This window comes from Emydura macquarii, unplaced genomic scaffold, assembly GCF_026122565.2.
Source record: "Emydura macquarii macquarii isolate MOO-44397 ecotype Brisbane River unplaced genomic scaffold, CSIRO-AGI_Emac_v2 contig_312, whole genome shotgun sequence".
Taxonomy (NCBI): Eukaryota; Metazoa; Chordata; order Testudines; family Chelidae; genus Emydura; species Emydura macquarii.
The window spans coordinates 12,210,575-12,272,779 of NW_027130449.1; the positions used below are offsets into that span (position 1 = coordinate 12,210,575).

At 50.7% G+C, this 62,205-nt stretch overlaps 4 protein-coding genes and 1 long non-coding RNA gene across 5 annotated transcripts in view; 3 read left to right on the plus strand and 2 right to left on the minus strand.

The window, feature by feature from the left end:
* The window catches only part of TMPRSS5 (transmembrane serine protease 5), a 14,757-nt gene extending 8,744 nt beyond the window's left edge, over window positions 1-6,013 (plus strand). The window contains exons 9-13 of the mRNA XM_067566927.1: window positions 114-292; window positions 789-887; window positions 1,228-1,370; window positions 2,877-3,029; window positions 4,454-6,013. Coding sequence (XP_067423028.1) covers window positions 114-292; window positions 789-887; window positions 1,228-1,370; window positions 2,877-3,029; window positions 4,454-4,462 — 583 coding nt within the window. The 3' untranslated portion in view covers window positions 4,463-6,013. The remainder of the gene's footprint in view (window positions 1-113; window positions 293-788; window positions 888-1,227; window positions 1,371-2,876; window positions 3,030-4,453) is intronic.
* A 4,364-nt stretch (window positions 6,014-10,377) lies between these two features.
* On the minus strand, window positions 10,378-27,472 carry ZW10 (zw10 kinetochore protein). Its single transcript, XM_067565621.1, has 16 exons — window positions 27,281-27,472; window positions 26,681-26,815; window positions 25,132-25,233; window positions 24,082-24,159; window positions 23,768-23,927; window positions 21,956-22,105; window positions 20,558-20,749; window positions 19,498-19,661; window positions 18,119-18,301; window positions 17,349-17,587; window positions 16,436-16,507; window positions 15,809-15,978; window positions 14,411-14,541; window positions 13,753-13,884; window positions 12,658-12,860; window positions 10,378-11,344 (listed from the first exon to the last, which is right to left on the minus strand). Exons 1-16 carry the CDS (start codon window positions 27,449-27,451, stop codon window positions 11,224-11,226), a joined length of 2,403 nt encoding a protein of 800 aa, XP_067421722.1. The 5' UTR covers window positions 27,452-27,472; the 3' UTR covers window positions 10,378-11,223.
* A 781-nt stretch (window positions 27,473-28,253) lies between these two features.
* On the plus strand, window positions 28,254-29,607 carry LOC137164684 (uncharacterized). Its single transcript, XR_010923159.1, has 2 exons — window positions 28,254-28,609; window positions 29,034-29,607. It is a non-coding gene; the product is annotated as an uncharacterized lncRNA (long non-coding RNA).
* Window positions 29,608-31,254: 1,647 nt separating this feature from the next.
* On the minus strand, window positions 31,255-54,477 carry LOC137164745 (G protein-activated inward rectifier potassium channel 4-like). The gene is made up of 8 exons (XM_067565683.1): window positions 53,567-54,477; window positions 52,515-52,653; window positions 51,086-51,219; window positions 50,203-50,295; window positions 49,506-49,729; window positions 38,518-38,791; window positions 35,790-37,044; window positions 31,255-32,636 (listed from the first exon to the last, which is right to left on the minus strand). Exons 6-8 carry the CDS (start codon window positions 38,731-38,733, stop codon window positions 32,248-32,250), a joined length of 1,860 nt encoding a protein of 619 aa, XP_067421784.1. The 5' UTR covers window positions 38,734-38,791; window positions 49,506-49,729; window positions 50,203-50,295; window positions 51,086-51,219; window positions 52,515-52,653; window positions 53,567-54,477; the 3' UTR covers window positions 31,255-32,247.
* Window positions 54,478-57,686: 3,209 nt separating this feature from the next.
* On the plus strand, window positions 57,687-58,421 carry CLDN25 (claudin 25). Its single transcript, XM_067562934.1, has one exon. The coding sequence runs from the start codon at window positions 57,687-57,689 to the stop codon at window positions 58,377-58,379; it is 693 nt and encodes a 230-aa protein (XP_067419035.1). The 3' UTR covers window positions 58,380-58,421.
* Window positions 58,422-62,205: the final 3,784 nt, after the last annotated feature.

Consider the following 62,205-nt stretch of genomic DNA (forward strand, 5'->3'; position numbering starts at 1 on the left):
CGGCCGAGCACAGAGCACGGCTGGCCCCCCCGCTGAAGAGGAAGTGGGAAATTGCCCCCCCCCCCAGCCCTACTGCAGCCCCAGAGGAACAGGCAGGCCCTGTCTGTGCTCAGTTACAGGCTGCCTCAGCTCTCCCGCTGGCTGGTCTTTGCCGGGATTATCACACATGTGTCACTCACACAGCAGGCCGGGGCAGCGGTGGAGAAAATCATCTCCCACCCCCGTTACGACGCCAGCAGTCACGACTACGACATCGCCCTGCTGAAACTCTCAGTGCCCCTGAACTTCTCGGGTGAGCCCCTTCGCTGCAGCCATCTCCCCCTTTAAGAGGTGGGGGGCAGGGGTCCCCATAGCAAGGCACCCGGGCTTCCATTTCCAGGGGAGTGCAAGTGGAAGGGGAGCCACCCAGCCCTGCTCTCGGATCATCCCCGGTGGGCCTGTGATGATCCCAGGGCAGTGTCCGTGGAGGGGGGGCGGGGAAGCAGGGAGAAAGCTTTCCCCAGGCAAGCCCCATGGCCTCTGCTGGGGGCACAGGGGACAGAACGCTCCACTGGGCGTGTCTCCCGGGCATGCAGTGAAGTAAAGGGCTGGATTTTTCCAAAGCACTTGAGTCTGGCTGTAAAGCTGGTAATGGGAGCAGAGGCACCAGGGCATTTATTTCACTTGCAGGTGTCGGGACTGCTGGGGGGGGGCAGCTGCTGCTGGGAGCCCCTCTCGATTTGTTTGGGCTTTGAGCGGAGAGGGGCCTCCCCGGCCAGCACGGCTCTCACATGCCGCTCTCTCCCCAGATGCCGTCCGCGCCGTGTGTCTACCGCTGTACCAGCAGGATTTCCCCTGGGGCACCCCGTGCTGGATCTCAGGCTGGGGCTACACCCGCCCTGAGCACGGTGAGCATGAGTCCCCGCCAGCCCCTTTAAAAGAAACAGGAGCGAAGGCTGCATCTCCCCGAGGGGCTCTGAGTCCAGAGGAGAGCATTGAGTTGCGGTCTGCACCTGTACTTGTCCTCAGTCCCGCCCTGCAGCTTAGGGCTCTTTTACACAGACAGACCCACCCCCATCTAACCTGCAGGCCCCGCTTCTATTCCAATCACCCCTCCCCAGCACCCTGCAGCTGGAGAGTCCCTCTGCAATGCTCCCTGGCCCGCTGTGCCTTGAATGCAATGCCCAGCCTCTAGTCCTCCACCCTGTCTCTTCCACCCTCCCCTCTGTTTGCTTTCCTCCCCTCCAGTTCACGTTGCTGAGAGGCTGAAGGAAGGGGTTGTTCCCTTAATCAGCATGAAGAAATGCAACAGCTCCTGCGTGTACGCAGGCGAGCTCACGCCCAGGATGCTGTGCGCCGGCTACCTGGAGGGGAAAGTAGATGCCTGTCAGGTGAGAGGGGGGTGAAAACAACCCGGATTGGTTTTGGAGACTTCCAGCTAAATGTCTCTGAGAAGCCAGTCCTTTTCCCCCTGCGGAGGCGCATAGGGCTGCTGCCCTTGGGATGGATCCCACCCGGGTCTGTAGGGAAGAGGGTGCCTTATCTAACCCAGCAGGGATCCCCTTGGGGGCGTCCCCCTCTAGCCCCTCACTGGAGAGGGCACGGCAGGGGCGGGGTGGAAGTGTGAGGGGCAGGCCGTGTGCAGAAGTGGTGAGGGCATGCTGGTGTCAGGGCCAGGCGTGTCAGAGGCAGGAGAGGGGCTGGGTCAGGCCCTGCATTGAACTGGGGAGGGTCTGCCAGGAGCAAAGGCAGAGCCCCCCCTTCGTCATGGGTAAGAGTGTAGCAGTGCAGCCCCTTCCCTAGTTTATGTTATGCTCCTTTCTCCAGCGAGGGGAGCTGCCCCCCACCTCACGGCCCCACCGCCCCCCTTGGAGCCGGTCTGCTTTTTCCTCTTTCCCTTGAAAGTTACAAATGCCGCCTCCTTGGCAGCTGCCCTGAGGGAGGGACTAGAGAGAATCAATTCACCCTCTTCCCTGCTTTTGGGCAGAAAGCCGCACCCCCTGGTCAGCAGCAGATGCTGTTTAAGCTGGGCTACGGCCCTGTTGATTACAGGCTTTTAGTCCCTGCTTCTGCACGGACCCTTGTCCCAGCTGGAGCCAGGCCCTTCAAGGAGGTAGATGGGGTGGATGAAGCAATTCTTTAGGGGGAGGCAGGCCCAGCGTCACACTGGAGTTAAGTGTCCACCTACCTTTCTGCATCGGGGCCTTCCGGCAGCATCTTCGCTCTCTCACTCCATTAGGGATAGAGCAGGCCAGAGTCAGAGATCAACACAGCTCACGAGGGAAAAAACACAGGTCGTCTCAGGCTGTTGGGTTTCATTCCTGTGTTACAGCAGCACTGGGGCATTGTAGCAGCAGAGGAAGAATACTCCAGTACCATTCTGCAGGCTGTGAGCAAATCCCAGCTTCTGCTCTTTGAGCCCCTCCTAGCAGGATCTCCTCCAGGGATGAAGGGGCCCCATGCAGCGTGGGGCACGTCTCTTCTTGCTGCAACATTTCTGCCTACGCAGGAGGAAGGAAGAACACAGGGGAAAGGACTGTACAACGTTTTGGGCCAGAATCTCAGAGGGATTTAGGTGCCTAACCCCCATTTACTCAGATACCTCAATACCTTTGAAGATCTGGCCCTTGGTTGCCAGGATGCATGGATTGAAAAGGTCCAGTGAAGTGCTGAGATCCTTGGCCTGGCAGAAGGGGAGTGAGGGAAATCCTGAGAACTGAAGCGATGTAACAGAGCTGGGATTTAGCAAGTTTTGTATCAAGGATGTGCTAGCAGCACACAGCTTGGCTCCACTCCTGCCTGTGTTTCAGCCTCTGGCAAGGCGTCTAATCCCACCTGCTAGTTTTGCAGAAACACGGTCCCCCTCTCCACCCCCTGACACTTGCTCTGTCTTGCAGGGAGACAGCGGGGGGCCGCTGGTTTGCCAAGATGAACTCACGTGGCGCTTAGTGGGCATTGTGAGCTGGGGCACAGGATGTGCTGAACCCAGCTTCCCTGGGGTTTACACCAAGGTGGCGGAATTCCTGGACTGGATTTATCATGTTATCGAGGTAATGGGAGCAAATGAACAAAGGCTGGGGAGGACGTCACAGGAGGTGCCAGAACAGAGCATAGTGTTGGCTCATTAGCTCTGTCCTCCTGGCTACCCCCCAATACCTAGGAACCTGCCCCTTTGGCCAACATTGCACAAGGGGAAAGTGCCTTCCTGACTCCTGCAGCACACACGTCTTGCTCTGCAGGAGACGTTTATAGGGAATGGCAATGGCAATGGGTTTTAAAATAACCCTGCCTTTATAGAACCTGTGCACCTCCTGGGAGAAAGACAACAGCTCTGTCCTGTGCAGCAAGCACCTTCCAGAGGATGGAAATCAGCCACAAGCTGGGTTCTTCGGCTTTGGATAGTGGAGGGCAGGCAGACACTGAGGCAGGGCACACCACGCACCTACATACACAGAGAGACAAAACTACTCCAAAAAGCTCGTAAGAACAGCCAGACTGGGTCAGACCATTGGTCCATCTAGCCCAGTATCCTGTCTTCCGACAGTGGCTAACGCCAGGTAAACCGAGGCTAGGGACACTTGAGAATGGTTTTGCATTCCTGACCATCCCAATAGCCACTGATGGACCTTTTCTCCAGGAACTCTTCTAGGGTTTTTGTTTGTTTTTTAAAAACAAAACCTTTGTGTAGTCTTGGCCCTCACAACATCTGCTCCCAAGCGCCCTGTTCCTTGTGGGAAATGCAGGGGAGCCATCTGGGTTACTGTAGGTACAACCACCACCAGGGCAGTCACATACCACACCCTCAGCACATCAGTGCTCCCCCCCACCAGTTTGGGGTCTTCAGATCGTAGCCTGCATCCCTCTCTCCAAAGGCAAAGGCACAGAAAGGAGAGTTTTTTGCCTTCTCTGGAGCTGTCAAAAGCAACCAATTTAGAGAGAAACAAGGGACAGACGTGACAAGCGATGTAAATGGGGGGCTGAGCTTGAAAACCATCCCTAAAAACCCACTAAATTTCACTACAGCAGCTGTAACTGACAGCAGGGCCTTGTGAAAGCTATTTTCTCACTCACTAACTCATTTTTGGAAGTTTTACTGTTGGGGGGGAAACAAGTCAGTTTCTCTCCCCCCCCCCCCCCCCCCAGTCAGCATCATTGCTGTGCAGGGCAGCTACACAGCAGTGTTTGAATGACTGGCAGAGCAGGAGGTTTTGTTACGCCCCCTCCCCAATTGCCATGAAAACTGCTTATTTTTATGACTTGATTGCAACCATTTCTATTGATCTCAGGTTAACTTGAGCCTCCTATGACCATTGACCTCTATTTACATTGTTGGCCAAAACCCCCTAATGTAACTGGAGTTTTATTGTTGATGCCACACTAGCACCAATGTTCATCCTTGTGCCAAATGCTAGCGTCACAATCTCCCACCCTAGGGCATGGAACTGACACAGGGTTTTGTCTGTTCTTTAAACAGAGCCACTAGAAGCAAAGCAAGGGATTCGTTTCCCGGAGCAGAGCCACGTGCCAAGCAAAGAAGAGTCCAGGATGAAGTTACATCCCCCGTTATGGCGCCTCCTAACCACCAACCGAGTATCAGGGACTCGGTGGGAAGCCCTTTCTCTTGCTGGGGCTTGAAAAAGAATCCTCTGATGTACTCGCATGGTAATTGCCTCAACACGACCCCTGCGCTGGAAGTTGAAGTTAGGGGCAGGAGCACGAGAGCCCCATCACAGGATCCACATTCTAAGCCACCCACCTCTCGTACTTAGGGGGCTCCCCATGGTTGAGCTCCTTCCACATGCCTGAACTGACAGGGGGGAAGGCACCAAAAACTAAGGCACTTGGGGCCACAGGTTTCCTGGCTCCCCCCCCACCCCATGTTTAGCTCTAGGGGCGGTAGGGTGGATCTGTGCAACCCTGCAGGATCTTTGGGCAGAAATCCGTATTTATAGACTTTGTACAGCACCCAGCACCGAGAGGCCCCCTCCCTGTCCCCGGCTGAGGCCTCAGTTGGCCACCACAATATGCAGCAGGTTGCACCTTGACAACCGCACAGGTGAGAAGCCTCCTTTGTAACATGAAAGCGGAGGTTAGTCTTCACATCTGAGGACTGGGTGGGGTGCAATGGCCCATCAGCCTCAGACTGGAACCCGCAATCGTGCCCATTTCACTCTCAGCCCAGGTTCCCGTTGGTCACCAGCAAACCGCTTTACAGCACCTCCCAAGCACTCATGTGCAATAAAGCTTCAGGAGCTCTGCGCCTTTTCAGAGCAGGGACCGGGATCCCTGAGGAAAAGCGTTGCAGTCCTGCTTGAGGGGACTGCCCCCACCTTGGAACAGCTGGAGCCCCACGGTCTGCAGGCACTTAACTCACGGCAGTCAAGGCGAGTCAGGCTCCTAGGGTCAGTTCCTAGGGTCAGGGTGCGGTACTGCAGTCCTCTTCCCACGCCTGGCACCCCTGTAGGTTGTTGATCTTGCTTGGCAGGTCTTCAGCGGCTCGGCCCTCGGGCTGGGTCACACAGCCAACATGAACCCATTCCGGGGTAGGAACGTCCAACCAAACTGTCTGTCTGCCCTCACCAGGGTCTTCAGCTCCCGCTCTGGGGCTTTGAAATTCAGCTCTTGGCTTGGGCCTCCAAGCGAGCCTTGTCCCCTTGTCAGGGCTGACGCCACTTCACCGGTGGGTGGTGGGGAAACCCAGGCCCACCCCCTGCTCCAGCTTCCAACCAGGGACCCTATGACCAGCAGCCACGCTCCCTCCGCTCACTTCGATCCATTGCTGCTGCTTCCCTGGCCCTTCTCCTACCTGGCCCCTTTATTGTCACCCCTGGCTTCTGTTCTTGGGGCCTCCCCCAGCTCAAGGTAATGCAAACGCTGCCCACCCCGCGAGTTCCCAGGGCCAGAGAGCAGCTCCCTGCCCCGCCCCACTGGTCCCCCCAGCCAGGGACTGACCTGCCTAGGCCCTGCAGCTCCTTTTACCTGGGCCAGCAGGGCTCTGATTGTGCTTGCATGAGGCCTCTCGAGGCAGGCCAAAGGACCCAACTTCCCTGCTGCTTTCCTGGGGCAGGGTGTGATAGGACCACAGGCCTCCGGCAGGGGGCCAGGAGCGTCCCGTGACTGGAAGGAATGGTGATGAGAACACGGTATGAATAAATTGCCTTTGCAGACCATCCTTGTGGTGTCTCCTTCAGCTGCTGGCTCTAAGGCCCCATGGCGGGGGTGTGTCTGGGGCTGCCTGAGCACAGGGGGGGGTATCAGGGGTGTGGGGAGGGAGCGTGTCTGGGGCTACCACAAGTGCATGTGGCATGGTTGAAGCGTGTCCGGAGCTGCTTCCAGTGCACAGGGGGAGGGTGTCGGAAGTGTGGCAAGGGTGCGTCTGGAGCTGCCTCAAGCGCACAGGGGTGTGCCGGGGAAGTGGCGGGGGCTGCTGTGAGCGTGCGGGGGTGGGCCAGAGGCAGGTCCAGGGCTGCATCGAGTGCACAGAGGCAGGGCGGGGGGTGTGGCGGAGGCGTGCCGGAGGGTGCCATGAGCGCAGGGGAGTGTGGCATGGTGGGGACATGCTAGAGGTGTTGGGGGCTGCCTCAAGCAGACGGGTGTGGTAGCGGCGTGGCAGAGGTATGTCCAGGGACGCCAAGACTGCGGGGTGGTGGTGTGTGTGTGTGTGTGTGAGTGTGTGTGTGTGTGTGTGTGTGTGTGTGTGTGTGTGTGTGTGTGTGTGTGTGTGTGTGTGTGTGTGTGTGTGTGTGTGTGTGTGTGTGTGTGTGTGTGTGTGTGTGTGTGTGTGTGTGTGTGTGTGTGTGTGTGTGTGTGTGTGTGTGAAGCAGGGCCATGTTGGAGGTGTGGCTGGGGTTTCCAAAAGCACACAGGGCATGCTGGGCGTGGCAAAGGTGTGTGGGTATGTCCGGGGGCGTGTCATGGGGCATGTCAGGGGCATGCCGGGGGGTGTGGCGGGGGTGTGTCTGGCACTTTGCATGCTTTTACAAAGTTCCGGGTGTGTGGCGGGGGCGTGGCGGGGCATGTCAGGGGCATGCCGGGGGGTGTGGCGGGGGTGTGTCCGGAACTTTGCAAAAGCGTGCTGGGCGTAGCGGGGGTGTGGCGGGGGCGTGTCGGGGGCATGCCGGGGGAGTGGCGGGGGTGTGGCGGGGGTGTGTCCGGAACTTTGTAAAAGTGTGCTGGGCGTGTCGGGGGTGTGGCGGGGGCGTGGCGGGGGCATGCCGGGGGAGTGGCGGGGGCGTGGCGGGGGCATGCCGGGGGAGTGGCGGGGGTGTGGCGGGGGTGTGTCCGGAACTTTGTAAAAGCGTGCAAAGTTCCAGACACACACTCCCCCGGCATGCCCCCGCCACACCCCCGGCATGCCCCCGACACGCCCCCGCCACACCTCCGACACGCCCAGAATGCTTTTGCAAAGTCCAGGACACACCCCCGGCATGCCCCCGCCACACCCCCGACACGCCCCCGCCACACCCCCGACACGCCCAGCACGCTCTGACAAGGTATTAACAAGCACGCCCAGAAGGGGGAGCGGCATGATGGTGCAAGGTAGGACGGGTGCGTGCTGGGCGTTTCGGGGGCATGTCGGGGGTGTGGCGGGGGCATGCCGGGGGAGTGGCGGGGGTGTGGCGGGGGCATGCCGGGGGTGTGGCGGGGGTGTGGCGGGGGTGTGTCCGGAACTTTGTAAAAGTGTGCTGGGCGTGTCGGGGGTGTGGCGGGGGCGTGTCGGGGGCATGCGGGGGTGTGGCGGGGGTGTGTCCGGAACTTTGTAAAAGCGTGCAGGGCGTGTCGGGGGTGTGGCGGGGGCGTGTCGGGGGGGGGGGTGTGTCCGGAACTTTGTAAAAGCGTGCAAAGTTCCAGACACACCCCCGCCACTCCCCCGGCATGCCCCCGCCACACCCCCGGCATGCCCCCGCCACACCCCCGACACGCCCAGAATGCTTTTGCAAAGTCCAGGACACACCCCCGCCACTCCCCCGGCATGCCCCCGCCACACCCCCGACACGCCCCCGCCACACCCCCGACACGCCCAGCATGCTCTGACACGGTATTAACAAGCACGCCCAGAAGTGGGAGCGGCATGATGGTGCAAGGTAGGACGGGGGTGGGTGTTTCTGGGCGTTTCGGGGGCATGTCGGGGGTGTGGCGGGGGCATGCCGGGGGTGTGGCGGGGGTGTGGCGGGGGTGTGTCCGGAACTTTGTAAAAGTGTGCTGGGAGTGTCGGGGGTGTGGCGGGGGCGTGTCGGGGGCATGCCGGGGGTGTGGCGGGGGCATGTGGCGGGGGTGTGTCCGGAACTTTGTAAAAGCATGCAAAGTTCCAGACACACCCCCGCCACCCCCCGGCATGCCCCCGCCACACCCCCGCCACGCCCCCGACACGCCCCCGACACGCCCCCGACACGCCCAGAATGCTTTTGCAAAGTCCAGGACACACCCCCGCCACTGCCCCGGCATGCCCCCGCCACACCCCCGACACCCCCCCGCCACACCCCCGACACGCCCAGCACGCTCTGACAATGTATTAACAAGCACGCCCAGAAGGGGGAGCGGCCTGATGGTGCAAGGTAGGACGGGTGCGTGCTGGGCGTTTCGGGGGCATGTCTGGGGGTGTGGCGGGGGCATGCCGGGGGAGTGGCGGGGGTGTGGCGGGGGCATGCCGGGGGTGTGGCGGGGGGTGTGTCCGGAACTTTGTAAAAGTGTGCTGGGCGTGTCGGGGGTGTGGCGGGGGCGTGTCGGGGGCATGCCGGGGGAGTGTCGGGGGTGTGGCGGGGGTGTGTCCGGAACTTTGTAAAAGCGTGCAAAGTTCCAGACACACCCCCGCCCTCCCCCGGCATGCCCCCGCCACACCCCCGGCATGCCCCCGACACGCCCCCGCCACACGACACGCCCAGAATGCTTTTGCAAAGTCCAGGACACACCCCCGCCACTCCCCCGGCACGCCCCCGCCACACCCCCGCCACACCCCCGACACGCCCAGCACGCTCTGACAAGGTATTAACAAGCACGCCCAGAAGGGGGAGCGGCATGATGGTGCAAGGTAGGACGGGTGCGTGCTGGGCGTTTCGGGGGCATGTCGGGGGGTGTGGCGGGGGGTGTGGCGGGGGGTGGCGGGGGTGTGGCATGCATGGGGGAGTGGCGGGGGTGTGTCCGGAACTTTGCAAAAGCGTGCTGGGCGTGTCGGGGGTGTGGCGGGGGCGTGTCGGGGGCATGCCGGGGGAGTGTCGGGGGTGTGGCGGGGGTGTGTCCGGAACTTTGTAAAAGCGTGCAAAGTTCCAGACACACCCCCCGCCACTCCCCCGGCATGCCCCCGCCACACCCCGGGGACGCCCAGCACGCTTTTGCAAAGTTCCGGACACACCCCCCCCGCCACACCCCCGACATGCCCCCGACACGCCCCCGCACGCCCCCCCGACACGCCCCCGACACACCCAGCACGCTCTGACAAGGTATCCGGACACAAGCACGCCCCGAAACGCTGGGCGTGGCGGGGGATGGCGGGGGCGTGTCAAGCATGCCGGGGGCGTCGGGGGTGTGTCCGGCACTTTGTCAGAGCGTGCTGGGCGTGTCGGGGGGTGTGGCGGGCGCGTGTCGGGGATGTGTCCGGCACTTTGTCAGAGCGTGCTGGGCGTGGCGGGGGTGTGGCTGGGGCGTGTCAGGGGCATGCCGGGGGCGTGTCGGGGGTGGGTCCGGCACTTTGTCAGAGCGTGCTGGGCGTGGCGGGGGTGTGGCGGGGGCATGTCAGGGGCATGCCGGGGGCGTGTCCGGCACTTTGTCAGAGCGTGCTGGGTGTGTCAGGGGCATGCCGGGGGCGTGTCGGGGGTGTGTCCGGCACTTTGTCAGAGCGTGCTGGGCGTGTCGGGGGTGTGGCGGGGGCGTGTCAGGGGCATGCCGGGGGCGTGTCGGGGGGTGTGTCCGGCACTTTGTCAGAGCGTGCTGGGCGTGTCGGGGGCTTTGTCAGAGCGTGCTGGGCGTGTCGGGGGCATGGCGGGGCCGTGGCCACACTTTGTCAGCGCGTGCTGGGTGGGTCCGTGTGAGAGGTGTGGCGGGGGTGTGTCCAGGGCATTCCAAAAGTGCATGGGGGTTTGGCAGGGGCATGGTCTGGGGTTTCCAAAAGCACACAGGGGCATGGCAGAGGCATGTCCAGGGTATGTCCGCAGCGCCCTAAAGCGCATTGGGAGGTGGGGGGGGGGTATGGCAGGTGCGTGGCGGGGTGTGTCCGGGGAATTCCAAAAGCGCACTGGGGGTGTGGTGGAGGCGTGGCAGTGGTGTCCTAGGCTGACTTGATTGCATGGTGGCATGGCATACTAGCGGCATGGTAGGGGGAGACTGTGTCTGGGACTGTCTCCAGCACAACGGGGGCGGGGGGTGACTATGTTGGTGGGAGGCTACCTCAAGGATTGGAACAAGGCTTTTCAGGAGTGAGAAGGAAGGTGGAGGGGGCAGGGCGGGAGTAATGAGATCTTAGTTTGGCGCAAGATCACTTTTAATACATATTAGCTATCAACCCCTTTTCTCAAATCGGTCTCGTCTACAAATAATGACCAATAATTTGATGGAGTATATGGTACAAACAAGCAGTTACTGTTGTGTGACTACAGATTTAAGCAAAGGAAAAAAGTACAGGAACATGCCTAAAATGTATCACGTGAGGCTAAATGTATCCCGCAACTGTCCCAAACCGTACTCTTTTGAGTACAGAGTCGCATTATCAACTGAAGATTGCTGCCAAGTGTTGATTGAGTAGACTTCTGCCAGTTTTGGTCAAAATTAGACCGTGTGCCTATGACTTTTGAAGCCCGATAACATCGTATGATCTAGAAAAACTGCATCCCTTCCAAAGTCTAATGCCATCATAGTGCTGGCCACCACAAATGTGCCTAACATAGGAGCAATGAAACTGTCTTAGCTGATAAGTTACCCCTTACTCCCCAAAATGGGTCCAGGCTGATAGACTACATGACAGGAGCCAGAGTTTTACAGCACGGCGCTCTCTCGGGATAGTGGACGAAGTAGTATCAAAGAGTTGCTCTCCTTTGTGTTTGGAGGCCAAGCTGCATTAAACTGCTATATTTATTTTATAGGTGCTGACCTGGGTGAAGTTTCTTCCCATTGGCCAGGCCTCCAGGCAGAGCTTTCATCAAGCTAAACTTATTATACATTGGTATAAAAAGGGTCATATCCAAATCACAGTTTGAATCCTGATTTACTGTTGCTTTTCCAGGAAAAGTTTATTGTCCAGGAGTAAACACAAGGCTATTTAATTTTTGCAAGGGCCGCTGCTCTCCTCTCAGTGTTCTGGAACAAGGCTCGTATTAAGCTCTTTACCTCCGCAGAGGAGAATTCAGCTGCGAGGGGCCCTTTGCCGTCCGCCCATCTGGAAGAGAAGAAAAGGCAATAATTTTACTGATCTGTACAACTGTAGGTTACTTCTATTTCTACAACAGCCCTTCTGACCGCTTCAATGAAACCAGTGCAATTCTCCAGATCTTGCTGCCCCAAAGTCTTATTCTCCTGAATATTTCGACTATGCTTAGTTCACAAGCAGTTCTAGCCTGAATAACCTCCTCTCTCTACAGTGATATGAAGGGCAAGGAGCCGTGCTCCAACAGCTTCAAATGTATCTGATTACTGGCATGCTAACCATCTGTGATAGTATGATGGACATAACTGGTATCTACTGTTAAAACGGTCATATTTATAAAGCTACCAAGATGACAGCAGGACATGCTTTGGGGGATTTTCACTACAGACAGTGCTCTCTCTGCTTTGCCTCTAGCACAGAATAAACCTACAGCCTGCTCAGCCTGTATTTACTGGGTCCAACTAAGTCACCATCTCTTGGGACTGTGGGTGTGTGCGTGTGAAACCAGAGCATTCAGAAGTATCTCAAACTGTTCTGACAGCAGCAGGAAGTAGCTCACACTGCAGGGTATGACAGAGCTCTTCGATACGGGGGGAAGTTGCTTTTCCTGTTTGCTCTCCACACACTCTGCACCTCTAACGCTGCTGAAGACAGTAGTTATCCATGCCCTTCCAAGGTGCATGGAGAACAACAGTGGATGGGCAACATCTGGCTCCAGCCATCTAATGCCAGCTAGTGTTGCACTCAGAGGTATTTGGGCCCAACCCTCATGTAAAATTCACACGAGTCTCCCTTGCCGTCTAAAAGATCAAGATACGGCATCTTAAAGTTCAAACTGGCCACACGGGAAAGACTGACTCTGGTACAATTGCAGTAAACGGCAACTAGGCACAGATAACATCAAAAGTAATGGGCAGAGGGCCAAACGGGCTGAAAAGAGGGACACCAGGCAGTCCTGAGATTATTCCGACTTACAAAAGAATAGGGGGAAACATATTGTTCAGGTTTTACATTTTTCTGCCTTTGGGCATTGGGCAGCATTTTGTAGCTAGTCACTTTCACTCTTCCCATTTGTGTTGGTCTTTCGGAAAGAAAAAGAGGGGGTGGGGGGGAATGCAACTGTAAAACCACAAAAACAAGAAGGGGCACTATAGGCAGGTGTGATACCCAAAGTTGTTTTAACCTTCTTTATTTAAACTAACTTGATTTTAAGTGGACAGCATTCCTTGAATTGAGAACACTGCTAGTTTCACAGTCCTATCTATCACCCCCTTACATTTGTGAAAGAATTCCTGTGTGTAGTAGAAGAGAAGAAAGACACCTACTGATCTACTATTTCTTGGAGATTGGCCTGCAGAATGATCATCAGCTCTTTGAACATCATCCATTTCTGCACATAGACTGGAACCTCCTCTTGGTATTTCTTATTTTTGTTCTCTTCAAGTAACGGAGTGAACACCTGAGGTCCTTCTTCCAGCATGGTTCTGCACAGGGAGTGCAATCTGTCTGCATCCTCGGCAGAGATATCCTGGAATTGCACAAACGGGGAGCACTATCAAAGGAACAGTTAAGCATTTTCTGGTGCTTAGAGCAGAAAGTGACATGAAAGGAACAGAAAGCTCTGTGAAGATGATAAATCAGTGCTCTGAACTATAATTAACATACCAGATGAGACACTAGGTTTCTTCAGCTTCCTATCTGCCACTCTTCCTAGGCCAAAAGGACTTATTTATGAATGTGCCCCTGAGCAGGACTATCAGGCCAGCTGGCTCCCAAGGCTGCAGGGGTTGGGGAGCCAGCTGGGCTGGGAGATTGGAAGCCCTGGGGTAGCAGGAGCCAGCAGACCCTGCGATACCCAGCAGTAGCTGATATGATTCATATCAGATTAACAGCTGCTATTCAGTAGTGGGCAGCAGTGAAACTGACAGGATGTATGTCCATTTCACTGAGCAGCTGCTGGGCATCCCAGGAGTATATTTCATTTAGGAATCCCTATGTTTCTGAAGTTTCTGAAACAAAAAATTTCAGAATCTCTGGTCTTCAGGAAATTTAAAAATGACTCAATCTGTTCTAAGCAAGACTCAGATTAAACGATCTCTGAAACACCGCAAACACATTTCAAACTCCATACTCCTACGACACTTTGCTAAGTCCTACGAGCACCACACACTCAATTCAACACTAAAAGTTAATGGGAGTTTTGCCACTGACTTCAATGGCACCACAATTTCACCCTATATGTGTGTGTGGTCTCAGCTGGTTCTGGATAATGGAAGCTTGAAGCATTTCTAGATATCAGCAAAAGCCAATAGTTGTCCTGAAATTTGGTTCTTGAAAAGCTCATCAGTAAGGGGAACAAGTGCCTTATTTATAACTACATTTGATCCTGGGTGAGTACAGCACAGGCAGTCACCTCTTACCTCTAGGGCAGTGATTCTAGTAATGATCTCTCGGAGTGCTGTGTTCAGTAATGTCCCCATGGCCTTGCAGTAGATGTTGACCGGAAGGACATCTTGCCATACTTTGCCAAGTCTCTTTAGCTGGTGCAGTACCTGGAACATAACAACTCCACCTCATCCAGAATCATAAATGAAGATCGACATTAAAGAGGATAAGACAATTATTACAGTTATAAACTAGCTTTCAAAAGTAGGATAAGGCAATAAAGGATCATATTAAAAAAAAACCTAGTATTTTGGACTTGGATCTAGAGCTGATCCAAAAGGAAAAAAAAAAAAAGCGTTCTCTTTCTTCTAAACATTTCAAACAAAATGAAAAAAATAAAATTGAAAATTTTACTAAAATTTTCTAATTTTTTTGAAAAAAAGATTCAAACAAAAAATACATTTCATGTTGATTTGAAGTGAATAGAATCAAAATGAACTTTTTTCAGTTTTTATAAAAGGGAAAGGAAGTAGGGGGAAGAAAAAACCTGAACCAAAAAAAGTTATTTCAGTTTCACTCTATTTGAATGCCAAGCATTAGATCTGGGCTAAGAATTCTTACTGCTACTGCTCTGGGAAAAGCACAGATACATTACACTAGAATATGTACTGCCCTTTGGCTGGCATCACTCACCTGTCTTGTTGCTTTGTTTGCTGCAGAATAGTTTTCCTCATTGTCCATATTGGAAAAATTCCTTGCACTTGACAATCTCTCTAGGAGCTCTCCTTTCTGCACACGCATCTGGGCCAGAAAACACTCCATCCCTGGAGGAGAGGAGGAAGAAGCCATTTATTCCACAGCCTCAGATGATGTAAGCATTAAATCTGATTTGCCTATTCTGAGACAGTCAGCACTAGAATCATAAACCTGCCATAACGTTAGGATCAATTTAAAAAAGACTTAATACATTCATCTTTTCCAGTCTCATAAAACAGCCACATTTTATCAGGCATATCTTGGCTGGCACACAGCCAAGGAAGATGAAACTGCACCAGTAACCCACCCACAGTATGTGAGATCTCACGCAGTTCTGATTCCTACAGTGCAAGATAAAAGAAACAATTTGAAAATCTGAGCAGCAGTATTAACTATGGATTCCCTGCTTTTCTCTGACCAATACAATGGAAGTTTTTTCTGCATTTTGTTTCTTTGGCTTCTTACAGCAATCTAGGAAATGTTCAGAACAGAGGACAGACGCTTCCAAAGTGTCCATGTGAGCTTGGTGTCTCACTGTACAAAGAATCATTCCTGGGACTGTGCACCATTACACAGAAAAGATCAACATTTAGGATAATCAAAGGCTACGTTGCCACCTTGTGAAGATGCAGAGGGCTCTACCTGACAGCGCAGCCTTCTCCTCAAGTGCAGGTGGTGTAATATGTAATCTCAGAGTAAGGAGTCATACCACCAGGAACCAATGAAGAAGGCTGTTCTAATCAAGCCAGGGCAGAGCAGGAGACCTCCCCTTGGCCACAGACCAAATGTTAGGACTCTGCACTCTGGGAATCCATGCATCATACCTCAAATGCTGCCTGAAACTTGGCAAGGACATACTCTGGTATAGCACCATCCTTACTGACAGCACCAGGGAACCGGAGATGTAAACCTGGCTACGCAAACTCTCAGTGGAATCAATAGAACTGACAAACCATATGGGATATTGATGTAGCATAAACCATGTTATGAAGTGTAGTTTACATATATGCTGAAGTTTCTGACCAATATCACTCTGTGTAATATTAATCATACTCAGCACTTCCATAGCACCTTTCACCTAATGCTCTATAAAGCTTAATTAAGCCTCAGCGCTAGCCCTCCCCACAGCTCCCAATGAAGTATTATCCCACTACACAGATAACAAAAATGAGACACAAAGACTTGCTGAGAGTCACACAGTGGCAGGATTCCTAATTCCCAGCCCAATGCTTCCACCGCCAAGTCCCATTTAAGTTACAGATCACTCACTAACAAAGACTGGGATGAGATGCTGTTGTGCTAGTCAGTATATTTTAGCACCAAAGGTAAAATTACCAAGTCTCCTAAAGCCGGGTACCAGATCTACAAAAGTAGCCGCTCCGTCACACAGTATATTGGTAAGGCGATATCGGAACTGGTGTCCCAGGGTCAACAAGTGGTGAGCAATGTACATACAGTTGTTGTGATGGATGGCAGCCAGCTGAGGTAGTTTCTGAAGGTTCTCTCTACCCCGGGAAGGAGGAGAAGGAGAAGGGAAGAAATAAAGAGACTTTTTAAATTCAGATCTGGGCCTCTAAAAATAAAAAAATAAAACCAATATTGTTCTCTACTTCAGAAATGCTCCCCAAAGATCAGATATTCAATAGGAAAGAGGCTACATCAAGTCTTAGATCAATGCTGCTCTAACTAATCAAAAGCAACATACAACATGGGAGCCAGATTGCGAGAATAAAAGCAGGTGGCCTCTTCAGTCTCAAACACAATGGAAATTACATGTTGAGAGGGTAGCACAACACGTGATAAATAAGCACCTTCATTGGCCTGGTCAGAAGGGAGTATCCGTCTGCCAACCCAAAGATCACCAAGACAAGCACAGGAGTGAGTAGGAATATTATAAGTAAATAGCTTGGCTTCCCACCTCCACCCCCAAAGCAGGCACTTGTGTAACACTGACACACTTACTTGTGGTAAATTGGCACTACGTCATAGAACAAATGGAAGATATTTCGCACGGAGTAAAAGAGCTGTATACAGCTGCAAGGAAAATGAGATTCTTGTTAACAATCTTCCAGGTGGAACTAATGCTAGAACCACTTAATGAACTGCTGAAGGTAGAAAGAATTCAATGGCTGTATTTTGGATCCTGACGTCAAATATACTCAGCAAAGACTAAGGGATGATTTTCAGAAATGTGCAAGTAACTTAGCAGCACAAGTTCCATTGGAAGCCAACTGGAAGGTGGAGGTATAATTTCCAGCATGGAGACACACATCCCTGTGAGCTATGATTGAGCTAGCATGCTAAAAATACAATGCAGCCACCACTGCACAGACGACAGCATGGGCCCATCCCTCTGCGGCTACACTGCTATTTTTAGTGCACTAACTCAATTAGAGCTAGTGCAAGCCTGCCTCCTCGGGCTGGAAATCACACCCCGAGCTCCAGTTTAGACACACCCTACTGGCAATGACTCCCTTACGCCTTGTCTTCGCTGGGGGAAAAAGTGTTTTTTCACCAAGTGTCAGTTAACACATGGTAAGATCTTAGCGTGCACATTGGTTTTCATCCTGATCAGCTAACATGAGTGAAAACAACAAACTGCCTTGCCCACACTAGCATTTTATCATGTGTCAATTACCATGTTAGCAAAAAAAGCCCATCTCAACACACAAGCATGGCAGCGGTCCTTGTTTGCTGGATGAATTCGAGAATTCAGTCTCCATCTGGAAAATCATCAGCTTTCATTAACAATTTTGCCTTGATTATTTTTTAAGTGAATTACTTTTTCTGCCCTTTCTAGCATTGGTGCCTGTAACTAGGCATCCTGATACCGAGAGCATCCCTTGGGCTTCACCCACCAATTCAGAGTTCTTACCACTGATCTGTGCTGGTTGTAGCCTCCAACAGGGTTTGGTAAGCCAACTCCATCAATTTCTCCACAGACACACTGACGCAACAGGTAGGCAGAGAGAATGTGTGCTGGCTCAGTTTGGTCTCATTCTCCAAATTCATCAGCTCGTTGTGCAGCTTTTTGGAGGCTTTTTGCATTTTTAAATTATCACCTGTCCCAGGATCAGGCAGTTTTGGTATCGCTACTGAGGAATCAGGTGTGATCTAAGGAGGAAACAAGAGATACACATCACAACTTAGTTCCCAGAGAATGGAGACAGGATAAGGCAGTTTAATAATGAATTACAAAGACTATAGGTACACACCAAGGTCTACTGGAGTTTGTCTGAGGGGCTCACAGATTAATATAGCATGATAACAGCGGAATGTGTAGTACGTAGCAGGCGACTATCTCTTTCTCAAGCACCACCTAAAGGATCTTTTCTCTTTACATTTCTATTAGCTGTAATGATCCTCAGAAAAACTTGCAAAACCAGCCATCTCGTTCTGAGGAAAACTTCATTCCATTATTTTAAAAATTATCTTCAGTCTGTTGGTTAGAATATCAGCCCTACAACAGCACTTGTTGAAGGCTATCCAACATTTTAAGCAGCAACCATTTCTTCCAAAATTCACACAAATAATGAAAACAAACCAATCCTCTATAAAAAACAGACTCAGTATTTTTAAGCTGCCCTCCTTCAATAGCTAGGTGGTTTCTTACAAATACGCATTGTAAATTGCACCATCTTGCACCTTTACAGTGTTGTGGATTTCTGAAGTCATCAAGTTTCTGGCTGCCACGATCACGTCCTGGCATTTTTTGTTAGCGAAGTGGGAATTGACATTGCGGGCGTATTTCAGTAAGTCCGTGGCATCTCCTTTTAAAAACCCCATGTTCTTCATGCTTTTTTCAAATTCCTCTGTGGATTTAATCACCTGAGAAGAAAGTCAAACACAAACAATTTTCACACCATTAGGGATTGCGAGTAAAGGTGTGCTAATAATCAAGAAGCAGGAGCAAAAGTAGCTAGAATTATCCAGCTGAAGGAAAAGCACAGAGTGGATACAAAGTATCAGCAGACTGATGAGCTCTAGGTTACAGCTTTTAATCTGGCTTCAGTCAGTAATGACCCAAAACTGTGACCATCTGAGAGCTCTTTGGTGGTCCTGGTCAGATGTCTGGTTCAGTTGATGGCCCATGAACACGTGTCCAAAACAAAAATATTACAATGGACACGAACTGTCCCCATTTGCTAGCAACCTCAACTGCAATGCAAGAAGTGAGTGAATCAGAAAAGAGAGGGGCTCTCTGGGGAAAAGTGGCGTGAGAGTTTTGCTGCTATTGGCTCTTCTGGGAAAAAGCCCCTAGACACCAGGAGATGTCAGTCTGGCATCTTTCACAAGCACTAGGGCCCAGAACCTCCGAGATATTTAGGTGCCTCATTCCCACTAATTTCAACAGGCGTCAGGCAGGCACTAAATACCATTTCGGAACTGGGCCTAAGTTCGATTTTATTTTATTTATTTAGATTTAAAATAATAAAGACACCTGCCCCAGCCTTTAAGAGCTGCAACATAATTAACCATCCAATTAATTAAGTCTCAGCAGAACGGAAATCAGTTCCACACAACTTGGGCAGTCAGCCACCTATCTATCTTCCCTATCTTCTAGAAGCATACCCTCAGCAGCATGCTCTTCAAGTCCCCCAAATCTGGGCTATTTTGGACCACAGAGGGAGCAAATTCCAGCCTTCACTGATTCCACCATGCCTACTGGCCCCCTCTTCTTTATAACAAGAGCGCTCCAGCTTGAGTGCTGTTGCTGACTGCAGATTTTTTAGCAAAAGCAAGAGGCCCTACGCTAGTTCGAGCTGTGTTCATAGACTCTGCTGTTATCTGCAACTGCACCTGACTTGTTTTTATGCTAGGACACAGAAGAGAGCAAAATATAATGTAAAAAACCATTGCACCGTTACTGGCGCTGCAGAAACATGAGACATTGCTTAAGACAGTGACTGTCTTTGAAAGTTCCTATTGTAGCAGAGGATTAAGACCGGAGCCAATTCTAGTTACAGCTGAATCTGCCGTTTCGGGCTTCATGTTACATAGATTCTAAAGGTTTTGAGTCCTACCTCTACATACTGCTCTAGTTTGCTGCTGTTTGCTGGAATCGAGTATACCAAGCAGTCCTGAATGAGGCAGTCAGACATTTCCTCCCAGATCATGTCACCCAGCACCTCTGCTAATAGCACTTTGGAGTCCTTGTCATGTTCCCCACATTCATCAAGAGGCACATCTGGATTCAAAGGAAAGAACACAAACGGAGTTTTTAAACATGCTCCATGTACCTCTCGATCCCTTCCACTCCTCACTGGGAGCTCCGAACAGGAACTGTCCATGAGTCCATTTTTGGTCCTAGGGAATTCCCTGCCTCCTGAGTCACTAACAGATTTTAAATGTAGATGAACCCGTGTTCCCAAGGAGCTTGCTCAGTGCCTGGAATGTGCCCCATTCACGCGTTGTGAAGAGATCCACCACACGACTAGTCTCAGACAGAATTTCTCATAGATTGTATCATGCATTCCACCTTTTTTTCCCTCAAGTTCCCCAAGCTTCTCACAAAGCAATAACTTAACAAGACTGGTCCTCTGAGAACAGCTCTTGCTACAGAGAAATAAAGCATTTCTGAGATGCCCTACAAACTGCCCACTATTTCTTCTTCGTTTCCATGGTCTGGGATTCTCCTGAACTCACTGCAGTTGTTGTCACTCAAACCCCACTTTCTCATTCCAATGCTGCGGGCTGCTTCCTCAAAGAGACCAGGAAATTAAACTACAGTGACTCTTTGCTTTGAATTCCCATCTACCAATGCCCTCCCCTGCACCACACACTTCTCACGAAAAGAGGAGGTACACCTGTCTGCAGAGCCACAGTGAGGAAGCCCAAGTGCAGTTTTGCAACGTTCAAAGCTGCCCAAGCACTGCAAAGCAGCGCTGAGCGACAGCAGAACGTCCCAGCTGCCAGGGCAGGGCACTGCCACAGTAGAATTCGGGATAGCAGTGGCTCCATAGGCCCTGGCATAAACCAGTGCTGCTGTACTGCTACCCACTGCAAGAAGCCTCCCCAGCACTTAGCTAAGCTAGCTGAGGAGATCCCCATTTGACACTAATTCTCAGGGGACGAACTACCTACCCAGCAAGTGTTTGTGAAGAACTTCAAGCACCAGCTTGATCTTGCCAAAAACCTCCACTGGGGACGGATGTTCCAGATTAGGCTCCGCACACTCAAATTGCAAGACGACCCTGTCAGGCTGCTCCTCCGCCAGGGGCCGAAGGGAAGGATAAGAAATCAGTGGCTTGAGGATGTACTTCAGCAGCAACTGGCCTGACAAAGGAAGAGAAAGATGATCTTCGCATCAGGATGCAGCCAGCTAGGCTGTTTGCTCAAATAGTGTCCCAGAGGGCTTAGCTGTGATGGCACCTTGGGTTTTAGGATTGCTCAGATTCGGGATGAGCAACATTCCCCTGGGGTAGCTGTAAAACCAGGAGTGTTCTTGTGGCAGCATGTTTGGTTTGATTTAAGCATGGGTTTTTTTTTCATATAAACACACCTGGGGACTCAGGCAAAATGCCCCTGATTTTATAAATTGAATTATAAACTCTTTACAAAACCAGTCATGTGAAACTGTGTGCCGGCAACTGTCGCTGCTCGCTAATTGCTTTACTAAGACCAGTGATTATAATCACTGGAACGACTTGAAATGAACACCTGGCCATGTGCCAGGAAGGGGACTGCAATCAGAAAACAGTTATGAACACCAGCCCATCGAGCCACAAAACCACATCTCAAAATGAAGTAATAAAACAACTTGATAGGGAGGGATAAATAATACAGGGCAGGTGAACATTAATAGAAATCATGGGATTTGATTCTCAAGTGCCATGGGACATACCTGGTCCTAGAGGATGGGGAAAGATGCTTCTATCTGCAGGCTTGGGAATCCCCCCCCAGACCTGCAATTCCACAACTCTGACCAGCTCAGCGGGCTGTCACACCAGGGTAGCAACACTACTGCTGCTACTACCACCACCAGCAGCACTGGACAAAGAGACTGGCCAGGGGATGAGAGAGTGGGAAAATACAAATGTGATGGGAAGAAAACGAAACATACATCCCACCTGAGAGAATGCCTCATCAGAGAGATGCTCCCTGCTGAAAGGCAACCCAGGCCTTGGGAAGAGGCCAGTGTGACAAGGGCAGGGTTGAAATATCTGACCCAAGGGCAGGCCATCAACAAAATGCCTCCTTCTTCTCACATTTTGGTCCTTATTTTGCACTGACAATGGGACCCAGTCCCACTCTGGCAGATTCTTGAAACAAATTCACTACCCAGCAATAGGTCTCTCTACAGCAGCGGTTCTCAAACGGTGGGTCAGGACCTCAAAGTGGGTCGCGACCCCATTTTATTGGGGTCGCTAGGGCTGGCACTAGACTTGCAAGGGCCGCGGGCCGGAACTGAAATCTGAGCTTCTGCCCTGGGCAGCGGGGCTCAGGTTACAGCCCCAACCCGGGCACAAAGGCCTGTCTTACCAAAAAGTTTCAATCTGGTGTGCAGTTCTCCTAGGAGGGCAAATGCCTGGAGCACAGAAACAACAGGTGGGCCAGCGCTCTGATCTTCCTTCAACGGCATTGTGCAAAAGTGCAGCTCCGTCTGCATCACTGTCTCTGCGCTGCTGATTTCTAAGAGAGAGAATAACCATCTCCGTTACGATGAGAACTGGGCTAGAGAGAATCTGACAGTCTACAGGGCTTCTTGGAGAATATTAAGCTCCCCTTTCTTCACCTCATTTCCCCTGACCATACGCCAGGGAGATCTCAAGGGTATCTGAGATAGTGTCATGCTCCTGGTCCCCATATAATGTTCAGCCCTTGCCTGTCTGGGGAGTTAACCCCTACTAATCTCCTGAATAGCAGCATATTGCAAACTGCTTGTGTTGGTCTTTTACATGGGTCTTGATGGAGTTTCCCCATTTCAATTTCTGTGCAAATTTAGGATGTAAAGAACATTCTGGCCATAATTACTTTTCCTCCTCCAAAATAAAGTCAGCTGAGGCATGAGCTTGTTTTTTTAAACTAGGAATCTCTGTGGTACAGAGGGTACCAAGGTACAAATATTTGGGCACTGGCTGTGTGTCACTTGCTTACATCTTCCTAAATATTTAAAGCAGCTTGGCAAAATTCTACTCACAGGAAGTCAAAAATCATTAGTGTGTTCATAATCATCCTGGTAAGAGCGGATGAGTATATTTTAATACCTAGGCAGTTAAGTTTTCATGTATTTCATGAATTTGTAAGGCTGAGCTGGAGCAATCTGAATCTCCTAACATGCTCAAGAAGCTATAGAAGCTGTAGTTATACACAAGGAAATGAAACTGAAGTCATGTGAAAGATCTGACTGAAGTGTGTCTCCTAGGATGAGAACTTTCTCAGAAAACTGAATTGGAAAAATCCTTGTGCATCAGACACGCCGCACACCCACTTCTTGCTCTGAACAGAGACACTAACATGTGAAGATGGATGGCGTATTCTTATATGGCACGCAGGAAGCTGTAACACCCCATATGTATTAAAGAATCAGTGTCACTTTGGACATGGTTTCAATTACCAGCAGTTTTCCATAATTACCTATACAACAGTCTGACAAACTAAGCCCAATTTCTACCATAAACAAGTCAGAGGAAACTAATCATTTCTATTTTATTCCTCAACCTAACTGCACTTTTTCATTCAAAACAGCACTTGGTCATTCCCTCATTGTCTCCTCACCTGGGGACAACAGAGAGCTCCAAGAAACAAGAGAGAAGGGGTGTAACTTGCCAAACGAGTCTGTGCTGGGAGAGCATGTTCATCTTGACAAAAGATTTCAAAAGTCTCACCCAGCTAATGGGCCCAAGTCAGTTTCTCAATAATGCATAACCTGATATTGTCCAAGCTGGTTTTCTCAGGAGTTGATGAGCAATACACTAGTATGGGGAAATGCCACAACCTCTCAGGTTTTGCATCATGAGTAAGAAAGGACCTAGAGGCTGGGAACTGTCCTGGACTTTTCTGTATCACTCACTAGGAAATATGGCTACACGGACCAGAAGAAACATTTCAAATAAATGTTAAGATCCACTGACTGTATCAAGTTGCCCGCGATAGCTCCAAACAGCCCCAATATGGTGTGAAATTCAAAGAGCGCTGCCTCCAGTCAATCCTATTCAATGAGGAATGTGCCACTGACAGGAAGTGCTAGCTGAATTCACCCTAGCTCACCCATGTTCACTAGCTTCTTAGCTCTGAAGTGGTTTTCAAGCCAGGATCATTTCAGTCACTGATCCAAACTAAGATGTTCAGCACCTTTTGATGGAGGAAGCTTCCACAAAACCATTTGCCGCCACTCTTCTCCCAGGTGATAAATCATGTTCTGTGTCTGCACTGTCAGCTCCGTGCCTAGCGCTTTCAAAACCTTCAGCTCAAAGCCTTGGCGGGATTCTAGCATTTTCAGACTACTTCGTGCCTAGCAATAAGATGGAGACAGTTATGCACAGAACACGGGCAGCAGGCAAATCGATTCAATGGCATGGAAGTGCTAACATAAGGGAATCACAGGATATTTACTGACAATATTCATAAGAGATATAATTACATATACTTAAGAAGCTTGTTACTACCTTTTCCAGATGGCGAGCTGCTGCAACATACTTCTTTTCTAGTAATGCAGTGCTGTAATCTTTAATAGCGGCATCAAACTGAAAGAGTTAAATATAAGTTAAATAAAACAAACGCAAAAATACTACACTGAGGAAGGAATAATCAACGGCACAAATACAAAACGGGATCTGACTGCCTAGGAAGGAGCATTGCAGAAAAGGACTGGGTGTTATAGTGGATCAGAAACTAAATATGAGTCAACAATAATACTGATGCTGCAGCAAAAAAAAGCAAACATTATTTTGGAATGTATTAGCAGAAGTGTTGTAAGCAAGACATGAGAAGTAATTCTTCCACTCTACTCAGCAGTGACAAGGCCTCGACTGCAGTAATATGTCCAGTTCTGGGCACCAGACTTTGGGAAAGATGTGGACAATTTGGAGAAAGCAACAAAAATGATTAAAGGTCAATAAAACATGATCAACGAGAGAAGATTGAAAAAAACTGGGTTTGTTTAGTCTGGTGAAGAGAAGGCTGTGGGGGAACATGATAACAGTCTTCAAGTATATAAAAGGTTGTTATAAAGAAGAGGGTGATAAATTTTTTTCCTTATCCACTGAGGACAGGACAAGAAGTAATGGGTCAAAACTGCAGCAAGGGTGATTTAGGATAGGCATTAGGAAAAAGTTTCTAACTGTAAAGGTAGTTAAGCACTGGAACAAATCACCAAAGAGATTGTGGAATATTCTGTCATTGAAGGTTTTTTAAGAACAGGTTGGACAAACACCTGTCAGGGATGATCTAGATAATACATGGTCCTACCTCAATACAGAGAACTGGACGAGATGACCTACTGAGGTCCCTTCCAGTCCTACATTTCTATGATTCTATAATTACCCATAAATAAGCGTCATCTCTCAGATTATAGTGCACTTTTAAAAAAATTACATGAATGGAGATAGAAGAACCATGATTATTTATTCACCGTGGAGACCCAGGAGGATGTCAGTGGGAAAAAAATACAGAAACATTTAGTGATCTGAAGCCATTTTCCCAGCCTCCTTCCTCACCTCTTGTAGCTGTTTTAGCACACTCAGAACCAACGAGTCTCGTTCCAACTGCTGCTTCAATTCAGTAAATTCTGCAATGGCGACATTCAGATCTCGCTGGACCTAGAACAGCAGCACAGACATCAAGACTTCATCAGTTCATTTACAGTGATCAAACGCTACAATAGCCATTTCTATTGAAAAATGAACCACAGCAGGCCAACACCACCGTACTACCTCCTAAAGCTACAAACAGCACCTCAGGTTATTAAAACTAAAAGAAATTAGTGGGGAAAAGCTTTTGTTTTCCCAGTGTATTTTCTTAGTGCTTTTGACAGCAATTTGTGTATATTTAGTTTCTCTGTATGATCTGCCTGTTTTAGCTTCACTGGAAAGACCATTTTAAACAACAGAGAAGAAGAAAAACTCTTATTGTTTAAAAATATATTTTACAGGGGCTGGGGGGAGAAGAGAGAACCTGGCTGTACCAAATTGCAGATTTTTTTTAAAAAAGCTAGTCAAGTCAAAAGATTCCAAAGTCCCTTTAACAGTTTTCTAATTTTAAATCAGAGAAATGTCAACTTGAATTTGGCTAAAAGTAAGTTTAAATATACATTTTAAAAGCTTCCATAAGCATGCAAGATCAATAGAAGTGTTTCTCTTTTTAAGAAAAAACTCCCCAAACTGTTAAACAAACAAACAAACAATCCCCTGCAGTGTTTTTACTTAACACTGCAACACTAGAACCTGACTCTGAAATTGACTACAGACAAGTGAAACTGATGTCACTGATTGTTATTGTCTAAGCTGAGAAACATAAATTAAATGCACAGCAACAAATAAACAGAGACAAGTAAACTGGATGTTTAAGATTCTTTCACTTTTAACATAGCATAATGAGTATCAGATGTAAAAGCTATTCTCACATCATATGGTTTTTGAGTTGATCATGCTCCTTTGGAAAGAAAAGATCCAGATTTATATCCCACCTGCATTAGACCCTTTTTAACTAGCGTTTCAAAGCCAGAGTGGTAAGGCACAGGAGAGCGGAGAGAATTGGTCCAGGGGTATAGCTTGGATGACACATGTAAAAAATATAAGCAGCTCAATAGCCAGGGTCAGCTGGGGAAAGACAGTCCTGCAATCAGTATACAGAAAATCTGGATTCAATTCCCAGCTCCACACAGAATCTCTGTGTAACCATGGCCATGTCACTGCACCACTGTGTGCCTCAGTTTCCACATCAGCAAAATAAGGATGATTCCTCCTTATCTCAATGGGGTAGGCTGAGAGGATACATGAATTAAGACATATGAGGGGCTCTAAACCATACAACTACATAATTAATGAATAAGCTACAGCCCACCCTTTATTTATATCCCAGGCCTGATACATCACTACACTGGCACGAAAGGGCTCTCTTTGGAAAAGATGGAGATTCATCCTGGAATCCTTAACCAAGATCTTTCTTTCTTTCCCCCTCCCCTGCACATCAGTGGAGTTGTATTGCTCTGGGATGATGCAGGATGAAAGATGCTAGGTACAGACAGCAAGGCTGCTTCTGCGTCACCTCATTTTCGACCCTGGATTTGAGCAGGTCGATGTTGCTGGACAGACTGTCCACTTGCGACACCAAGTCCTCGGCGCTCTGCATGCTGGGGAGGAACTCGTTATACTTCTTGTTAATCATGTTGCAGACTTCACCCTGGGCAGAAGGGACGGACTCAGGAGCAGAACGACACACACCCAACCACAGAGAGGAACCCCCAGGCTGTCGGCCACAGCCACAGCCTCCACCCCCATCACAGCCTTCTCTGCAACCTGCATGGGTGAGACCCCAGCAGCCCTGTGTCCCCCCTTCCCGCTCGCCCTGCCCCACACACCCAGCCCCCCGGATCCCGCCTTGACCCCCCGGTCCTCCCCATACCCCAGATCGCCCTTCCCCCACATCTTCCTTGGCCCCCCCCCACATACCCAGCCCCCCGGATCCCACCTTGACCCCCCCGGTCCTCCCCCCACCCCAGATCGCCCTTCCCCCACATCTTCCTTGGGCCCCCCCCACACACCCAGCCCCGCGGATCCTCCCTGCCCCCCACACCCATCCCCCCCTTGCCCACGGTTACCCCCCCCACACACACACACACCCTGCCCGCCCCGCCCCCCGCCCCACCTTCAGCTCCTCCACCCGGCGGGAGAGCCGGGCGATCCGGGTGCTCAGATCCTCCTTCTCCAAGCGGCCCGAGTGCGCCAGCACGGCGGCCACCAGCGAAGGCGACGAGGCGGCCATGGGGCCCCACCACGGCCGCGCCTGGGCGGGTACACAGACTCCGCGGCCCGCCATCGCGGGGCACGCCGGGAAAGCGAGTCCAGCCAGGCAGGAGAGGCGGCCGAGGCGGGGACTACAGCTCCCAACGTGCACCGCGCGGGGCGGGCCTACGGACTGCGGCGTGGGACAAAGCTAGGTGAAAAGTTTTGCTTCTCCCCCCCGCCCCCTCCACGCCTTCCTATTGGCCCACAGCCGGGCGAGCGAGTGAACAAGCCCCCGTCTGATTGGAGCGTTGCCGGGGGCGGGGGATATAAACCGGAAGCCGGGGAGTCGCTCGCTGTCACTCCTACCCCACCCCGGCCAGGGGGTGCAGGCCGCTACTTAGCCCCAGGCGGCTCGCGGGCCGGGCTGGCAGAGACGGCGGTGAGGTGAGGGCCGGCGCTCGGCGCTGGGCAAGGGGCGGGGCCGGGAGAGGCACGTGCCGCTTCGCAGCTGCTCCCAGGCGGGCCCCAGCTCTCCGTGCGCCGCGCCCCGGCTCCGCAGCGCCCCCCACTCGCCGGGCCCGTGCGGGCGGGACCGGGCCCAGGACCGGACCCGGGCCCGCTGCAGGCCGGCTTCCTTTGCCCGGGAGCTCGGGCTGGGGCAGGGAGCCGAGCGGGGCTGCCCGTGCAACGCCCCCGTCTCGTCCCGGCCGGGCCGGGCTGCAGTAACCCGGGGTCAGCGGTTTGCGGGGGCTGGGCTGGGCTGTCCTACCCGGAGCAGGACCCCCTGGGTCTCCAGCAAGGGGCCGGCACGCCAGGTCCTGAGCCCGCCGATGAAAAGCGGCGCTAGCAGGCGGCCCTGCGGTGCAGGATCGCAGCACAGAGTGAGTTAACCCCTTAGCATGCTGTACTGCTAACCCCTCACCACACCACACCACCCTGCGTTACTCACCGAGCTGCTGAGAATGTTTCTCCGGTCTCACGGGCTGAGTATCCATAGCAGGACCGTGAGTGGAAGACGGAGTTCACACTGGTGTGGCTGTCTGGGGAATGGGGGTTGCTAATCTGTCTCCTGCATCACTCCTCTAGAGCCAGCCCTTGGAAGCTTCATGTTTGTGTCTTGGAAGTGAAGGATGCAGGACTCTGTGGGTGATGGAGAAGCAGAGAACTGAAGCATGGGCTGGTGGGACCCCAGGACTGGGCAGGGGAGAGCTGCCAGAGCAATATAGCTTGAGGGACTTAAGGAGTATTGGTGAGCAAAGAACAGGCCTGCTACCCTTCAAGGGAATGAGGCTGCCAGGAAGAGGAGTGGCTGCTGGCAGGGGGCTCAAGTACTGACCTGTAGCACATGGACCTTCCCCAAGAGTCCGACTGGAAGACACCTAGTTAAGTACTAGGCTGCAGGAGCTGGAAGCCTCTGAGTTGAGATACCTGTCTCTGATGCTTGACATTAAAATCAGATCTACTGCAAGTATCTGAACAGCTGTGGAGCCCTGTAACAAAGTGATCTATGGTACCTACTAGCTGTACTCCTTACACTTAATTTTAAGTTCTTCAAAGCAGAAAGCCTGTAGGTTTTGTCTCCCACTATCACCACAACACACAAACACCCACAAGGTGTTTGACTTTATTTCTTGTAAATGACTGAGACTATACCCTTTTCACTGTCTCCATAGACTGCTGTGATAACAAACCAGGTCATTCCAGAGCCACAGTCTTATTCAAGGTGTAAGTGTAGGTTCATCTGTTTAAACTTCATGAAAACAAATGGGTTGTTACTTGTATTCTTTTCTATCCCTGTAACAGCAAACATTTGTCATTATGTATAATCCTGTAAAGAACCCATTAAAGAAAGTGTGAAATGCTAATGAAAGACTTAAGAATTTTAACAGAAAATGTTCATTTCAAAGCATGGGGTTGTGAGGTGGTCCAAAACTCAAGTACATTCCTCACTCTCAAGGGGGGAGGAAGTCATGGGTACAGACACTGTCAGTGGGTCTGTGTAAAGGTGCTATAAATATGGATTTAAAAAATGATTCAGCTCTCAACTGGCTTGGATTCACCCAGAGACGTGTACCACCTGCAAAGCAGAGATCCTCTGTTATTCTGGCAATGTTGTAGAGCCTGGCAGTTTATTCCAGCAGTGCCACCATGTGGATGTAACTAACTCAGCTGTTACTATAACTTTCCCTGCTTTAACCTCTCAACTGATTTCTTTCTTAGCTAATAAACCTATTGTTTACTACAGAAGTGGGGTGAGTGTTTGTCTTTAGGATAAGATGTGGGTTAAGTGTCTGGCCCTGTGGGGGTAAAACCTGCTGAAGGGCGACTTCAGGTTTCAGTAACACCTTCTCTCACTGTTCAGTTCCATAGGTGGTAAGATTAAAGGGGAGAGTCTAAGGGCACTTTGCCTCCACTGTAAAACTAGTGTAGTGATCCATGAGTTATTTGGTACTGGTTTGAAATCTAATAGACTATACCCCCAGCTGCTGTGAGATAGGCACACTCATGGGGGAGCCATTCCAGACAACTCATTTCTGCTTGCACAAAGATCATTCTAATCTGGTACTGTTAGCATCTGATCACCCCCAGACCAGGATTCACCTGTGTATTAATCTTTTCTTTCCCCCTCCCCCCACAACTGGGGTTACTCCTACTAATAAAAACCTTCTAACCCTATGATTGTGTGGATGGAAAAAGTGGCTGCTAACCTGCCTACTGAATATTACCTTTCCTACTTCTTTCAAAAGCAGGGAGATCCACCAAGTCTAAGTTTTATTTAGTTGCCCTCCACTGCCTGCAGGCATATTTTGGAGGTGGAGGGGAAGATAGATGATCAGTGGCTGGTGTGTGCACAGACTGCCAAATCTTTTCCTTTCCTGCAGCCTCCAGAACAATTAAATACTAAAACAGCTCAAGGTAAACCTGGGATCAGTGAAAGGAAAATAAGGTTCATTTTGGCTGATTGCATAAGAGCAGATAATCCCAGCCAGGAACATATGACTGAGATAATACCTTTAGCAATCTCTCATTTTATGAAATAATGGCAAAGGAAACAGATTAACCCACTTTCTATTCTGTTATGCAACTGCAGAGAGCTGCTCCCACTTCCCCCTCTTCATTTCTGCCTTTGTGAGGGCTGCAGGAGACAGAGAGAGTTAATCTGAACAGCTGCCCATGATCCTGCCCCATTTACCAAACTCTGTGTGTCATGCAGAGATGCCAACTATCTCATTTACATTTAGGCTGAGCAACAGGATTGTCATTAAAGAGGATGAAAAATATAACCTCATTCCCACTGATAACATGAGAGCCAGGACATGCACAGGCATGTGGAAGGAGCAGTACAGGGGAATTTGCTCCTTTTTAATGAGGTGGAAAGGGAAAGTCCTATTACTATTCATAGATGGAGGGAAATGCTAGAAGATGCTTCTGCTGCATCTTGGTGTTGTTGGAAGTGGGGTTGCATTCAGTGTTGCTCAGAACCAAATTCACAATGCTGGTGAAAGATGCCAGATTGCAGTGCTGGGGCCCAGCAGGTTCTGGTTATTCCTAGAATGATGCACAAGCTCTACTCCCCCCACTCCTATTCAAGGGACTCTGCTGATATTGCAGTATTCCCTCTCCATAACATCAAGCAATGACTGGCCCAGTGACAGCAGCTTTGGCTTTCCACCAGCTGACCCTAAGACCCTCTCTATGACTATAATGAAAGGACCAATGGTTATAAGGCACTGCTTAGTTCTCCCATGGTTGGATTTTGATGCTTTACAGCTGCGTACCAGCCCCATCTGAGTCCCGGGTACACCCCATATACACACACACTGCATATGCAAACACTGATACATGTAATGTGCCTACGTACAGACTCTCAAAATTCAGCTCTCTGTGGTTTAAGAGATTTTAATCGTCTGCTGAATTTTTTGTTTTTTCCGCATCCTTATTACAAAAGACTTTGCAAAAATAATTCCACTTAGCTGCAGCCAGAGCTGGAGACACTGGATGTATTCAGGCGGTAGGGACAGTGGTCTGAGGACGCAGGGCAGAGGGATACACCTTACAGAGAGAGAGTTCCATATGGCACTGTCAATATGAGACACTTCCATGGGAAGGACTGAGCTGTGTCTGGGGGAAGCACCAGCTGCAGGTCCCTACAGTACATGGCGTGGTGAGAGGAAAACACATTCAGACAAAGGGCTGCACACCCCTCAAAATGATGTGGTATAATGGGAACTGGAGAACATAAAACAGGGTTCCCCACCCCTCCCAGAAGCATTCCCTGGGGTGATGAAGGTGAGATGGCCCTAGTTTTTCATCATTTTTTCTCAAGTTAATTCTTGTCTCGTTTGACCCAATCTGCAGACTGGGGGTCTCTGCTAGACAGCTGCAGTCTGCTATAGCCTTGGAGTTAACAGACCCAGGCAGTAGAGACTCATGGTTGTAGATCCTGAGGTCTCAAGTTAGATTCCTGCTGTTTATGACCCAGCCCAGGGGCATCACGTTACACTAGCGGGGGTGGTGACATTTCCTCTACCATGACAGTCAATGGCTGATGAGCCCCTGGCCGTGTGGCCCACGCCCTAGTTCCACATTTCCCTGGTACCTTACCCCAGTCGGAAACAGTGGGAGCCACAGGGTTCTAGCCCCAGCGGCTGCCCCATAGCAAGGTAGCCTGGCAATAGCAGCAACACATCATGGGCCAGTATTGGAGAGGCGTAGCACAAGACTGGCTCCACCCCAGAGCTCCTGAAGACTTCAGCCGCACGTTCTGGTGGACTGGAGAGCAGCAGTGCATCTTCTCCCCCCCCCACTTGCAGCAAGGACGTCTCAGGATGCAAAGCAGCAGCCCTGCTCCTCGGGGCAGACAAGTGACCCCACTGGCGTCTCCTGTCACTCTTTTGGGGAGGAGCTCAGATTGATCTTCTGGTTCTGGAACTCGGCACTCCTCTCCTCCTCCATGATGTTGGGGATGCCCAGCCTGGCCAGGGTTTCCTCGCTGGCACCTTCATGCTGCAGGACGTCATTCAGCTCAGCTGAGAAGCAGGGATGCACCAGGTGGTCCCAGTACAAGCTCAGGGTGGACTGGTCCTGATGCTCCATCTCCTTCAATTCGTGCATCTCCTTGGCGCTGGTTGCTGGGGTCTGCACTTCGAATGTCTTTTCAAACCTGCTGTAGTCTACCCGAAAGGCTCCTTTCTCCAGGGTCATGCAGGGCTCGAAGCGGTATCCCCAAAGGATCTCGTCCTCTGTGTAAGAGGTCCGGGCTTGACATGTCATTCCTGCAGTGAGAAAGGAGCACATGCAGCCAGGACCATTAGCTGGGGAGTTTGTACTTCACTGCGCTGTTCAAAGGACACAGCATGAATACAATCCCTCATGCTTCACGGGCAGACGACAACTGTTGACTAATGGGGTCAGGAAGAAGCATTGCCTGGGGACAGGTTATCTCATAGCTGCAGGGTTTCTTGCACCTTCCTCTGAGCCAGCGGGTACCGGTTAGCGTTAGACACCGGATACTGAACTAGGTTAACCCCTGGTCTGAACAACCTGGCAATTCCTATGTGCCTGATCAGCCTCTGCATGGTAAATTTCCAGTGGTGAACGGCTATTTGAGCAGTTACTGAGGCATGTGAAATTGATATTTCAGGTCAGAATGACATCAGTGGGAGCCAGATAATCACCTGTATTAGCTAGTGCTAATCTAAGCATCAAAACCAGGACATTTAAAACTCACCTGGACAATACACTGATAAATACACAATAGGAAACCAATCCTGGGCTGGTTCCCAGGGCTATGGACTAGATGGAACCTAATGTGGGGCTCTTTCCTCAGCCCGTAGTTCGCTGTCAGACCTTTACAGATCGACAAGTTTTCCACATGTGTGCTTGTCTCCCCAGTGTGTCACCATGAAACTAGGCCAGAAAGACCTCCGGAGAATAGACTGTAGGGAACAATCCTGTCCTGCTCCCTGGGAAGGACTAGATCAGTAACACGGTGGGAGGGAATGCTTGGTCAATATTCTGCCACCAGATTGCGAGGGGGGATTTCCTTTCCCCTGACAGACAGAGGTGGGAAGGAAATCGTTCTGCAAATGCTTCTAGTGCCCCTGCTAGAGCAGATTCAGCTCTGGGCCTGTGAAATACAAATACTTCTGCCTTTAGAATGGGCCAGCCTGCTTTATAAGGCAGCAGGGTTATTCCAAATTTCCCCCTCTGATGCAGGAGACACCCAGGTCTCTCCACCACCCCACCCCCAACTTGCACAAGTTTGACCCGTAGGTGGGAACTGGCAGCTCGTGTGTTTAAATACCCGTGTCTGACTCTAGGGAAGCACAAGAGCTGAAGACCAGCAGGGGGAGCCCAAATCGACGAACTAATTTACCTGCCAGCTCGGAGGAGAGACCGCGAAGGAGCCGGGCAGAAGAGAGATTGAGAAATGGTGTCTGCTCCAGGAAATAGGTGCATGTGTGCATGGGAGTGAGCAAGAGCATATTTGGGGAGAGGCAGAGAAATTATAACAACAAAAATTAAGGGTTTTTCAAAGGGAGGGGGGGAAATGGAGCTTAACATCAAAATGAAAATTTCCTATCAAGCAGCTGGGCCCTGTCACATCAAATCGTCCGTCCGCACACCTGCAACTAACACAGTTCCAATGCAACCAGCCCCAAGCATTCAAAAATCACAAATCAGCCCCTTCTCTCAGAAAGAACATGAGACGGGCTTAAAAATAAAGAGATTTTAAAAAATAATCAATTTCTGGTTCCTTCTAGTTGCCTTCTGGGTTTGGAGGCTCTAGGGTTCACGTTTTCACGCTTTTCTCCACAACTGCGAGGGCTAGAAAATGTGTGTTTTATAAAAACAAACGCTGAGGTTCTCACATCATCTCATGATTCCAGAGTCGGGGGCTTTAAGAACCGTCCGTCTCCCTGCACCCAAATCAGGAGAGTTCACACTTCATTTCTTTCCAGTGAAAAGGGACAGGTGGGGAAGTTGTTGGTCTTGAATCAGACCAGTCTCTTTCACATTCATGTTAAGTGTTTGGGGAACATTTTCACCCTCCACTAGCTTCCTACCATTTTTAAGTGACGGTCATGCTGTTCAAAAGTGCTAGACTGACCCTTCTAGGTCCCTGGGGAATCCACAGAACAGGTACATAATGGACAGCCGGCTTCCTCCATCTCAGCTCAACAACAGGCTACAATCCAGAGCTGGAGAGACCTCTCCTTAAATGGGGAGAAGGGAGTTCAGTCTCCATGGCCCATTCAGTCCACAGCATTTTTGCTGAGATTCCCAGCAAGGAGGCGACTCAGTGCCAGAGGCGATGGTGCTTTCTGAAACGTAGCTCTGTCCCACTGATAAATGGGCTGCGCCATCACCTCACGTCGGCCTCCCAGCAACCATCAGCCGGCAGTGACCTTTGGTCACGCCTCACTACCCCCTGTGCCCAATTCATGCCAGTGACCTTGAGGGGAAAGGCTCAGTACCCCAGCCCTGATTCCCTGACCCATCTGGCTGATGAGCTTCTTCTGCCTCATTCTTTGCCTGCCAACGTGGCATCCTGAAAAGAGGCCAAGGGTTGACTGGGCCATGGGTCACGAACTCTCTTCTCACCCCTCAAGGAGCTTCCCTCCCAGTCAGGGCTGAGTCTTGTTGCACCAGCAGCCAGCTAGGGGCCAATACACCCGGTAGGGCTCAGAGCAGGGTGAACTGACAGGCTGCTGAAAATGGCTGCAGATGAACGGGCGGTGGCACCGGCGGTAATTTTCTTGTTAAAATTCCCGAGGCCGATACGGTGCAGAAGTAGAGCTGGGTGACTTTTTTTTTTGACTGAAATATTTTTTTTTTCAGTGGAAAAAAAAAAAAAGGTTGATTTTGGTGAGACAAACATTTTGTGGATTCGTGTCAGTTTCAGAATTGTTCATTCTGAAAACAAAGCCACAAGAGATTCTGAAAAACACCAACACAGTTGTGTTTTGACATTTTCAAAATGAAACATTTCGGTTCACGGCAACGTTTCGTTTTGAAATTTCCTTTACATTTATTTCCTTTAGATTTCCTGTACGTCTATTTTCCCCACCTGCCGACTCTGAGCAAGATACCAATGTCCTGCTCCCGCGGCTCAGACCAGCAGGTTAATACCACTTATCACCTCTGAGCTTTCCATCTTCAATGCACTTTACAGACCCTAAGGACATCACCCCCACCCAGCCAGCCTGTGAGACAGGGAAGGCTCATTGTCCTGGTAGGAGAGCTGAGGAGTAGAGATTGAAAGACTCTCCTGATGACAGAGGGAGGGAGGATTAGAACTGAGGAGTGTCCTGCCAGTGCTGTACCCTGACCATTGTGGCGGTCATTACCTGATAGTTTGTGGAAGGAGGGAAACACCTTCCCAAGCCCACCTGGGATCTGCTTGCCCTCCTCGGAGCACCTACCTGTAGCTTCCACGATGCCCTCAAGGATCACGATGATCTCAAACTGCTCCCGCTTCAGCAACTCTGCTGTCATCTCCCAGAAGGGGCTGTGGTCATTGATCACGTGGCAAATGATCTGCGGCTCCACCAGGAAGAGCCTGTCCTCCCCCGTGTCGTAGCCCAGGTTCAGCTCCGACTGCTCCAAGGGGATGAACTCCCCTTCCTTGGTTTGCCTGGATTTGATCAGTTTGGCCCTTATTTTCGCATCCACCATGTGGCTGTCCCGGAGGTCCCCGATGCGGAACATCAGGCAGAGTTTCTCGTCCCGGTGGGAGACAACGCACTTCTTGCTGAATATTAAGGTCTGGGCACGCTTCTTGGGCCTGGAGATCTTGACAAACATGCATCCTACCATGAGGGCATCAATCATGGACCCAACGATGGACTGGGCCATCAGCAAAATGACACCCTCCGTGCAATTGGCGGTCACGATCCGGGAGCCATAACCAATGGTCCTTTGACTTTCCACGGAGAAAAGTAAGGCAGATATGAAATTGTCCACATTCTCAATGCAAGGCTTCCACTCCGGGTCTCCTATGTGGTTGACGTCATCCCTGATCCAGGCATCGAAGAAGTATATGATGCCAAAGACCACCCATGTGATGATGTAGCACATCATGAAGACAAAGAGGAACCAGCGGTACTTGAGGTCCACGATGGTGGTGAAAATGTCCGAGAGGAACCTCTTCTTTTCCTGAATGCGGCCCAGATTCACCTGGCACTTGCCCATTTTGGTCACATAGCGCTGCCGCTGCTGCTTGTTGGCTGAGCTGAACTGCCGGTCGTCAGCCATGAGTTTGCAGCGACGGTTCTGAGGTTTCTCAGAGGGGGGCACCGAAACAACGCTCCGGGTGGGCGTTTTTTTCCGTGCCGAGTTGGGGATGTTGGGCACACTGAGGGCATGCCGTGGGTACCAGCGGGTGGTGATGTCCCGGAGCGGAGGCAGTGGATCATTGCGCGATGCCCGGTGGTACTTGGGCAGATCATCTGTGTTGATGGAGACACTGGGCCGGTGCCTGGCTGGCATCACCATGGCTGCGCTGGTCTGCTCCATCATGCTGAGTCTCCTCTGGAGGACTGATCTGTCATTGGGGATCTTTGAGTCACAGGACAGGGGGACAGAGTTTGACATCAGGGCATTTTTCTTTGCAGCTGCGGCGTCCGTTTGCTGTTGGCTCTCTTGTGACAGATCCACGGGGACGACCATCATTTCAGGCTGCCAGGGAAAAAAGAACCAATCAACAGAAATGCACGTCCCCTCTCCGCACCTCCGATTCCTCTCCCATCCTTTGTCTGGCTGGTCTTCATGTGTATGGCACAGCACCCAGCACAATGGGGCGCCAATCTCAGTGTTTCCTTAACACACACAATTATTAATACTGATGCTAAACTGAGTCCCCAGCTTCAGAGTTAATTAAAATTCTCAGCTCTGCCATAAAGCCTTTCCCAGCCCAGCAATGTCATCCGGGCAGAACAAGCAATGACTGGAGGCATGAGAAGTAGGAAGCAAAAGGCAAAGAAGGAAGGAGGGAAAACTGCAAGAATTTTGCTATTTAGGGCAAACTCATTGCAGGCGCATCTTTAATACTTGTACGGCACTTACATACCTCTTAGCCAATACACACGTTAGGTGCAGTAGACACCACATTAAGGGTATTATGCATCCGGTATTAATATAATATACGTAATAGAGAGACATTAGATAGAGTTAAGTGTTGGGAGTTACGTTAACTGAATGTATTGTTCTCTCTCTGCAATTCTGTTAACCCGTGATGTCAGGGATGGTATCCCTAACACTTTGCAAAGCTGAAGTCAGTTTTGGCATTAGAAAATAGGACATCTGACAAAGGCAAGACGCATGAATGGTGTGACCTAGCACAGGTTGGGATGTACCTCTGCACCCAACTGGTTTCGAATGTAGTATTCAAGGCACAGACGAGAAAAGTACAGAACAAAAGAACAAGTTAAGGATTAGGGTTATCACCTGGCGGGTTGGATTTCAGTGATGTGTACAGAATGTTGTAACTTGGAAAATCATATTCTAAATACTACAAGCTGAAATACTATCTTTAAAGCACATCTTTTGCAAGACAAGAGTTGCTTTCTGGAAGAGGGGGTATGTACACGTCTCCTTTTTGCATTGGACGGCTTTGTCTTTAGCCCACAAATTTGGCTAAATTCAGTAATTTGGTCCCACAAACGTTTTAAAGAATGAACAATTGGCTACACCATCTAGTCCATATATCACGGTCTTGGCTGCATCCGGTATTATTTGTATAGCACCCTTCCGCCAAAGGGCTTTGCAACCATATGTGTCTATATAGCATCGCTGAAATGCAGCGTCTGCTTGGGAGCCGCAGCACAGGACAGGAAGTGAAGAACAACAACCCTGTATCTAGCTGACACGGCAGTGGGCTGGCAGTGGAGGTAAATCGAGTGAGGCAGAATGGAATCACCCATGCTGTAGCGAGAACCCCTCAACTCAAAGAGCGGGGGAGAACCAAAGGCCAAGGCTGTCCCATTGTCTACCTTCACATCTACACCGGGACAGGAGTGAGCAGGGCTCAGCAGGATTGTTTCGGGAGACGGGGCGGGGCGGGATTTGTCCTCCACCTACATCAGGCAGGGCTGCATGTCCAATGGAGGTGCCCTGCCTCACCATGCCCTTTCGTTACAGAAGCGACCGTACCTTCTGAGGGAAGGCTCCGTATCTGCTGGTGTCCGTCGGGGGCCGGGGCAGGTAGGCAAGCATGTGCTTGGCAGTGGGAGTCTGCACGGGGGGGATGGAGTTCCTCCGGCTCCGAGGCTCTTCATACTTCAGCCGGCAGCCGCTGATGTTGTTGTGGACACAGAGCCCATTGTCCTGCTGCAGCTCCAAGCTGCTGCTGGCGACGGGCAGCACCATGGCTGAGCCGGAGGGGCGGGCCTACCCCAGGGCTTTGCACCTTCTCCGGTGGGGAATCCTGCACGGGAGAACACAAAGAGGGGGTGTTATTTTAACCAGCCAGCGGGGCAGTTCACTGCCCAAGCCCCCTCACTATCAAGGGGGCTGGGGTCCCCATTCCAGACAGTAGCACATGCCTGTCTCCAGCATAGAGGGGAGCCATCCTGGCTGGGCAGCATCCAGGTGATTACCTCTGAGCATGGCTTAGTGTTGCAGAGACACCCTTGCCCTGCTGACCAGAGCTGGGTGCACCGAAGTGATGTAACAGGCTATCCTCACCGGAAGTCCCATGAGGCAGCCTGCTCTCAGAAGCCATCCTGCCCAGACAGACAGACTCCAGAGAAGCCCCTGAACGTGCAGATGCTAGTATCTGAACCCAACATTCCTGAGCGATGGGGAAATTCAGCTGGTCTTTCTGTCTCTATCTAGCTACTTCTGTAGCCCTCGTCACTGCAATATGTAAGTGCCTCACAGAAATCAATGGGTTTATCCTTGCAATCCTGCCCCCGGGAGATAGGGAAGGATTGTTATCCCCATCCTGAAGATGAGGAACTGAGGCCCAGAGAGGATAAGTGACTTGCCCAAGGTCACAGAGGGAGTGTGGGGCAGAGCTGGGAAATGAATCTACATCGGAGTCCCAGTCACTTGCTCCAACTGCTAGACCACAGTCCCTTGCAGCCTCCACCATGATTTGCTGGAGATTGCTGAGTCTCTCCCTGTAATCACTACAGGCGACAGAAGCACAGATACCCTGGGACACCTCAGAGGGGCCTGGTTCTCAGAGGGTAGGCCCTCGCCGCTTTCTGAAAAACAGCTCCTTTTAAGGAGCCTTCAGTGGGAGGCCCAAAATCTCTTAATCACTTTGGAAAATCTTGTCCAGCTACAACTTTGCGCAGCACTGACTATTCCAGAGATGCTAGATTTTACAAAGACCAGGGTAACGAGCGACCACCAGCCAGGATTATGATGAGAGACATCCAAGGGGGGAGGGAAAACGACTGCCAATGTTGCTACTGCCCATCGTAATTCAGTGCTGTAGCAGAATGTGGGTGGAGCTGGTGCCGGGCATAGACAAACTGCATTGGAAGAGATTCCAAATAGGAGCATCTGTAAGTAGCCTACAAGAGGGGGCTGAAGTAACACAGGAGGATCCCGGCAGGAGAAACCACCCAGATATCCAGCTTGCCATTTTTACCTTCTTCTGCTCTGAATACACCTGCTTTAGGCTGGGGAACTCGGAAGCATCAAATCCAATTAAGGTCCCAGCAAAGGTCAGCTTGAAAGGTTAGACTGTAGTGTGCCTGGGCCTGTCAGTGCAGGCGGCCCCTGCCGCAGAGAAACCAGCTGTTTGGAGAGTTGGCTTACAAGTCTCATGGTCCTCTCCAAAAGGGCCCTCCCCACTTCTCGTCTGCCAGCTCCCCAATGGGAACGGTGACTCCCAAGGGCTAGGCGCCTCATGGAGAACTTTAGACATGGCTACGTCTGGGTTCCTCCCCACTGTCTTAGGGTTAGTGGGGACCACTGCATGGAAAACGGGGTCGCCGCTGCTCTGCTCCTGTCCTCGGAGGACACAGCCCTCTGTGGGTGACATCACAGTTTGCTGCTGCAGAGCTGACAATGACATCACACACGGAAGGACACACGGTCTCAGCTGCATGGGGAGAACATTAAGCCGCCGGTGAATCCTTGAGCAGAACAAACTCCTGAGTGGCAAAGCCTCCCTCTGCTGGTGATGGTGCAGCTCAGAAGTGAAGTTCTTGTAAAAGTTTCCATGAAGTGGGAGTGGGATTTGCAGGGGGCATTAGCTAGCGCTGCTCTGCCATGCCAAGGAGAAGAAGAAATTGCTCCCTGGAGTTAGACAGACATGACTTGGTGTCCTGGCCTCAGTAACCCACCGCCTAGGTGCAGTGAGAGGTTATGCAAAGCCTCCATCCTCCTTCGAGCTGAAAACGATGGATAAATGTGTAAGTTAGACAGCGTGAATCGGTGTGAGAGTCACTCGTTGGGTGTCATGCTCCCCAGTTAACCCAGACCCTATCATCAAAGTAACCACAGCCATTTCCGTTGGCCAGGCACTGGGAAAGAAGGTCCATCCAGCTGACAGGGCTGTGGTGTCAGGATAGCAGTGATTAGTTTTCAAAGGGAATTCCTGCCGACAGCTGTGTGACATTTTTTAGCTAAAACATTTTTGGGCATTTTGCAGACTCAGCAACACCAGAATGTTTTGCAAATTCACATTGGTTTCGCCAAATTGTCCATTTAGAAAAACAAAACAAAATCCAACAAACCCAAACCATTCTGATTTTACGTTTTCAGAATGAAACATTTTGGCATTTCATTTCGAAACGACTTTTCCTTTAAACAATTCTAATTTTTACTGAAAATATTCAAAAGCATTTGAAACCAATAAAAACCAAAACACAGACATTTTGGTTTTGCCAAAATGAAATGTTTTGTTCCACCTGAACAGAGGTGGGTTTTTTTCCCTTCAATCTTTCAATGTGCCAAAATATTTCAAAACTTTCCATTTTTGGTCCAACCTGAAGCTTCCAGCCCACGTGGCACCATCTACACTGCTATTTTTAGCCCCCTAACCTGAGCCCTGCAAGTCCGAGTCAATGGACCCGGGCTCTGAAACTTGCTCCTGGTAGGTTTTTTTTTTTTTTTTTGCAGTGTAGACACCCTAGGTGCCCAACTCTCTTTAAAAAAGGGGACTTAAGCACCTCAGTCCCTTATTTTCTTCAGAAAATGTTACTCTGGGCCTTTTCCCACCAATGTTTTGGTCTAGTCTCTGCCTGGGGAGCCCTAACACTTGCCCTCATCTCCTCTGCGCACGCGCAAAGGCTGCAGAGCCAAAGCTCCCCAGAAGACCTCACTGAAATCCACCATTAGTTCACCCCTCATGCTGCTGCCCAGTGATAATAACATGGAGTATCTGTCCTCAACTCCGAGGGAGTAAGCCAAGCCTCAGATGAACTGCAGACTTTTCATTAGCACAGAAGCAGCATCTTGCGCAAGATTCAGACACAATCTGGGCCGGGGGTGGGTGGGTGGGTGGAGGACAATGTGGGGCTCAGAAATGGATTAACAAAGGAAGACATAAATCCCCAGCAAATCAGGCTTGTCATTCTGCATGATTGCTTTGGTGGAGAAAGAAAAAAGGACAGGCCATTCATTACTGACAGCCCCACTATTTGCCCAAAGCCACCGGTTTAAAAAAAAAAAAAAAAGAAGGGTTTCATTGATAGAAAACATCCCTCTAAATCCTTTGCCAGCATTAGTGACGTCAATGGAGCCACAGAGCTTTGTCCTGGGATCACGTTTCGCTCACTACAAAAAGTTGTGTTTATTTTAACAGTGTTTCATAGAAAGGGAAGTTGGGCGCAGCCCATACTGCTACTTAGAAATACAAACAGCATCCCGGAGAGCAAGAAAAATGTCAGGGCAAGCAGGTCACAATGGCTTTGGCACTTCATCCTAGGTGAGAACTGCAGGGTTTGCTTACATTTCCTCCCACCTGAAAGCCTTCCAGCTACAGAAGCATGTTTGCTCGTACCAGTTGGCAGAACTATTTTAACCTGGAACTACCTAACATTGGACATAACACAGTGGTTCCCAACCTTCTCTGTCTGTCTATGGTACACATACAACACCCATTACTGTAGTATCTGAGCACTTCACACCCTTTACTGTGAGAGGCAAAGAGGTACCACACCCCTGCAAGGTAGAGAAATGCTATTATCCCTGTTTTAACAATGGGAAACCGAGGCGCAGAAAGGCTAAGTGACTTGCCCAAACAGGAACATGAACCCAGATGTACCTAAATCCTAGGCTAGTCCCCAAACTAATGAACCATCCTTTTGCTCTTTCCCACACTGTGACCCCATGTTACAACAGAAAAATGTTTCAAGGATCCTCTCCAGAAAAAAAAAGAAAGGGCCATAAAGAATGAAAGGACCTATAGAGTGAGCTTAAAGCATCCACAGAGCACTATGGCTTTTACCAGAAACACAAGTGTAACTCTTTTGGCTTCACAATTCTGTTTTGTAGCCGTGCATTCTGGGATTGCAGAGCTGCTATCCAATTACCAAGAGACCTTTAAGCTATCACATTCTAAAGGAACTAAAGGTGAAATTGCAGAACTACTAACTGTGGAATGTAACCTATCATTTAAATCAGCTTCTGTAACAGATCACTGGAGGATAGCTGATGTGATGTCAGTTTTTAAAAAAGGTTCCAGAGGCAATCCCGGCAATCACAGGCCAGTAAGTCTAACTTCAGTTCCAGGCAAACTGGTTAAAACTATAGGAAAGAACAGAATTATCAGACACATAGATGAACACGATTTGTTGGGGAAACTTGGAGAAAAGATGAACATTTTTCAAAATTTCCCACAAAAAATAATGCGTATTGTTTGACCAGCTCTGCTTCCATGGTTTATACCGGTTCATATCACTGCAGACTGAAACTGAGAGGCCAGTGGAACTGATGGAGATATTGATGCTAATTCCTTTAAATTCTTTCAATAAAACAGCGGCTCTGGCCACTTGAGATTTTTAAAGATCCCAAGAAAATTTTCAGGAAAGATGAGGGTATTAACCTCTGTCCTGGGCAAATTAGAGCTCTGCTTCATGCAAATCCTGCGAAGTTTCAGTTGGGTACAGGCTGCTTCTTCATTCCACCATTGTTAGCTCTTCAGGGCACCACCCCATCAGCAATGCTGCCAGGGAAGAGTCACTTCAAAGGCAATGAAGAACACAGCCACGGGAGTTTGGCCCTCGGGACAGAAAAAGGAAGAAAGGTTCAGTTCAGATGCTTTTCTGAACCTCTTTGGGCTGCAGACCGCATGGGACTAGGATCCCTTGGGAGGCTTCCAGCACTCCCTGATTTCAGCCAGGTCTGAAAAGCCACAAAAGAACATTCTCCTCTCTTTGTAATAATGAACTGAATAGTGGCCAATAATCCCTCGCCCTTCGTACATGGATCTCCGGGTGTTTTTACAGACACTGAATAATTCAGCCTCACACCAGCCAGGCCATGGCTACCAACAGGTATTATTGCTTTCATTTCACAGACAGACACAGACAGAAGACGTGACTTGCCAACACCATGCAACAGGATCAGTGGCAGAGATGGGGAACAGAACCCAGGAGTCGACTCCCAGCCACCACCTTACTCTGACCAATTAGACTTTACTCCCTTCCAAGAGCCCTCCCTCCACTGGACCCCACTGCCTTCCAAGAACGGGAAATAGAACCCAGGAGTCCTGACTCCCAGCATTCTGCTCTAACCACTGGGAAACACTATTTCCCTGAGAACATCCTCTCTGATTGGTTTTCCATTGCACCCAGCACCATGGAGTTGAGGCTATGCCGTACGTCTGCTCCCAGCTGAAACCAGGCAGCACGGGTAGACTAAGAGAGCCAAAGAGCCAAGCGGACAGGTGGCTGATCTCATGCCCGCTTACATGCCAGGCGCTTTGGGTCTGGTTTTGAATCTTGCATTGAGGATCCTCCTCCCCCAGCCACGTGTGTTAGGATAACAGATCTGAGGCAGAGGTAGGACGCGGAGTTTGGGCTGGGAGGCCGGGACATGCAGTGCAATACCAGATGGCTAAGCCAATTACGTGACATGATGGCATTGCACGAGCTGTGAAAGCAGGAGGCGACTCCCCTCCCCGAGTGCTTACTGTGCCCACCAAGGCACGGGGGCCTTCCCCAGCAGCTGCTCTCAGGTCTGACAGAGGCAAAGAGCGGGCAGAGTCTGGGAATCTGTGGTTTGGCTCAGGGTTTGCCCTGGCAAATGCTTCGATCCTAGTCCGCACACTAATGCGCCTGCTGTGCTGAGGGACAGGCCCCACGGCAGAGCATTCCCACACTGCAGTGATGGGCACTGACACACAAAGCAAGCCAGACAGGGCTGGGCACGGGTAAAATGGGGAGGCGCACGGCTTAATAACCAAGTCCTGATCCTGCAAGAGCTGCACACGGACAGAGCCCCATTCACCTCGGTAGGAACCCATCCTCCCAGAGCTCAGGGCAGGATCGAAGCCCTAAATAAGCAGATGCTATTTCTCCATTTAGCGAGAGAGAAGAAAAAGTAAAGAACCTTCTCCCTTTCCTTCTATTTTCTGCTCTCACAATCATCCACCCTCCCTCTTCCCAAGCCACAGGTACCTGTGGCACAGACCCTAACCCCGTCACAGGCCACATCTCCATCAGGGAGCTGGCACTAGCGTGAATTCCCCATGTAGACATATTACACCACTGCAACTTGAAACTGCATCTACATGGAGGGGTTTGCACTGGGGTAAAAACGCCTCATGTCGACAAGCCGAGTGCTCTTGCAATCTGCACCACAGCTGGGGAATTTAGTCCATTTTCATGTTTGCAAATTGGCCGGGAACAGACCGGGAGGGGCTCGGATTTGTTTGCTTTTCAAAATCACGAGAGGAAACTTGTGTAGGAGCTGTGTGACTGGTCAACTGAATCACGTGTGTTTGCTTCTCTTCCCTGACTGGATGAGCTGAGCTTTCGTAAACCTCCCCCACCCAAAATGGATTTCATACTGCGATTAAGCGAATCTCAGCCCCTGGGCCCAAAATTCACCTGCAGCCAAAGATATTTGTGAACGTGAATAAAAAGAAGAAGAGGTGAAAGATTAAGGATGGCCAACAAATATCCTGGAGTCATTTCTCTCCCACTGCTTGCCCATCGCTGGGTGTGGGTGGGAGGAATGGTCTCTCAGGCTTTGGCATGGGTAGTTTATCTCAGAAATAATTTTCAGCCTGAATTATTTCCCTCCTCCAGGCTGCAGTGGCCAGCTGAGAACAGACATGTGCCTGTTGCACGGGGGGTGGCCATATTTGCAAAAGAAATAGAAGCAGAAGGGGGGCGCTTTTCAAAAGAATCGAAGGGCTCTAGACGCTCCAGTCCCCTTAAAAGGGGTTCTGTGCACTCCCAGTGAAAGGCACCTAAGGGATTTTGGAGCATTTTGGAATGTCCTTTCCAAAGCTTCAAACGATTCCTCTCTTTTTAAGAAGATTTTTTTTAAAAATCCTGTAGCTGCATCTCCTGCCAATACTTTTAGCACCTCGATGTGTGGAAGTTGTGCATGCAATGCCTGCAATAGACAGTGCAGGTGACTTAGGGGCACGTATTTTTGTGCACCGTTTAACACACCAGGTGTTCACAGACACATGTGAGGTTAGGGCTGGTGAAAGAGACTGGAACTGACATCCCTCAAGCCTGTGCCTCCTTTCCCAGGCCCGCTAGGGAAGCAGCTGGGCAAGCGTGGCGCACACATCACTCGGGAATGTGCCCCTGGTCTCCCTGGTTCGGAAAGGTCACGCTCTAGGGGCCAGAGTGGCAACAGCCTGCACTGCTGTAATGTCATTTTCTTGTGAAAATTCAGCCTCTAGGGCTGTCAGACGGCTGTGTGGCCTAGTGGATAGAGCACCGGACTGAGAGTAAGGAGACCTCAGTTCCTGCTTCTGCCCCTGACCGACTATGTGGCCTTGGGCAAATCACTTCACCTCTCTGTGCCTCTGTTTCCCCTGCCCCCGCTTTGAGGGGCTGCTGTAATCCAAGGGCTTGTCTGGACGAACAGGCAGTGCACGGCAAGCTGGGGTGTAAATCTGCAGTGGACTAGCCCGCTGCACACTTGTGGTCCACATGGACCCCGCCGCGGTGCGCGAATAGTTCCCGATCTGAAAAGGGAGTAACTCAATGCACACCAGGGACTGTTAGTGTACGGCAACAGGGTCCACAGACACTCAGCGCGGCAGGCAAGAGCACTGCAGATTTACCCCCGGCTTTCAGAGCACTAACGGTTCATCCAGACAAGCCCCCAGCGATACCATCCATCCAGCTCTAACCTGCACAAGAGGATTACTGCTAACAGGGGGTTACCCGTCTGAAATGTCACTTGTGCACACAACTCGGTCAATGACCTACAGAACACCGTGGACACTCTGAGCTAGACAAACCTGCCTTGTCTCCCTTGAGGGAGTCCACCACATTCCCGACAGAGCCCTGAACACAGCCCTGTATCTGGTCTAACCTCTCACATACACCCCATCGCTGAGGCCCTGAAGCACTGGTGTGTGTGGCTCTCTTGATTCACACAGAGGTGTCACTGACATGCCACTTACTAGGACTCATCACACTGAGTCCCAGATCTCCACCCACCCAGAGCCAGAGGCCAAGGTAACTTTGGGTCTCCATGCTGGGTGGGAGGGGGCCATTGCTCTTGTGAAGAGAAGGCGATTTCTCTGCCTCTGATAGGGTCATGCTCTCCCCGGCTGTATCAACCCTGCCGGGCAGGGCTAAGGAGTAAGATGGAATGGCCCAGAATTAGCACCACATGTCAGGGGTTTAAATAAGAAATTCCCTGGGGGCAAAAGTGGTGCCGATCCCACTATGATGGCGGCATCCTGCTCCCCTCCCTGGACCAAAGGGTCTCTAGATTCAGGGTATTTTCCCAGAGCAAGACATAAACTTGTCCAGCAAAAAGGATTCTCACTCTAAGTCCCTTTGCTGAGGGGCATTGCCTCCTCCTGTTTAAGAGAGCTGGCCCCGAGCGCCTCTGTGGAACACCTCTCCCCTCATGGGACGGGGGCTTGTCCCAGGCTGAGGAGGATGCTTTGCGAGAGCCTCCGGTCCCAACACTGGTGGCAAGCAGCTGTGCTGGGCAGCGGACTGACTCACTGGCATGGTGGCTTAGCCCTGTCTGTAGCAGAGGCTTCCACTCTGGCATACCGCATGGTGCTGCCTGTCCTGCCTGCCAGAGAGCCAGCAAGCCCGCAAGGAAATTCAAACCAAGCCAGAGGACATCACTGTCCGTCTGTCTTGGGACTCACAGGGCCCCATTTCACAGTAGGGCCTGAGCACCTCACAATCATGAATGCATTTATCCTCCTAGTGCCCCTGTGAAGTCAGGGCAGTTGACTGCATGGTACGGATGGGGAATGGAGGCACAGAGCAGCTAAGTGACTTGCTGCCTACTGGTTACTAATGGAAGCCCTTCCCCATTGCTGCTTGGCTGGATTGCTGCTGGGTTCGAAATACAGCCATTTAGTGAGGAGTTGCCGTACCAGAAAATGGTTCATCTAGCTCTGTCTTGTCTCCAATGGTGGTCAGCACCAGAAAACCCCAGACAAATGTTTTCCTGATCCCAAGTGCTATCTGTCTAAGGTACTTATCTAGCCCACATTAAGATGTGAACACATCACAGTCATTAATATATCACGACACCTCTGTGCGGTAGGGAAGTGCCCATTTTACAGATGGGAAACTGAGGCACGGAGGAGCTAAGTGACTTGCTCAAGGTCACACAGGAAATCTGTGGCAGAGCAGACAATTGACTCTGGATCTGCTAAGTCCCAGGCTAGCACCCTACCAATTGGGCCACCATGCCTCTATGGTACTGATCAGTTTATGCCTGAAGCATGAGGATTGACAGCCTTTGTACATTTCTCTCCCAGCTAGGGGCAGATTTACCTGGAGTTGCTATTTAGAATTCCTCCCATGGTCAGAGTCACCCCACAGCTGGAAACCCAGGATTGGTAAGGGAGCTGGGTTTGTTTTTCCGCCAGCCACATTCTGTCATTCCAGTGTGGATGAACTGGGCCCCGGTGTATATTTGGGGAAGGATTCTAGGCCACGTGTAACATGGGAGGCGAGACACAAAATTGCAAACTTCATGAGAAAAGAAGAAACTGCTGCCACCCTGGCTCAGTCTGTATCTTACACGGCTGTCATGGGACATGCGTGGGAGCTGCGCCCAAGCCCAGTATCCGTCTGTGCTGGGTGTCTGGACAGAAGCAGCCGGCTTTGTTCAAGTCCTTGCTCTTCCCCGCTATACTAAATGAAGTGGTGGGCCACGAGCTGCTGGGGTCCAAGCCAAGTTTGCCAGCCTGCAGAGTCCTTCAGAACCCAGCAGGCCAGCCCTTGGCAAGGTGAGCTCCACTGGTGTCTCTTGAATCCATGCTAACTCTGAGCGGGGTCCTGCAGCCTGTGTCTGGCAGAGATTCCGGGGGGATTCTAGGAGAGTTGGCCTAACTCTGCACCCCACTCAGGCCAGGCACTCAGCACGCACTCAGACAGGCAAGGGAAGCAGCAGCGCTGAAGGCAGAAATGAACAAATGGGGGAATTTCGGGTTTTGCTCACCAGTGTGGTTTTGGATGAGAGCAGTTTGGGCCCCAGATTGCAGGGGGCAGATAGATGGCCCTGGCTCTGCTCTTCCTCCAGGCAGCAGCCAGTTTACTTTAGCCGCCCATCAATTCCAGACAATCCGTGTCCATCCGACACACGATCAGATGCTGCCGAGTGGCCGGACAGTTTGACACTGGAGCACCTGGCACAAGCCTTTTGTGTAAGTGGCTCGCAGGGTGATGCCGCCGGCTTAACAACATCCCTGCTGCACCGGGCCACGCAAACCACTCTGCCTTGCCAGCAGACCCCACTTCCGATGCATCGTATTCCTCTGACTTATCCTGAGTACCCCAATCGCTTTGTGCAGCTCCCTTCCCCAGACTCCCATTGCAGAACAGATGAATATTACAGATCCGCTTGAGTTTTCAGAACAGAGGCCTTCAGGCATTCATCTTGGAACCTTCCCCTTGGGACACATTTCTCTGGATTGGTGTTAGCCAAGAGAACCCCTGTGGTAACCATGCAATAGCAGCTCAGAGCCCACAGCCTGCCGATTTCCTGGGAAGCAATGCACCTACCTCATCTTTCCCGCCGCGTGGCAGGAACAGGTGAGCCCAAGATGTGCACCCCCTCTCCTTCCAGCTGACTCTCCCGCCGACCTTCCGAACGCAATCCGGCAAGATTGGGCCAGCCTAGTGTCTGGAATCCCATTGGCCTCCACACATCTTCCCAGCCGTTCTGGATGCAAATCCTCTCGCAGCATGCAGGGTAAGGGAGCTCAGCATCAGCTTCCAATCCCGTTCTGGGAGAAGAAGGTCACCCGTTAATCTGGCTCAATGACATGCAGATTTACCTCAAGATGATTTAATCAGGAAGGCTTGGGCAAGGAGGAGACAGGCTGCCTGCGAGACGCTGGAGCCTGCAGGGTTAATCTCCCAGCACTTCTGCTCCACTGTGTGCAGCACACAGAAGGGAGCTTCCCTTACCCCCAGCTCTGAGCTAAATTTTTGCTGCCGCCCCCAAGGAACCGAGCCCGGCTCTTCCCAGCACCACACTGACAGACAACCGGCAGGCGGAGGGGATGAGAGGGCTTCTCTCTAAAGCCCTGGGATAGGGACACCTGGGTTCTACTCCTGAGACGTCAATTATTATTTGTCCTGTGGTGGCACCTACCGGCCCCAGTACGGATTCAGGGCCCCCTTGTGCTCAGTGCTGCACAAACATTGGGACAGAGTCTCTCCACCCCCCCCCCGTGCACCGGGGGATAACACTTACCGTCCAGCAGGACTGCAGCGCTCAGCTCACTCCTACATGTGATGCCCCGGAGGGTCCTTGGGCAGAAGGTGCTGGAAAGGAGAGGGACACGGACTGGCGGGAAAAGAATCATTCTTAGGTTTCTAACGGGCTCAAACGCCATCGGCATGGCAGCAGAGCCCGGCCACCCGCACTGGGGAAGGGGTTACCCGCTCAATCCTGCCACTCAGCTCCAGTGTTCCCCGAAGGGAGCACTATGTATTCAGCCCCCGAGGAGCCTTGGTCAGGATGGGCGACTCCAGAACACCAGCTGCGACGCAGACACAGAGGAAGGCACGGTGACCCCAGGAGCTCACAGTTCATTTAACAAGCCAGAGTCAGACAGGGGCCGGGGGGAGCGGAGCGATGGCGGTGCCAGTACATGGTCCAACCACATGCATAGCTGGGGCAGTGCCTGGCCCTCTGGGAAGGACAGGAAGGGATTCCCCAGCTCTAACAGGGATTTCCCCAATGGCGATTTTCCCCTGCTTTAATATTCATGATGCCACCCATCTCTGTCGTTAGGTAGGAGGTGTCAGATATTGCTAGCAAACACAACCCCTCATTGCCCCCAAAAGCAGCGCTCATCGTGTGCATAAACACAGAACAGACATTTTCTGGCTGTTGCATTCAAACGTGACTCTTTAGCATAGGCTTGTCCAGCGACTCCGCTAATGATTCAGGACTAAAAACACATCGTTGTGTTCTTTGGCAAAGGTGACTAACAGCTTGCAACCTACCAATACCTCTTCAGGGCCGTGTAAGCTAAGAGGGCTGTTAAAAGCAGCCACATGCTACATTTAAACCTAGTTCCCTACAGAGAGAGGGTTAAAAATAGCAAAGGTAGCATCCTGGTTATAAATACCTGCTTAGTCAGTGCCTTTCACGGCGGGAGGGTTATTAATACTGTACAGTTTAATCCGTTTTAGTAACTTGCAGTCAGAGTTCAGGTAAACCATGTCTGAAGACATCAAATTCAATCTTCATTTACAGGGCAGTCTGGAAAACAATAGTTTCCCCCCTGGTTAATACCTTCCTGGTATGTTTAAACCTACCCTCCAAAACCATAAGTCGGAGTCCTGCCCACACATCGGGATCACCGTGCTGGAGGAGGCAATGGGAGCAGATGATAACAGAGCTGGGTAACACACTTCCCAGGAAGTGACAGTCCTGAATATTCTGCTGCAGGGGGACAGGGCCTGGACATAGAGGCTGTCAGTTCAAGTTCTTCCCACTGGAAGTCGCCAGCACCGTCTGCTGAGCTGCCTGGGCGAAGTGAAATCCAGATCCAGAGGGCAGGTGCTGGCCTCCCAAACCCCTTGGCATGGCTGGCAGCCCCGAGGTCAGAAGGGGCCAGGGAGCCCGGACCTCGCACCAGAGGGGTACCTTCGGGTTAGGGATGGGCCACGTGAGCAAGGGGCAGGGGCAGGAGGAGGGAGCGGGGACTTGCAGTGCCGTTGCCTGTGCTGGGACTGTCCCATGGGTGCAGAGGGATTCAGCGTTCTGGCCAGTCACCTCCCAGCAGCGCGGCCGTGACCCAGGCTGTGATGCCCATGGCAGAGAGCGACTCAGCCCTTGCTCTCAGATGTAGTGCGGTGACAGCTGGGGGGTTTGGCACCCCCTGCGAAGAGCCCTGACCCAGAGTGGCGGGAGTCTCTGGCAGACATCCAGAGGGACCCAGCCCGTCCCTCTCCCCATCCAGTGCTGCCCCCACGCACACTTGGGGTCTTAGGACATTTGCTCTAACCGAACGGCTGCCCAGCCCAGGCCCCATGGTCCCGGGCCAGAAGACATGCAGAATTTCCTTCCCGCAGGATTAGAGCGGCCCCAAGTCACGCATCACAAATTGGGCACAGACCCGGGCAGAGCTAAAGACGGCCACGGGTGCCCTGCGCCGGTCCTGGAGAATGTCAGGCCAGCTTCCTTATATCTGCCCCAGGGGAATGCCGAAGGCACCTTTTGGAGGAGGGAGACAGTTGGAGGATGGTTCTGTCGCTCTGGCCAGTGATTACCCTCTTCTCCCCGGGTCCCCGCCTGCCCCTGAGCTCAGAACGGTGGAGGGGGCTACAGCACTGCGGGCGATGTCCCCCGTGACACAATAGGGGCCGTGGAACACACCTGGAGCAGGGGAAGCCTGTTTCTCTCCATTTGTCAGCGAAGTGCAGCCCAAAGCGGCTAGGCCAGCCCCTCTCTGCGGGCGTGGTCGGGTGCGTGAGACGAAGGGGAGGCCGGGAGCTAAATGTCAAGGCTGCGAATGACGCAACAGGCACCGAACGACCCCCAGTCCCCTTTACCTCTCTGCGCGGCCGGGGGACACACCCTTGGAGCTGATCTGTCCGCCCACGTCCTTGCGATCACAAGCAGAGCAGAAAACATCGCATTGCATTGGCATGGAGAGTTTGCTTGGGAACTTCATGGTTCGGTGCCTTTGATCTGTCGGGCAAAGAATACAAGGGACTTTGTGGAGAGCCTCATGGGGCCTCTTCAGACCCTGACTGTGCCCAGAGCCCTTGGGGAAGGCAGGGGCTGGCAGCAGCTTCTGCTCCCCAAGGCGCTCCTGAGGGGCAGGATTGGAGCATTTGGCTCTCAGTAGAGGTAGGGGCTGGGGACGGGCCAGAGCCCGTGTGGCCCAGAGGAAAGGTTCCAGGAGACCCCAGTTAAACAGCCCCTTCTCTCTGGGGTTTCAGGTTTGGTTTGTGCAGTCTAAAGAGCCCCAATAAACCAACCCCCAGCACAGCCTCTGGCCACGTTCCCTGCATGGGGCATAGCCCTTCCACAGCAGACACAGAGCTGTCCGTGAGCTTCTAGGGAACAGCAGCTCCTCCCCCCCTCAGATGGTTCTGATCTTCATTGAGCTCAGCTGCACTTAATGACATCCCAGCTGGGCAGCATCACCCTGGACTGACGCTGAGAACTCCTGCAGGGATTTTACTCCCCTTCTCCCCCAAAACACGTGCCATTGTTGGCGCCGTGCTCCCTGACCCCCTGGGTCTGCCCATCAGCCGGGGAAAGGCATCTCTGGAAGACCCGGACTCCTCCTCCAATCCCAGCTGTGCCTGCGCTTTTTGAGCCAGTGACAAAGGCTGGGCTCTTCAAAAAGGCCTGATGGAGTTTGCCTCCCAAATCCCACTGAAATTTACCTTTAGGCTCCTTTGAAACCCCCTGCCCCCAGTGGCTGGGGGAAACGGCTCCCCCATTGCTGACTGCAGTGGATGGAAAAGCTGCACTCCCCTAAGACAGCCTGGTCTGTTTTCCCACTGACACGGCCAGTCGTTTCGGCTGTGGACTCCCATGGGAGCAGAGGGGATTCAGCCACAGCAAGAGTTCAGGTTGGAGGACTACGCACAGGCGGAAGTTGCTGCAGTTTATGGCACACCTCACAAGCCAGGCAGAACGATGAGCTCCACGTCCCCTAGCCATCTCCTCGCCTCATTGCATTGAACGCCGGAGAGCAAGAACTGCTGCTCAGCCCACAGTGCCACACACTGGCCAAGAGCCAAGCCTCTGACTCCAAGTTTTCCTCTGACATTAAACAGCAGGTGCGGGTGAAGGAACAGGGAAGCAGCAGTGCTGACAGTGGAGAACAAAGAGAGCAAAGAAATGCTTCCAATGAGGTTAGAGAACACAGCTTATTTACTCAAAGCATTAAACTGGCAATAGTTCAGACAAACACATTCCGATGCCCCCGGGTTTTTTTAAACGCACACCATACTTCGCTGGAGAGATGCAGGTGTCAGCCCGAGGCTGTGTTACTGCTGAGGTTTCAGTGCTCCAGCACAGCGATCTGGAGCATGAAAGGCGGCGGGAAGGGTCATCGATCCTCTCCACCCCCATTGGCACAGCCCCTCAGCGGAGCTCAGTCGCCGCTTGCATAAATGCCAAGCTCACCCGACGACATCACACTGGTCCCAGCCGAGGGGCAGGCGCACTTGGCGCTGGGCTTTCACAGAGCTCCCATTGAGGTACCGACGTAAGTGACCGGCCGGTCTAAGGAGCTCGGCGCGCTGGGTGCTGATCACACAATGGGCGCTGCCGGGGACTGAGCATTTTAGAAAATCTCACCCCAGGGGTGGGTGTTGAGCCCTTGAATATCCAACCATTTCCCAGCTAAACCAGCCTGGTTTTCCTCTGGGGATTTCTGCAGCACAAAGGCCTGACCCTGCGAGATGCTGCAGGCTCTGCAACCGGCCCACGCCACCTCACAGTGTCAGGTCCTAAAAAGCAGCCAAACACAACACGGGAGCCAGTCCTGGGGCTTCCATTCCGCTGGCTTAATTTCAGCCACAGGTGGATTTTCCATGCCAAGTTAACCTCCCACCAGCCACACTGAAAAAAACAGGTGCTGGAAGGGGAACCAGACATGAAACATGACACAACCTGAAAATCCACGCTGTAGATGCTTTGAGACCAACCGCTCAAGGGGAGTTGGATGACCACAGCTGCGCTAACCCCACTGCTCTGACGAGGGAGATGCAGTAATTCACCAGCCTCATCCCTCAATTTATTCTCGATGACAAAGAAGGCAGATGACGGAGAGATTATAGTCACTAAACCCCCACTAAAGACAAAATTCTAAAAGCTGGATATTGTGTTCCCCTTGTATGTCTGTGCACAGAGGGACAGATGGGGAGTGTAAACAGAAACTTAAGACCTTCCTGTATTTCATCGGTTTTTAAAAAAAAACAACAGGGTGTTTTATTTCAGCAGCAACACGTCCAGTTTCCAGGAGTTCCTCAATTCTAATCCCAGCTCTGCCACCTACTCCCAGCACAGATTTGCACCCATCTGTGTCTCAGTCGCTCTGTCCGTTACAGGGGAGTAACAACGTGGACCAGTTCACAGGGTTATCAGTGAGGATCATGGCTTGCAAAGCATTTTCTGAGGATGTGGTCTAAGTCCAAAGATGTGGTTGCAATTCACAGAACCGTCTGGGATCCCACTGAGAAAGAAGAGAAGGGCTGGGGATCCACAACATCAAGTTCTCCCCTTCTAGAAGGCCCGACACTTGCTGCTATCTGGTGTAACAAAAAACCAAAGGCAAAAAGCCGGCTCTTCAGGACTATATGAACAGGGCATGGATAAGTGTTTCCAGCATCTGGAGGAGGGGTGGGTTCCACCACAGCTGATGGAATGCCCCCCTCTCCTTGGACACCGCATCCAGCCAAAAGCCGTTCACTAGCTGGCAGCAGGACAGAGCTGACTACCAGCATGACGGACGTTTTGCCTTCTGGGAAGCATCAAGTGGCGACCATTGCTAACCAGTCATTCTTCAGGCTGGAGTCGTTGCTGGTGGGCCCGGTGGGACCAATGGGCCTGGCTCAATAACACAGTAATGCAAAACAAAGAGAGACATTTTTCTGATTGGGAAATGGTTCCCATTCAGCTTAAATGATCTCAGACCCTGGGCTCCCTCCCTCCCCCGGCGCTGCCTGGTTACAAAGGTCGTCGTTTAGCGAGATGGCCACAAAGAGATGAATTACAAGAGTTCTTTCAGAGTATATTTAGCAAAGGAAGTTTCCCAAGTGGTTAAAGCACTGGGCTGGGAGGCAGGAGCTCTGGGTTCTCTTCCCAGCTTGGGGTGCAAGTGCAGTCTTAGTGGAGAGAGCAGGAGTGGGAGTCAGGACCCCTGATTTTTCAGCTCTGTCTTTGACAAGGTGCGGGACCTCGGACAAGCAAGTTCGCTTCGCTCTGCCTTCATTCCCCCATCTGTGTAACGCGGCTGGCTGTTCCTTTTAGGTTCTTGGATCACACTCAGCAGCACCCGGGTATCAGATCCCAGAATGCACTAGCCATCTCCCTCTCCAGCCGGTAGCAAGGTATAACTCACTAGTGTTTGTAAATGGCCTCGGGCTCCTTGAAGGGAAAAAAGTGCTCGAGTGGCGCTGATTACTGTCATTATGCTTATTACAAAAGTGCGACCCAGCCCGTAGCCTTTCCAATCCCCGCCCTGAGCAAACAGGTGGCGGTTCCCCTCTGCATGTCAAGTGATCCCTGGGAGATGCAGACGAAGGGATTTCTCGTAAAGGGCTACCCACCACTGATTTCTCATTGTGGCACTCCAAGCTCCTTCGATATTTATTTAATGACTGAATAAAGGCCAACGCTTTCAAAAGCCTCTGGGAATGGGATAAAGAGTCATTCATCGGGCTGGAGTCATTAAGAGGGGGGAGGTGTTTGGCTCAAGTATTCCACCCGGTCTCTAGCTGTTCAAGGGTTCTTCTCAACACCCGACCGAGCTGTTACTGGAGCTGCCAATTATCCAGAAGTGCTTTCGCTGCCCAGCCTCTTCCTGCAGGGTTTCTGGGGCCTGGTGCGGGTGGGGATAGTCGGTCTTTCGCTTAACCCTCTTGCGTATGGAGTGGTGGCCAGAACTCAATGGGGCCTGCTGCCAGTTGTCATCGGGGTTGTCTTTAGCACACTGAGACACAATCTGCACAGAGGGCCAGCCCCTCCTCTCCCCACCAAACCTTTAGTAGGGACAACACCCCTCAAACGTGCTGCCTGAGACTAATCAAACTGCTCCGTTGCCTTCCTGCTCTTCCCTTGGCCCAGACCCTCTATTTCTTTCCCTCCTCCTCTTCCTATTCCCTCCCCCCACACAACAGCTCTCCCTCTTCGTTCTCTCTCCTCCTTTTCCTCAATGGCAAAATGCACTTGGGTTGCTCACTCCACCTGCCCTACACCTGGCTTCTGAAGGAGCTGATTCCTGGCAAGATCAGCTGGCCGGGCTGCACAGGTAGAAAAGGCAACAGAGGGCCTTTCAGTATCGTTCCTAGAACTGGCTTTAACCAAAACGCCTGGCCAGCCGTGCCAGATGATCACCAACTGAAGCGCTCTACATGATTGGAGAGCGAAGTGCTTGACGACCAGACAAGACCAGACTCGATCCAAGTGCCACCAAGTCCGTCCCTCAGCTGGATGCACTGCGGATACCCGCCTCGCATGTTGGAATCACAGCTGCAGTTATCAGGAGACCCTCGTGGCCTGGTGGCAGCAGCTGAATCTGCCCCAACGTGCTGAGCTGAGCTGTGTTGGCGCGTTTCGCTTGGGACTCACGCTGCCGAAGCTGCAGGGTCACGCAGCTGCTGTTTTCACGTATGCTCACATCCTGTGGTCGTGGCTGATAAGCTGATGCGCCGCTGAACAGCACTGGATTGGCTGGACTGTCGGAAGGCACGCGTGCCAGAATTTTTTTTTTAATCCAGTAAAACCAACAAAACATGAAAATAATTGTGGCCACACCCAGGAATTAGTGGTATAAGCTTGAATTCCCCCACCCCCCCCACGCTATTCCTCTGAAAGGTAGAAACAAATCATAGCTCTTAGTCAATAGCCTGTCAACGGAAACGGCATATTCATGGAAATCAACCCAGGCACACAGCTTCAAAAGAGTTAATACCGAAAGCTTCGGCTCAAACACCCAAATTCATCTTGACCGGCACACAGCTCTTTCACACAGCTGTAGCATGGCTTGGAGCTGTAAGACAAAGGTTCAACTGGGAGGAATATTTCTCTCCTTCTTTGGCTGGATCTCATCCTGTGTTACGACTTTTGTGCCACTCTGGAAGAATCTCAACCTGGACTTGAATGAGATGGAGATCTGGACCATGGGGCTTTGGCATGTCTGTGTAATGCAAGAGGAAGGTCCTATGGAATGTAAAGCCGACGAGTCTTTCTTAGCTCTGCCACTGAACCTCAGGGTGTCCAGGATTTTGATGTCCCTCTCTAATGGATTGGGACTTCTTGGATTCTTGATCTCCAGTTGTGGGCTGGACTGTTGCAACGTCTGGGAAGAAAAAACAGCTCTAAAGAAACAGCTAATGCTTTGTGGAGGAGTGATTTTTGGCATCTCAGCAATTATGACCCTCATTCCAGTCTCCTGGGTTGCCTATACCACAGTAAATGAATTCTGGGATGAAACTGTCCCAGAAACTGTACCTAGATGGGAATTTGGGGAAGCAATGTTTCTGGGCTGGTTTGCTGGATTTTTCCTTCTAATAGGTGGACTGCTCCTTGTCTGCTCAACCTGTTTGAAAGCGACGGAAATGTCATCGGTGCCTTTAGCAGTTTGCCGTGAACCAACCCAGGTGCAAGGTCCATTAGCAAAGCGACAACGGAGCCAACGTTCGTACCCCAAAAACGCAGACCTGGTCATCTAAGACTTCCAGCACAGAATTCTGTGTCTTCAGATTTTGAGACAGTTTCCATGATGATTTACAGGACAATTTGCTATTTTTTTGTCCATAAGAAATTACCAGTCTTGCGATTTGTTTTTTATGCCTGTGTGTAACTTTAAAGAGCAACAGCTTTTTCTGTGACACTTGCCAACTGAGCTTACCACTATAAAATCAATAAGGTGAACACAGAAAACTTAAACACTTAATATTTCTAGTAACAGTTTAAATGCAACATTTTATTGGTTATTCTATTTGAGCATCTTTGGAAATTTCTGAGAGTCGGGAAAGTAACATCTGGACACAATTGTGAAGGTTATCGCTCCTTAACTGTCCGTTGTAGGGAGCCCAGGTGGGCGAGGCAGTATCTATCTATACATAAGGATAAATTCCACCACATAAATTATTCAATTTGATGGCAACATTTTTCTGTGCTCTCAAAAAGCAACTGCATCGTGAACAGCATAAGAGGAGAAAATGGAGATGAAGGATTTTAGCTACAAAGAGCAACGTTATAGTAGGGGTGTGTTTTTGTTCATCTAGCGAAATTCTCGTATAGAAAGTTAGTTTATACCAAAAATGCATTTTCCACATCAATGAAAGGTGTAAGTTCAGTGGCAGTATCTCACCCATTTATTTACTAGTCAGTGAAATCATAAAAATATCAGAATCTCATTTAGAAAATTCTCCAATTTAATTCTTTTTTAGATCACATGTGTATAACAATTAGGATCTAACTGTTCCTCTAAAGATCTCCTAAATTTTGGCTGTCAAAAAAAGTTTGTATGCACTTACTGTTACTACTACTAAGAGTTAAACATTCAGCTTAGCCTGATCAGGAGTAAATCTGATACCACAGTACTATTTAACAACTCTGGCTTATTATTTTTAAAACCTTTGCTTACAATAAGGTCTGTGACAATGACATCAAAGCAAGAAAGCCACCATCCAACACCAGAATTCTGCTGAAAATCAAAGTAGTACACTTTTGGTTTTAGAAGTTTGATTTTGCAATTTGCACTTTGTTCTACTTGCAGAGATACCAATATACAGAGAGAAAGGTTATTCTCAGCGATTTTCCTAGCCTGGCTGAACCCAGGACATTTTAGAAATGTTGCATCTGGGCCAAAAAATGAACTTCAGGAAGACTGAGCGTCCCAAACGATCCATCCTCCCTCAGCCTTTCAAATCTGCCAATCACTATTTGAAATGATGCACATCCTCCTTTCATGAATGGGAACTTCTCTCGTGTGGATAATTCAGGATGTGATCTCTCAGCCTGATCCAAGTCAACAGAAGGACTCCCCACTTGCTCTAATAGGGTTTGGATCAGGTCCCAAGTGTGTACATTAGAACCATAACATTCATGTTGAAAAGATCTGAAAGGAACCCACGGGAAATTCTGAAGGACATTCGCCTTCAGCCAGTTCTGCTGCTCCTGGTAGTCTGTTAAGTTTGCATGAAAACATGCCTGTTCTTGCTGCTGACTTCACCTGCGGATAGCTTCCTCCTTTCCCTCCCTGCCGTCCCATCCCAAGTCAAAATCCTGTATTTGTGGCCACACCAGTGGTTGCTCTGGAAATGAGTCAATAACCGACAGTTTTAGGATTGTAAAGAGCAACAGCCAAGAGGCTTGTTTCTGTAATGAGGATCGAGAGATGCAAAACACCAGGGCCAGGAGGGCAACATTCTTGTCTGGTGGAATGTGCTTTTCAAAGAGTTACACAAACTGCTTTCCAGAAGTCTGACAAACCCCCAAGGCAAAAGAGACTCGGATTTTGGCTGTTACTGTCATCCGCACCCTTAGGAAATCAAAATAGGGAGAGAGCGGAAGACAGGACAGAATTGTTTCTTTAAGCGTGTTTTCAGTTCTGACGCAAAGATGTTAACTCAGGAAAGGGAGGGTGAACCCCACCTCCAAAGTTAAATAAGCAGGTGAGGGTGCAACAGGTAAAGCTGCGACAGCCCAGATTTTTAGCTTCTGTGGGTTCCCTTTACGTGTTTGTGAGGCTTTAAGGCCTGATTCAATGTCAGTGGAAGGATTTCCATGGAATTCACTGGGCACTGGATTGGGCTCTTCAAGATTAGTGTTACAGTAAACATGTCCTTTGACACCCCCCCCCCCCCTTTTTTTTTTTTTTTTTTTTTTTTTTTTTTGCTGTCTGTGGGGTGGGGGAGGTTGTTTGGTTATTATATTTTTGGTAGTAATTTAATGGGGCAGGGAAATCTCCCCATGACTATACAAACAGCGACACACTGTACACGTGAGGATTTCCCCCAATCACATCTTATTCGATCACAGCCAGAATGGCTTTCTGTAGGGGTATGACTGGTATGGCGATTGCACAAAGGGGTCTTTAAAATTACACATCCTCCACGAAACTCTCAACATAGCACAGTGGATATGAGGGAGACCACAGAGGTGGTGAAGAGTAAATATTGATACTAGGGTCAAGGATTAAGACTTGGCGAGAAATTATCTATGTGGCTAAACAGATGGACAGTCAGGGGACAGGGAAGCTAAAGAATTCGGGACATCTCAGAACCCCACGTCCCCCCTCCAAGAAGCCAGACTTGAAACAACCAAAACTAAGGTCTCCTGGGTGATATCAGAGAGTACCCAGGAAACAAGGGAATCACCATCACTCTACCTTGCAAAAGCAAGCCATATGGTACTGTCTTTTAGGACAATGTGAAACACAAATAAGGCCAGAAAGTTGAAATATCAAAGACTTTTGCTCCACAACACCCCTTAAACAGGTAATGGCATGTGACTATTTCTGCATGTTGGTAGGTGTTTCTTTAAGAATGTTTTCAGTTCTGACTCTAAGATGTTAACTGGGGAAAGGAAAGGTGAAGCCCACCTCCGAAGTTAAATAACCAGGTGAGGGTATAACAAGCAAAGTGAGTCACTGAAGACTAATCCTCACCGGTCTGAATTCAAACAGAACGCCACTAATTATGACTGTTTTGCACTCTTAACCCAGTCCTATAAATGTCTTTCTTCAATTTGCCCATCGAGTCCCCATCTGGGATGTATTTCATTTTATTTTTACAGCTGTGTTTTGAACTGTTGGAATAAATCTGTGTTTTGCTAGGGAAATGCTAACAGAAGCTTAACTATAAAAAGGGTAATGGTTCTGCTATAATGTAGATTTATGTTAGCATCTCAATATGAAACACAAACATTTCAGTCCCAAATGAATAAACAGAGTTTGGCTGCAGGATCTTACAAAGGTTCTCCCTCCTCTTTACTCATTTAATCCAACTGAATTATTCACTGCTGTGTGCTTGGAAATGGCTGGTTCCTGCAGGCATTATGCATGTAGAGAGCCTACTGCAGAATGGCTCAAAATAGAAAGGGGTTTAAAGTGGGGCTTTCTAAAGGAAGCTCTCCTTGGATAGCCTGTCCTAACAAAGAGGCTTCAAGAGAAACCAGTTAGCATCAACAAGCAAACTGGGTGTCGAAGTCTCTGGAATATGTTCAGTGGAGTGAAACAGCCTCAGATGACACAGTATTCAAGATGGGTGAACTTCACCCAGAAGTAAGATACAAAAAGCTTCTCCACAAGTGGCACCATTTGTCTAGACCTCGATTCTTGCCGGATGAACTGCTGTATGTCTAGACAAAGAATACAACTGCCAGGGAGGATTCAAGAAATTTGTCTCCTATTCAAAATCTAATCCAGAGCAGAAGGGAATGTGCAACGACACCTATACTATTTACCTTGAAGGAAAAAAACCCACAACACCTAGACAAAAACAAGCCAGGAGAAAAACTCAAAGCTACAGCTCAAAGGTACTCAAAAAC

What these genes read in the sequence shown, in the direction of transcription:
- LOC137164745 (XM_067565683.1), bottom strand. Translation starts at nt 38,733, where the DNA reads ATGGTGCTGCCCGTCGCCAGCAGCAGCTTGGAGCTGCAGCAGGACAAT. An exon ending in ACGGAGCCTTCCCTCAGAAG is followed by an intron (nt 37,045 to 38,517) that starts GTACGGTCGCTT and finishes TTTCCCTGGCAG; the next exon opens with CCTGAAATGATGGTCGTCCC. An exon ending in GGGCATCGTGGAAGCTACAG is followed by an intron (nt 32,637 to 35,789) that starts GTAGGTGCTCCG and finishes TTCTCACTGCAG; the next exon opens with GAATGACATGTCAAGCCCGG.
- CLDN25 (XM_067562934.1), top strand. Translation starts at nt 57,687, where the DNA reads ATGGCTTGGAGCTGTAAGACAAAGGTTCAACTGGGAGGAATATTTCTC.
- ZW10 (XM_067565621.1), bottom strand. Translation starts at nt 27,451, where the DNA reads ATGGCGGGCCGCGGAGTCTGTGTACCCGCCCAGGCGCGGCCGTGGTGG. An exon ending in TGCTAAAACAGCTACAAGAG is followed by an intron (nt 24,160 to 25,131) that starts GTGAGGAAGGAG and finishes TAACTCTTTCAG; the next exon opens with TTTGATGCCGCTATTAAAGA. An exon ending in GTAGTGCCAATTTACCACAA is followed by an intron (nt 15,979 to 16,435) that starts GTAAGTGTGTCA and finishes TTCCCGGGGTAG; the next exon opens with AGAGAACCTTCAGAAACTAC.